The sequence below is a fragment of the Panthera tigris genome, chromosome D2, assembly GCF_018350195.1.
Source record: "Panthera tigris isolate Pti1 chromosome D2, P.tigris_Pti1_mat1.1, whole genome shotgun sequence".
Taxonomy (NCBI): Eukaryota; Metazoa; Chordata; class Mammalia; order Carnivora; family Felidae; genus Panthera; species Panthera tigris.
Window position 1 is genome coordinate 1,907,796 of NC_056670.1, and position 60,948 is coordinate 1,968,743.

General features: G+C 42.7%; 2 long non-coding RNA genes across 2 annotated transcripts; both read right to left on the reverse strand.

Annotated features, from left to right (window-relative positions):
- Positions 1-41,686: 41,686 nt before the first annotated feature.
- On the reverse strand, positions 41,687-52,158 carry LOC122231878. The gene is made up of 3 exons (XR_006209152.1): positions 52,044-52,158; positions 49,719-49,919; positions 41,687-41,846 (listed from the first exon to the last, which is right to left on the reverse strand). It is a non-coding gene; the product is annotated as an uncharacterized LOC122231878 (long non-coding RNA).
- A 141-nt stretch (positions 52,159-52,299) lies between these two features.
- Positions 52,300-60,580, reverse strand: LOC122231877. The gene is made up of 3 exons (XR_006209151.1): positions 60,308-60,580; positions 52,495-52,700; positions 52,300-52,384 (listed from the first exon to the last, which is right to left on the reverse strand). It is a non-coding gene; the product is annotated as an uncharacterized LOC122231877 (long non-coding RNA).
- Positions 60,581-60,948: the final 368 nt, after the last annotated feature.

Below are 60,948 nucleotides of genomic sequence, written 5' to 3' on the forward strand. Positions count from 1 at the left end.
AAGTCAGTTCAGAATAAAAGGTTATTTAAGAGACAACAGTATCGGGGCGCCTGGGTGGTTAAGTGTCCAACTTCAGCTCAGGTCATGATCTCACGGTTCGTGGGTTTGAGCCCTGATTCAGGCTCTGTGCTGACAGCTCAGAGCCTGGTGCCCGCTTTGGATTCTGTGTCTCCTTCTCTCTCTGCCCCTCCCCTGCTCATGCTTTCTGTCTCTCAAAAAAAAAAAAAAAAAAAAAAAAATTAAAACCTGTCAAGAAAGAAAGAAGAAAAGAAAGCATATGGACCCGGTCCTGGGCTCCTCCTGCCAGCTCGCCCCACACTCTCGTATCCCAAGAAGCAGGTCTGTCCGTCTGTCTGTAATTTTTATTGAAGTGTAATATATAAACTGTAAAGTGCAGGAACAGCGTTGCTCTTCAGTGGACAACAGAGCACATTACACGCGTGAATACACTCCTGAGCCCACAGTGCAGATTGCTGTAAATAGAGGACACCTCCTTGTATCGCGTTTAGCTTCGTTGTATTTCTCAGATTTGCATTTTTTACAGACTGGAAGTTTGTGTCAACCCTGTGTCAGGCAGGTCTCTTAGCGCCGTATTTCCCAACAGTGTTTGCTCACTTTGAGTCTGTGTGTCCCCTTTGATATTTCTTGCCATATTCACACTTTTTCATGGCTATCATACTTGGTATGGTTATCCCTGGCCAGTGATCTTTGGTGTCCCTGTTGTAATTGTTCTGGGGTGCCCTGGGCAGTGCCCATGGGAGGCAGCGAGCTTAACTGATAAACGTGTGGGCTCTGACCGCCCCAGCACCTGGCCATTCCCCTGTTTCTCTCCATTTTGTCAGGGCTCCCCATTCATTGAGACACAACAATATGGAAATTAGGCCAATTAATACACCTACAATGGCCTCTAAGTGTTTGGGCGAAAGAAAGAGTCATGGGTCTGTCACGAATCACAAACTAGGAAGGAGTCAGCTCAGAGAGGAAGGTGTGTCCAAAGCTGAGACAGGCTGAGAGCGAGGCCAAGGGATGCACCAAACGTCAGCCAAGTGGAGGACCCAGAGGACAGGCTCCCGAAGCAAAGGACAGGTGCTTCTCCGGTGAGCACACGGATGGCCAGAAAGCCACACAGCCTACTGCTGATACGGAGAGAGGTTGTGTGGTCTGGACTTATGATCGAACCGGCCCCGACGTTCCTTCAGGCAAAGCCTAACCCGGAGCAAGGCCCTTCAATTCTGTGCAGGCTGAGAGGTGAGGAGACTGCAGAGGAGAAGTCTGAAGCGAGCAGAGGTTGGTTCGTGACCTTTAAGGAGGGAAGCCTCCTCCTTGACGTAAAGGCCCCAGGTGAAGTCACGGTGTATGTACATACACATCCAGCCACCCTCACACTGTCCTCAACCCTCATCGCTGTTCAGCTTCCCTCGAATGCTTCCAATTTCCTAAACACGGGCTTTCCATTTGCTTGTAGACATTTGAATCATCTTAACAGTATTCTAGTGCTTTGTATAATATCATGCTTTTCAAATATTGTACGTACATTGTTTTTTTTAAGACATAATACTATTGCAGACTTAATAAGGTACCACGGTGTGTAAACATGACTTTCGTATGCCTGGGAACATCTCCTTTCTTTCACTTGATGGTGGTATTCACTGCCCCAGACAGTTTAGGACTGAACTGCATGTCTCTGAAGCATGCCTGTACTCCTATGGCCATTTATATACATCTTTTATACCTTCTTCTAAGCTGTCCTTTTTTTTTTTTAACTTTTTAAAAATGTTTATTTATTTTTGATAGGCAGAGAGAGAGCATGAGCAGGGGAGGGACAGAGAGAGAGGGAGACACAGAATCCAAAGCAGGCTCCAGGCTCTGAGCTGTCAGCACAGAGCCCAACTCAGGGCTCTAACCCATAAATCACGAGAGCACGAACCTGAGCCAAAGTCAGATGTTTAACCGACTGAGCCTACAGGTGCCCTTAAGCTGTCTTTTGATTAACTCGGTATGTTCATTTAATAATTTCCAGTTTATTGTTATTTTTGATGGATCGTGCTTTTTGTGTCCTGATTAAGAAGTTTTGACTACCGTAAGGTCATGAAGATATTCTTCTATGTTTTCTTATAAAAACACTACTATTTCTTCTTTCATATTTAGGTAATGACCTTAAACAATTTTTCTGTAATAGGGGTAATTGTTACATTTTTTAATGGCTTCGTTGTTGTTTTCTTAACGATACATACACACATTTATGTACACTTGAAAAGCAGGCACAACTGCTCTCTGGGCTCAGAGTCAAGTTCATGTCTGCCCTTTGGCAGAGGGACTGTGGTTGGCAGGTTCAGACCCATCAAACTGTGTGATTTTAATTGTTGTACTTCTCCTTAATTTATTTTTCGATGTAAACTTGCATAAATCATAAAAGAATAACTCCTAAGAGAATATCAACAAAATGCAACGTGTGGAACTAGTATGCTGATTCACACAAAAGTACCAGCAAAATAAAATTGTGGGATGATTAGGGAAATTTAAACACTGACTTGTTTAATAAATAATACTAGGAATTATTGTTATTTATGCCATGGTAATGCCTTTGTGGTTATTTTTTTCATCTTTTATGTTTTATGTTATTTTTTAATTTTTATTCTTTATTTTAACTCTGGTATAGTTAACACACAATGTAACGTTAGTTTCAGGTTCACAGTGTAATGATTTAACACTTCCATACATCACCAGGTATTCATCACAACAAGTGCCCTCCTTAATTCCCATCACCTATTTCACCCTCCCTCTGGTGACCATCAGTTTGTTGTCTATATTTAAGAGTCTGTTTTTTGATTTGCCTCCCTCCCTCTCTCTTTTTTTCCCATTTGGTCATTGGGTTTGTTTCTTAAATTCACATATGAGTGAAATCTTGTGGTATTTATCTTTCTCTGACTGACTTATTTTGCTTAGCATTATTGCTCTCTAGTTACATCCACAGTGTTGCAGATGGCAAGCTTTTTAATCACAGAGTAATACTCCATTGTGTGTGTGTGTGTGTGTGTGTGTGTGTATACACACATCACATCTTCTTTATCCATTCTTCAGCCGATGGGCACTTGGGCTATTTCCATAGTTTGGCTATTGGTAAACAATTCTTCTATAAACATAGGGGTGAATGTATCCTTTTTAATTAGTGTTTTTGTATTTTTTGGATAAATACATAGTAGTGCAGTTCCTGGACCCTACGGTACTCTATCTTTAATTTTTTGAGGAACCTCCATACTGATTTTCACAGTAGCTACACCATTGTGCATTCCCACCAACAGTGCGTGAAGGTTCCTTTCTCTCCACAGCCTTACTGACACCTGTTGTTTCTTGTGTTGTTGATTTTAGCTATTCTGACAGGTGTGAGACGATATCTCATTGTGGTTTTGATTTCCATTTCCCTGATCTTGAATGATATTGAGCACATTTGGATGTTGAGCATCTTGGCCATCTGGATGTCTTCTTTTGGAGAAATGTCTGCTCATGTCTTCTGCCCATTTTTAAATTGGATTATTTGTTTTTTGGGTGTTGAGTTGTATAAGTTCTTTATATATCTTGGATACTAATCCTTTATTGGAAATGTCATTTACAAATATCTTCTCCCATTCCATTGGTTGCCTTTTAGTTTTGTTTATTGTTTCCTTTGCTGTGCAGAAGCTTTTTATCTTGATGTAGTTCAATTGTCTACGTTTGCTTTTATTTCCCTTGTCTCAGCAGACATACTTAGAGAAATTTTACTACAGTTGATGTCAGGTAAATTACTGCCTGTGCTCTCCTATAGGATTTTTGTTGTTTCAAGTCTCACATTTAGGTCTTTCATTCATTTTGAGTTTATTTTTGTGTATGCGGTAAGAAAGTGGTCCAGTTTCATTCTGTTGCATGTTGCTGTCCAGTTTTCCCAAAACCATTTGTTGAAGAGACTGTCTTGTTCCCATTGCATATTCTTTCCTCCTTTGCTAAAGATTAATTGACCATGTAGTTGTGGTTTACTTCTGGATTTTCTATTCTGTTCTACTGATCTCTGTTTTCATCACTACAGCTTTGTAGTATAACTTGAAGTCCAGAATTGTGATGCTTCCAGGTTTGTTTTTCCTTTTCAAACTTACTTTGGCTATTTGGGGTCTTTGGTGGTTCCTTACAAATTTTAAGATTGTTTGTTGTAGTTCTGTGAAAATTGAATTGGTATTTTGATAGAGATTGCATTTAATGTCTAGATTGCTTTGGGTACTATAGCTTTTGGTACTGTAGGTATTTTAACAATGTTTATTCTTCCAATCCATGCACATGGAATGTCTTTCCCATTTGTTTGTGTCATTTTCAACTTCTTTCATCAGTGTTTTATGGTTTTTATGCAGGTCTTTCACTTCTTTGGTTAGGTTTATTCCTATATTTTATTATTTTTGGTGCAATTATAAATAGAATTTTTTTTCTTAATTTCTATTTCTTTTTTTATGTTTATTTATTTTTGAGAGAGAGATGGAGCATCAGCGAGGGAAGGATAGAGAGAGAGGGAGACCCAGAATCCAAAGCAGGCTCCAGACTCTGAGCTGTCAGCATGGAGCCCAAAGCGAGGCTCGAACTCACAAACTGTGAGATCATGACCTGAGCCAACATCAGATGCCCAACCAACTGAGCCCGTTAATTTCTATTTCTGCTGCTTCATTATTAGTGTATATAAATGCAACAAATTTCTGCACATTGATTTTTTTATCCTTTGATTTTACTGAATTCATTTATGAGTTCTAGTAGTTTTTTGGTGGAGTCTTTTGGGTTTTCTATATATAGTATCATGTCATCTGCAAATAGTGAAAGATTTCCTTCTTCCTTACCAATTTGGATACCTTTTATTTCTTTTTGTTGTCTAATTTCTGTGTCTAGGACTTCTAGCACTATGTTGAGTAAAAATGATGAGAGTAGACATCCCTCTCTTGTTCCCGACCTTAGGGAAATGCTTTCAGTTTTTCCCCATTGAGTTTGATGCTTGCTGTGGGTTTTTCATACATGACCTTTATCAGACTGAGATATGTTCCCTCTAAACCTGCTTTGTTGAGGCTTTTATCATGAATGGATGTTGTACTGTATCAAATGCTTCATGATATGGTTGTTATCCTTCCTCTTTTTGATATGGTGTATCACGATTGATTTGCAAATATTGAACCACTCCTGCATACCAAGAATAATCCCAATTGATAATGGTGAATTTTTTTTGATATGTTGTTGGATTCAGTTTGCTAGTATTTTGTTGCAAATTTTTGCATCTATGTTCATCAGAGATAGAGGCCTGTAGTTCTCTTTTTTAGTGTTGTCTTTACCTGGTTTGGGTATCAGGGTAAGGCTGACCTCATAGAATGAATTTGGAAGTTTTCCTTCCTTTTCTATTTCTTGGAATAGTTTGAGAAGAATAGGTATTAACACTTCTACAAATGGTTGGTAGAACTTGCCTGTGAAGTTGTCTGGTTATGGACTTTGTTGGGATTTTTTTTTTCATTACTGATTCAATCTCTTTACTGATAGTCGAAATGTTCAAATTTTCTATTTCTTCCTGCTTCAGCTTGATAGGTTATATGCTTCTAGGAATTTATCCACTTCTTCCAGGTTATCCAATTTGTTGGCATATAGTTTTTCATAATACTCTCTTACATATATTTGTATTTCTTTGTTGTTGGTTGTTATTTTTCCTCTTTCATTTGTGATTTTGTTTATTTGAATCCCTTCTCTCTCTCTCTCTGTCTCACTCACTCTGACTCTCTCTCTCTCTTGGTAAGTCTCTGTAGAAGTGTATCAATTTTGTTCATCTTTTCCAAGAACCAGCTCCTGGTTTCATTGATCTGTTCTATTGTTTTTTTTAGTTTCTATATCATTTATTTCTGCTCAGATCTTTATTATTTCCTTCCTTCTTCTAGTTTTGGGTTTTGTTGTCCTTTTTCTAGCTCCATTACGTGTAAGGTTAGGTTGTTAATTTGAGATTTTTCTTGCTTCTTCAGGTAGGCCTCTATGTCTATAAATGTCCCTCTGAGAATTGCTTTTGCTGCAGTGCAAAGGTTTTGGACCATTGTGTTTTCATTTTTATTTGTTTCCATGTATTTTTTTTTATTTCTTCTTTGACTTCTAGGTTCCCCAATTCATTGTTTAGTAGCATGTTGTTTAACCTCCATGTATTTGTGGTCTTTCCAGATTTTTTGTTATGGTTGATTTCTAGTTTCATAGTGCTGTGGTCAGAACACGTACATGGTATGACTTCAGTCTCCTTGAATTTGTCTTGTGGCCTAATATGTGACCTGTTCTGGAGGATGTTCCATGTGCACTTGAAAAGAATGCATTTTCTGTTTTAGGATGGAATGTTCTGAATATATCTGTTAAGTCCATATAGTGTGCCATTCAAAGCCACTGTTTCCTTGTTGATTTTCTGTTTGGATGATTGGGTCCATCAATATAAGTGGGATGTTAGGGTCCCATACTATTGTTATGTTATTATCAGTTGGTTCCTACATGTTTGTTATTAACTGTTTCATGTGTTTGGGTGCCTCTGTATTGGGTGCATAAATATTTACAATTGTTTTATCTTCTTGTTAGATTGTCTCCTTTATTATATAGTGTCCTTCTTTGTCTCTTGTTACAGTCTTTGTTTTACAGTCTATTTTGTCTGATAAAAGTATTGCTACTTCAGCTTTCTTTTGACATCCATTCTCATGACAAATCTTTCTCCCCTCACTTTCAATCTTCAGGTTTCTTTAGGTATATAATGAGTTTCTTGTGGGCAGCAGATAGTTGGGTCTTGTTTTTTTTTTTTTTTTAATCTCTGTCCACCTGTGTCTTTTGTTTGGTGTGTTTAGTCCATTTATATTCAAAGTAATTGTTGATAGATATGTATTTATTACCACTTTCTTAATTGTTTTCTGGTTGTTTTATAGCTACTCTCTGATCCTTTCCTCTCTGGCTCTCTTTCATGGTTTCCCAGTTTTCTTTAGTGACATATTTGGGTTCCTTTCTCCTTATTCTTTGCATATCTCTTAGTGGTTTTTGATTTGTGTTTGCCATTCGTTTTGTATATGACACCTTCTGAATGTAGCAGAATGGGTTCCTGGCCTCCTAAGTTCGAATCCGTTTGTTACTCCTCTCCCCATCATGTTTTAGGTATGTGGTGTCACACTTACCATCTTTTTATTTTGTGAATTCCTTGACTGACTTTTCCCAGAAACACTAGTTTTGACTGCTTTTGTGTTTACTGCTTTTCATACCCTGACTTAAAGTCTTACCTTTCCACTCAAACAATCCCCTTTAATATTTCTTGCAGGGCTGGTTTAGTGGTCATGAACCCCTTTATTTTTTGTTGATCTGGGAAACTCCTTATCTCTTTGTGTGCTGAATGATAGCCTTTCTGGATAGAGTATTATTAGCTGCAGATTTATTCCTTTCATCACTTTGAATATATCCTGCCACTCCCTTTTGGCCTGCAAAGTTTCTGCTGAAAAATCAGCTGATATCCTTATGGGGTTTCCTTTGTGTGCAACTCTGTTCACTTGCTGCTTATAAAATGTTCTCTTTATCACTACATTTTGCCATTTTGCTATGTATATGTCTTGCTGTGGATGGACCTCCTTTGATTGATTTTGTTGGAGAATCTGTGCCTCCTGGATCTTGATATCTGTTTCCTTCCCCAGATTAGGGAATTTTTTATCTATTATTTCTTCAAAAATATTTTGCTCTTTTTCTGAGATCCCTGTAATATGAATGTTTTTATGCCTGATGGAGCCACTGTGTTCTCCTAAGTCTATTCTCATTTTCCAGAATTCTTTTTCCCCTCATTTGTTCAGCTTGTTTACATTCCATTACTCTGTCTTCCAGGTCACTAATTCATTCCTCTGCTTTTTCCAGCCTGCTATTTAGTCCATCAAGTGTATTTTTAATTTCATTTATTGTGTTCTTCATCTCTAATTGCTTCTTTTTTATCTTTGTTTTAAGGGTCTCACTGGTGTCTTCTACTCTTTTCTCAAGTCCAGTGAGTATATTTATGATCATTATTTTAAATTCTCTATCAAACATATTACATATATTCATTTCACTTAGGTCTCTTGCTGTGGTTTTTCCTGTTCATTTATTTGGGACAAATTATTCTCTGTTTTCATTTTGTCTAACCCGCTGTATCTGTTTCTGTGTGTTAGGAAATTAGGCTATGTCTCTTGCTTTTGGAAGTAGTGAGAGGGGTATGTGCTTTTAATTAGGCCCCTTCCACATGGGGTGCCCAGCTGGGGAAGGGTGCATAGTGGCAGGTTGGCACCTTTCTCTGATTCCACAGGCGATGCACAGCCACTGAGGAGATGCGGGCCAGCTGAGGTGCTCAGTAAAGTCCTCCCTTGGGTGCCCAGTGCTACAAGCCTCGTGCACAGCCACCATGGAGGCAGGCCCCCGGCTGGTGCTGCTCTGCTATACACCCATGAGGGTGCACTTTTTGCAAGGTGCACTGATCCTCTGCAGAAGGCCAGGAGAGGCAGTGGTGGAAAGGTTTGAAGAAGCCTTTCTGTCGAGGGGCCTACAGCCCTGACGCGGGGGTGGGTAGGGGGATCCCACAGCCCTGGGACTTGAGGCAAGCCTGGATGCAGGGCTGGGGCCTGGTGTAAACATGTTAGGTAGTGAAGGCCTGCATCGTGCTGGTTTTCACGGATGGCTTCACACAGAGTGTGTTTATGCTGGAGGGTGTGGGGTGGCCGTGGTGCCCCCTGGCTCTCTGTTCCTGCAGGAATCCCTCAAGAATTCTGAGGTCAGTGACTACTTGTCCCTTCCTGAGGCCCCAGGTGCCTTTCACACTGCTGTTCCCAAGCTGTATCTCCAAGGGCTGTTTGCTATGCTAGTGGGGACTCAGCTTCCTGCCACCCTCGGGTCTCTCCGAGAACCAAGCCTGCTGATTTTTAAAGTTCTAGGCTTTAATTCTTGCTGCTTGTATGCACTCACAAAATCTGGCTCCTCTCATTTTTTAATGTTTATTTATTTATTTTGAGAGAAAGAGAGATACAGAGAGAGAGAGAGAGACAGAGAGAGAGAGAGAGAGAGAGAGAGAGAGAGAGAGAGAACCTTAAGCAGGCTCCGTGCTCAGTGCAGAGCCCAATTAGGGGCTCAACTCACAGTCGTGAGATCATGACCTGAGCCAAAACCAAAAGTCAGATGCTTAACTGACTGAGCCGCCCAGGCTCACTGGCTCTTCTCAGTTTTAAAGCCAAGTGCCGTGGGAATTTCTCCACCTCTCATGGGCTCGATGTGCTAGTCTGTTTCTTGCCCCTCTTGGTGCCCATCCCTCCCTCCCTCCAGTGTTCAGACCCCAGTTCCTGCAGGGTCCTCACCCTTCCTACCCTCTTCCATATAGCCACTTCCCTACATCGAGTTGTGGAGTTTGTTGGGTCCTTTTCTGGTTGTTTGCTGCGGTGCACGTGTTAACTAGTTCATCTGTGGGATGAGGCGAGTTTAGGGTCCTCCTGCTTGGCCAACTTCTGCAATACCTATGTTCCGTTGTGGTTATTAAGGCTCCTATTAAGTCTCTGATTTGTACACAGCAAGGTATTTATGGATGACACTATTTAAAATGTTTTGGATTTTCTTTAAAATAATCCAGTAAGTGACAGTGTGTGTGAGGATAGGTAGAAATGAAATAAAATGGGTCATGTCAACATTTCAGCGCTGATAATATTTTTAAATAGATGAAAAACACATGCTACTTTATTAGTCTATTTTCTCCTGTATTTTATTGTACTTTTTTTCATCTATGTCCTGGATATTTAAACTTTTAATAATAAGTTGTAAATGTATTCTTGCCATGTCACATCTCCAGATGAGGACACACCCAGGCTGACAGCGTGATTGCAGCCTTGGGAGACCTAAGCAGGGGATCCCATTATGCTAAACCTGAAGTCCTGACCCCCAGTAATTCTGAGATAAATGGGACTGTAGCGGGATGCTAAGTTTGCAGTAATCTCTTGGGCAGTGATATAGAACTCATATAGTTACCATTAAATTGCTGACTACAAACCAGTGATTCTACTCAGCTATGTTTGTCACAACCATCAAACAAATTCAGGTAATTTTTTATGCTATAGAGTAAAAATTTGAGTAGTTTTTCAAAGTTCAGACCAATCAACAGGCTATCCAGCTAAATGCATATTTGGTTCCTCCAAATTACAAAGCCCAGGACAGTTCTTATGCACCGCCCACACTCCAGGTAGAGACAGACCAGAGAAGCGCCCCAATGACATCAGGGAGCGTATGCCAGTTGCTAAATCCAGGGGCTGGTTATGGTGTGGACCATGAGAGGATGGCCTACGAGATCCCTGGAGGGTTTTGAGTAGCCTGTGGTCAACACATCTACCCTCAATGTAATTTCCCAGTCTGGAATTTGTTCTGTCCACTCCTGGCGATGAAGTTGCTTTTGTGGAAATAGAGCAATGCGTAGGTAGAGTGAGAAACCATTTGCATTTCTGGAAAAAATATTCATGAATAGAAGCTGTCTTGAAAAATACAGCTAGCTATAAATAAATCAATTATTCTTTTAACATGCGCTTCTTTCTTCTGAGCTATATTTCAATATTTCAGTCAAAAATATTTATGAATTCTCTTTGAAGGGCATTGACTCCTGCTACCTAATAAGTAAGAAAGGCTTGGGTTTTAGATGAGCAGTCTAGACTCATTAAATAGCATAAAGCTGATGGCCAAAATGGGATACATTTCTGATGCTTTATGAAGGTTAATAAGCCTTATTATTCTGACCTGATAATCAAAACATAAAGCACATCTTGCAAAATGATTCAATGATTACAAAAGTGCAAAGCGGAATACAGTCTTTTAATCAACAAATAAGATGTACATAAGAAGCTCATATTACTAGTCAAATTAAGTTCTGAATCTAATTATAAGTTCAAAGAATTATTGGTAGAAAGCTATGTGGTACTCTTAGTAAGAAAACATGGTTTCCCTTAGTGATGTCAGAAAATTTCTATTTTAGTTATAAAAAAATTTTAATGTCATTTGTTTTTGAGAGACCGAGAGAGACAGTGTATGAGAGGGGGAGGGTCAGAGAGAGGGAGAGACAGAATCCGACGCAGGCTCCAGGCTCTGAGCTGTCAGCACAGAACCCGACACAGAGCTCAAACCCACGAAACCGAGTTCATGACCGGAGCCGAAGTTGGATGCTTAACCAACTGAGCCACCCAGGCACCCCTAATTTCATTTCAGGTGGAATACCTGAAGTGATAAAATTCTAGTAATTCATTCAACTTTGAATGGCTTTCAGGAGACGCTTCATTCAATTTTGAATGACTATCAGGAGACACTGAAGGTAAAGTAGGTTAATAGGAATATGGGTTAACGTGAGGGAAAAGTCCTTGGAGTAGAGGAAAGTCATAGCTTTTGAAATACTTAATTTTGTGTATACCTGGACAAAGCTGCAGGTTTGACCATTGTTGCAGGGGAGGGATTCCTGGGGACGTGGCACATTACTTCTAATTATTTTAAATACAGTAAAACCTTGGTTTGTGAGCATGATTCACTCTGGAAACATGATTGTAATCCGAAGAACTTTTATATTGGGGAGCCTGGGTGGCTCATTCAGTTAAGCGTCCAACTTTGGCTCAGGTCACGATCTCGTGATTTGTGGGCTCAAGCCTCACGTCGGGGTCTGTGCTGACAACTTGGAGCCTGGAGCCTGCTTCGGATTCTGTCTCTGTCTCTCTCTCTCTCTCTCTCTCTCAAAAATAAATAAACATTAAACAAAAACAACAAAGTACATGTATATCAAAGTGAAACTCCCCACAAGAAATAATGGAACCTCAGATGATGATTCCACAACCCAAAAATATTAATATAAAAATGATTACAATACTATAATATAATACAAAATAATAAAGAAAACACAAAATGTAAAGAAAAACAAACAAGTTAACCTGTATTTCCCTTTGAAAACCTTTGTGGCTGGTGTGGGGGAGACAGGAGAGAGGACGGTTACTGTGTAGGACAACTTTCACTATCACTAACAGAACCACTGCTGTCTGTTGGCTCAATGGAATCTTTTTCTGCATAGGGGCCATTGTATATGCTCGCATGGGTGCTGACTACAGTGCAGTTAATAAACTCTTGTCATGTACTGTATTTCATGTAACCGGCAATAGGGCAGCAGAGGAACGGGTCTCTATCTGCAGGCAGCCTGACCGAGAATGAAGCAAAGCCTTCCTAACCTTACTCTTGTCTGGAAAAGCAAAGGACCGTCCACAGGTGCTTTGAAGGGACAAAAATACACCAGTGCCAGTTGTGGGCACCTTCCAACGTCCTGAAAAATCACTGATTTCTGCCAAACACCACAGCCTGAGACTGAGCATCTGAGCATGGGAGAAGATCACCCCCAATCCCGCAGCCAAAAAGAGAGAGACAGAGATGGAGACAGAGACAGACAGAAGACCCATTGGCTCCGTGTGATCATGCGACCTTCCACGTGCTACTCGTATTGCAAGACATCGCTCGTTTATCAAGTGAAAATTTGTTAGAAAGGTTTGCTCGTCTTGTGGGACACTCGCGGACAGTTGCTTGCAATCCAAGGTTTTACCATATTACCAAAGAAATAGGACAGTGCAGCTTCTTTTCAACTGTGAATGTCTTGGGACACGTCCCCCAGAACTGACTCGCTCTGGCCCTGCCCCTTCTAGATTCAGACCCCGGGTGTGAGCAGCAGGGTCCCAGCATAGAGGAAGAGAGTAACTGGCAGTAAAGCATCATAAATCAGGGCCCCAGAGAAAATATTAGAGCTGCACCTGCAGGGACATCTTCTAAGAAGTGGACACCAGCAGAACCGAAAGCCCGCCGACTCTGGCCGGATGCCCAGCCACGGTTTTCCGGAGCAAAATCTGAGGAACACGGTGGGAATCTGCCCCTGGTGTGGCGGGAAGCCAGGAGATGTGAGTCAGGCTTACCAGAGAGTTTAGATTTAGCAGAAGGCTCGTGAAAGGCCTTTTTCAGTTTGTGTTTATCTTCTGTATCTTTTCAATGTTATGTGTTATTCACCCACTGTCCACCACAAAGTCTTCAGAAATACACTTTAGAGGCAGACTCTTACCTCTGTGGATAGGGAGGAAGAGGGTCGGGAAACCCCATCTCTGAGGGTGGACCAGGGAGCAGGCTAGTGCTGCACATGCCGCTGCCCCACCCCTGACCCCCCAACCCCTGACCCCAGCCCGGCCACAGGCCCACAGCTCTGGAGCTGTACTGGTATTTCTCAGCCTGAGGCTCCATGGGCACCGGGGTCACCTACTTCTTATGCTTCAGGCCAGAAGCAACAGGGAGCTGCCAGGGATCTAAGCCCCCAGCGCACAGCCTGGGCCCCTGTGACTGCTGTGTGAGCTCCACAGCTCTGCCACCCACAGGACGACGGAGTGACTCGGGTGCACCGGCTTCTGGGCTTTCCCCATGGGGTCAAGTTGTACATGCGCTCAGAAGTCGCTCTCCGAGCTCCTCCCTCCCCAGGCTCAGTTACAGAACACACTACCTGCGCTCTAATTCTTGTGTCAGGGTCCGTGTGCCGAGGGAGCCCGAATGACACAGGTGCCTCCAGACAGTCCTAATGGAGCCCTGGCGTTGATCCCACTGTCGGTGGCTTGGGGAAAGGCACTGACCCTTCCAGGTGTGGCACGACATTTGAATTATGCTGACCTGTGACCCAGGTGGGCAAGGGTGCATTGGGTGACCGAGTGTCCCTGTAACTGCAGGGACGTGGAGGCAGTGCTCATTCAAAGGACTGGGATATGTTTGTGGGTTCCCGTCTGTGAAGTGTCAGCTCGAGTTAGCCGACTGTTAACTCCAAGACTAGGATGAAAGCAGAGTTACGTGACCTTTGGTCTCTGGCAGCTTGCTCCCACCCCTCGTCACTGCTAGGCTCAAATGTCAGCGTGTTACCATCAGAAGCTACCATAACAGACTTGAGACAGGAAGACGTAGCTGTTTTCTATCAAACGAGTCACAAGGCTCGAGAATGCGCTTGGACTTTGATCTTGAGGATGCTGGAATCGGGGTTAAGTGATGTGAGACTAGGAGGACCTCGGGGGGCTTCTTGTCTGTGCCTTCAGGCTGGATGTCCTTCTCGTGGGACACGGGAGCTGGGCCCAGTCCCCTGCTGAGGTGGCTCCTTGGAGCTTGGATAAAATCACGATCACCCTAAACTGGGTGGAAATGCTAGAACTACTTAATTGGGGTGTTAGAGAGATTGCCAGAAAGCTCAGAACGATGAACATGTTATTAATATACCTGGGAACACACCCCCTTACACAGTTCTCCAGGAAGGGCCAAAGGGCACACACTCTTCACCAAAGCAGTAAACGGTGTGCTAAGTGGGGGGCAACGTTGTATGGATGGCGGCCATCTCCCCTGTGGATCTGGCCTCTCTCAGGGATGCCCCCGTTGTCAAAGGCCACGGCAGTGTTCCAGAACAGCGTAAGGTGGTATCTTTACTCTGTTCACAGAGGCAAAGTGACACAATGACTTTAATGAGCAGCAAGGCCAGAAGATCGAACCCACAGGGTGTGGGGTGTCGTCTGATAACCCTGTAGCGCCCTGTGGGTGAAACAGATGAAGGCGAAGGAGGGCATTGCCCAAGTTAGAAATATGTGAAAGTCCTTAAGAGTAGGTGAACAGTAGGCCCATCACAGCCATCATTCTAGAAGATCAAAACGTACCACCTTTCCAGACTTGAGCCGGATCTGAGACAGGGCGTATCTGCGGAACGAAAGTCCCAGCGATGAGGCAGCGAGGATATATACAGCATGTCCGCTCCTCCCGTTATAGAAGAGGCTTCGACCGCTTACCAGAGTACCGCTCGCTGGAGGGAAGGGGATACTGGGCTTCTACAGGGCCCATCCCGTGTGGGTTCTGACGCCCGTGCCGTCACAGCTCCGCGAGAGTGGGCCGGCACAGAGACGAATCCATGCCCTGTCCTCTCCCTGGTCCCCGAGTGCAAAATCAGCAGCAGTGTAATTAGCAGCTGGCAGAATCCTCGTGCTGATCTGCGAACAGGCACACTACAAGGAACAACCATGCGGAAGCCACTGAGCAGTCCCCTCTGTGGCCAAGGTGGGGAAGCAGGATTCACACCTCACCCTGGATGGGGTGAGAGGGGTTCTTGTCACACCTGAAGAGCAGGGGGGCCACATGAGTGCACGTACGTATCTCCACTTCACTCAGCCTCCATCTCCCCAAACTACAGATGGATACCAGCACGTGGCAGTGAACCGTAGTGACCCTCGCCGGGAGTCACAGAAATCTGCTGGGTGTGCTGTTAATGGTGCAAAGACTCAACACAGCTTCTGGACGTTGTGTTAAAGTATCTAGATCATATGTTGCTTTTAATCCCCATCAGGTGGGATGATAATCGATTAATGTTCTTTGGAAAATCCAGTGAAAAGGATCCCTGATGAGACACATGTGCCAGAATCTGGGTGACACCCTACAGATATTCAGGGCAAGCCTCATTACCGAAGGTTTTGTGGGCCCTGTGGTCTGAACTGTGTAAGGACATCCCTTCCAAAGAATGGACAGTTGACCGTATTCCGTGTATCCCGTCTGCTGAGCACAGACAAAGCACGAGGCACCACCTTTTAGCTTGTAAACGTATGTCACATTTGGGAATGGTCATGCCACTGGCACACATAGAGGAATGTCAGTTTGGCATAGGGACCAGAGAAAGTGAAGCCACTGCGGAATGTTGAGGCTATGAGGTGAGCGGCCTTGTCCAGTGGCCCACGGAATCTGACAGATTCCTACTGGGATAGTGTGTGCGGTAGATGAAGTCGTCGTATGAGATCTGAGTCATGTCATGAACTGCGAGGAGTCTGGGTCACAGTCCCGGCACGTATGTGGCCTCAGAAGGGACAGTGCTGCCATGAGACTTAGCACAGGTATGTCTAGAACTGCCCGTGGGGGTCAGCATGGTCATCACATAGGGCGGGCACAGTAGTAGGAAGTGACATGTTTAGCACTGAGGTTGAACAGGTCTGGAGGAGACAAGAAAGTTGCCGAAAGCAACTGGAGGCAGGATCCTGGACAGGGGCCAAGGGCCTGACCTATCAACTGGAGTCTTGAAGAATCACATTTAGAAACGCTGGATACAAAGAACTCTGAGGTGTTCTCATGGGGGAGGGGAAAAGGTGTGGATTTGTGTCTTGAGTCAACATTCACACAGACCCCAGCACAGAGGGGGAGATAAACCAGCAGGATTGCACAGCACTGGCTCAGTGGGGCTTAGGAAAAGGGGACATGGGGGTGGAGTAGGGGTGGGTGTGGGTCTAGAGATGCATCTTCCTCACAGTGAGCTGGCACACACAAGGTGAAGAGTTCTGGGGTGAGCTGGCCGTGTCTTCCTCTACATAATGCCTCTTTCTAGAACGTTCTTCTATTAGCTGGTTCTCTTTGAAAAGAGAGTCCCAGGGGTTCCAAAAAGAGTAAATAAGACTGAAAACCACTGCTGGAAAGGAAACATTCAGAGGACCTATGACAGGTCTGGCTCTCCAGGAGTTTACAATGTACTTCAGAAAGTAAATCTAGGGTATTTACTTCTATACAGAAATATAAATGGACAGTGTTGTCCAAATTATTCAGACACAGGAGGGATTTCCTCCAACCAGGAGAGGAATTTTCAGCAAGAAGTGGAAGCTGAGTGGAACTTTTGGAGTCAAAATCTGACTAAAAGGGGTCAGGTGAGGGAGGATGAGGGAGAGCAGATTCCAGGCAAAGACGTCGTGGGCGAAAGTTTGCACGCGTGTATTAGTTTTCTATTGCTGCTGTGACGTTTTCCACCGACTTGGGGTCCTAAAACACGCCCAGCGTTTTCCCGTAGTCCTGTGGGTGGGAAGTCCCGCATGGTTCTCATGGGGCTAAAAGTCACGATTAGGGCAGGTGTCCTCCTTCCTGGAGGCTCTGGGGAAGAGTGCATCTCCTCGCTCTTTGGGATTATTGGCAGAGTTCGGCTCTCCTGGTTGTGAGAGTGAGTTCCCGTTTCCTCACTGGCTGGGAGCCCTCCCCAGCTACAGAGGTGACATTCCCCGGCCAAGGTGGCGAGTCCCTTCTCTCTGGCTCACCCTTCTGTCTTTTCTTCTTCACTCTTGAGGACTCATAAATTTAGATTGAACCAACGAGCTAGCTCAGGGTAATCCTCTTATCTTAAAATTAGTTCACTAGCAACCCTGATTCCACTGCAGTCCTGATTTCTTTTTGCCACATAAGGTGACACATTCACAAATTCCAGGGATTAATACGTGGGTGTCTTTGAGGATGGGAAGGAGAGCTTCAGTTTTCATTTTGAACAGTGGACTACATGGGTGTTGTGAGGGGTGGATGAGAAGGAGGGGTGCATGAGGCAGACTTGCCTGGAACCCATGCCTGTATTTTGGTAAAGATGAGTGAGCCTGAGACAAAGGCGGAGGCAGGCCAAGTGCAGAGCACCGGGTGGGTTTGTAGGAGGCCAGAAGGATGGGGATCTGCACAAGGTTCTTGCCATTGTACCCGGTACAGGGGCGGGCAGGATTGGACACCACAGGTGGGAACACCTCCGCCCGGCAGGCTCCCGTGGGTTGCAGGTGCAAATAAAGGTGAACGTGTGTTTGGGCAGAACAGGGAGAATGGGACACAGGGGCTGGGATGTGAGGCATATCTGACCTGTCAGTATTTGGTGGTGTATTTGTCTGTGTAATACTTGCATCGGTATTGTAAGACCAAATCACTGAATCAGATTCTTGAGGACAAGAGTTAAGAAATGTGCATTCCAGTGGGTTCTAGAGAAGCATGTCAGAGAGCCAGACAACGCTGAGCCACAGAGGAGACTTCGGCACATAGCCCTACATGGCCTATGATGATGAGAAATTGTGAATACACAGTTCACTGAAATACACGTTCAAAAGGAAATATTTCATCCAGTACAGCTGGACCTCATAGCTGGACCTTTAAAATTTAATATTTGTACATATGAAACCATTTCCCCTGCATTTGGATAATACTTATATTCAAAGTAATGAAAAACATTTGCTCAAAGTTGTATGACCTTTCTTTACTGGAAGTTTCCACTCAGAACATCTGGGTTTGTCCCCCTGGGGTACATTCCCCTGGCCATACGGAGTAACCAGAATTCTGTTCACAGAGGATGTTGTTTCGCACGAATTTGAGTGCGTGGAGCAGAATGAGAAACACAAGGACAGTTGAAAGGGTTTTTCGTGCCTGTGACATTGACTTGGAAGGAGTGCTGAACCCGTGGGTTTGGGACATACCCTACTGGCAGGAGCACCGCCGCCCGGGGGCCCACTGTGGGTGAAGCAGGAGAAACCAAAAGGAGAGTTTACCTTTTCTTCCCTTGGGGTTTTAAGGAGGACCAGGGGCCCTCTGAGGACATTTCTACAGGCAGTCAGCTTTCTGACATGTAAATCTGGTTGGATTTCCTCATAAAGGTCCTCAAAGTCTCCTTTGCCGTGCAGGATAAAGTGTAAGAACTTAACAAGTTAGTCGACTGGGTACCAGACTAGCCTCGTCACCAGTCGCTGGTCAGACTGGGGAAGAGCAGACGAGCTGTGTCACCAGTCGCTGGTCAGACTGGGGAAGAGCCGTCTGTAGGTGCACCTTCTGGACGCAGACACCCCCCACCCCAGACACAGCTCTGCTGGCCAGCTGCCCCTGCGTGCTAGGGGGTCATGTCACCCTGTGCCCTGCCCTCCTTCAGCTCGGCATCAGCATCTCCCGGGGTCCTATTTCTTGACAACGTATTATTGCTTAAAATGTATGAAAATAACCTGCAATGAGTTTGTGCTCCTACCCCTAACTGGGTCTCATCAAACATTCACTGAGAAGACAGTTGTCCTGCGGTGTGCTAAAATCGGAAGGACGGCTAAGAGCTCGGCTCCCTGCCCCTCAGCTGCCACACGCGGCCTCACCACCTCCTTTCTTGCGATCATCACCGCGCAGGGCAAGCGCAGAAGGACAAGCTGGGACGAACTGCATGCCCTGGAGCCCGATGCACGGTCACTACCTGCCTGGCGATGCTCTCATGAGTTCTGCCTCCAACGCATCCTACATTCCTGGGCCACAGGGAGGTTGGGTGAAGGGAAACTGGGAAGTGGTACGTTAGGTGAATGTGAAATATGCTGAGAGCATTGCTGGACACTGGTGCTTATAGAGCTTCTAGAAAGTACTGCGAGCATTCCTGGTAGTTTAGTTTTTAGGAAGACATATTCTGCAACCAACTCCTTTAGAAATAAAATTTAAAATGAGATTTTAGGTCTCATTACAGTACAGTATTTACATCTTAAATACTAAAGGGGCAGAGATTAAAATAGAACTTTCAAAAAATAAAATTTTCACACACTATTTATTGACATTAAATACCTCCCCTGGGACTAGCGTGATAATAGTGGTATCACAGAAAACAGGAAAATAAGAAGACCTAACCCTGTGGACGAAGCATTTACCTCCACTCCAAAAGTCAATAAGAAGATGACACTTGAGAACAATAGACGCAGATTCAGCTGCAAAATTTAGGTTTACCCATCATTCTGAGAAGCCTGACTTCATTAAAAAAAAAAAAAAAGACAGTTCTTGTGCACAAATACAAGTGGAACGATAGCTTTCAACGTGCTAGCACCTTTGGAAGAACTGCCGAACAATTTAAATTATGCTGGGTTTATAGCAGTGTCAATAGGTGTTTTGAATATGTTGCCTTCACTCAAGGTTCTATTGTGTAATACAAACCAAAGTGGCGTTTAGAAGTGGATTCCAAGAAAGGTAAAACACCGGGCATAATTATGGGTGCTCTTGTAAGCTCATTTACAAGTTCAGTATATGGGGGTAAATAGTTTTGTGACTATTCTGTTCGGGGTAGAATGCAACGGGGTGGTTAAAAATGTTCATAGGGCATTAAGGCATGTAGGATCACACATGTGCTTGGAATTCACCGTGGAGGCGCAGAATGATATCAAGCTATGATGTAAACAAATAGAAGTTACAGTGTGAGTTGCAAACGTCTTCAATACACAGAGGTTCATTTTACTACACCGTCTGATAATAACCCTGCGGTAGTGTGGCACAAGGATTGTGGAGGCGTGCAGATGTCAGCTCCGCTGGTCGTCCTTGCCCTCCCACCTCACCTCACCATCCTTTTGACCTCTGAAGAGCTGCTTTGCAAATTCAACATAACTGCGCTATGACGAGGGTCAACTTTTTTTGTAAACAAATATTGTATTTCTAGTTAGGTTTCTTTTTTTTTAATATATGTAATTTATTGTCAAGTTAACTAACATACAGCGTATACAGTGTGCTCTTGGTTTTGGGGGTAGATTCCCGTGAATAGTCGCTTACATACAACACCCAGTGCTCATCCCAACAAGTGCCCTCCTCAATGCCCATCACCCATTTCCCCCTCTCCCCTGCCCCCCATCAACCCTCAGGTTGTTCTCTGTATTTAACAGTCTCTTATGGTTTGCCTCCCTCCCTTTCTGTTTATAACGATTTTTTCTCCTTCCCTTCCCCCATGTTCTTCTGTTAAGTTTCTCAAGATCCACATATGAGTGAAAACATGATATCTGCCCTTCTCTGACTAACTTATTTCACTTAGCATAATACTCTCCAGTTCCATCTATGTTGTTGCTAATGGCAGGATATCATTCTTTCTCGTTGCCAAGTAGTATTCCATTGTATATTTAAACCACATCTTCTTTATCCATTCATCTGTTGATGGACATTTGGGCTCTTTGCAAGATTTGGCTATTGTTGAAAGTGCTGCTATAAACATTGGGGTACGTGTGCCCCTATGAATTAGCACTCCTGTATCCTTTGGATAAATTCCTAATAGTGCTATTGCTGGGTCATAGGGTAGTTCTATTTTTAATATTTTGTGGAACCTCCACACTGTTTTCCAGAGCGGCTGCACCAGTTTGCATTCTCACCAACAGTGCAAGAGGGTTCCCATTTCTCCACATCCTCTCCAGCATCGATAGTCTTCTGATTTGTTCATTTTAGCCACTCTGACCAGTGTGAGGTGGTATTTCAATGTGGTTTTGATTTGTACTTCCCTGATGGTGAGTGATGTTGAGCATCTTTTCATGTGTCGGTTGGCCATCTGGATATCTTCTTTGGAGAAGTGTCTATTCATGTCTTCTGCCCATTTCTTCACTGGATTGTTTTCAGGTGTTGAGTTTGGTAAGTTCTTTATAGATTTTGGATGCTCACCCTTCATCAGACATGTCATTTGAAAATACCTGTTCCCATTCTGTCAGTTGCATTTTAGTTTTATTGATTGTTTCCTTTGCAGTGGAGAAGCTTTTTTATCTTGATGAGGTCCCAATAGTTCATTTTTGCTTTTATTTTCCTTGTTTTTGGAGATGTGTCAAGCAAGAAATTTCTGAGATTGAGGTCAAAGAGGTTGTTGCCTGTTTTCTCCTCCAGGATTTTGATGGTTTCCTGTCTCACATTTAGGTCTTTCATCCATTTTGAGTTTATTTTTGTGAATGGTATAAGAAAGTGGTCTAGTTTCATTCTTCTGCATATTGTTGTCTAGTTCTCCCAGCATCATTTGCTAAAGAGACTATCTTTTTTCCATTGGGTACTCTTTCCTGCTCTGTCAAAGATGAGTTGGCCATACATTTGTGGGTCCAATTCTGGGTTCTGTGTTCTATTCCATTGGTCTATGTGTCTGTTTGTGTGCCAGTACCATACTGTATTTATGATTAGAGCCTCGTAGTACAGGCTAAAATCTGGGATTGTGATGCCTCCTGCTTTGGTTTTCTTTTCCAACATAACTTTGGCTATTCAGGGTCTTTTGTGGTTCCATACAAATTTTAGGATTGTTTGTTCTAGCTTGGAGAAGAATGCCAGTGCGATTTTGATTGGGATTGCATTGGATGTGTAGATTGCTTTGGGTAGTATTGACATTTTAACAATATTTGTTCTTTTAATCCAGGAGCATGGAATGTTTATCCATTTCTTTGTGTCTTCTTCAATTTCCCAGTTATATTTCTATTATATTTCTAATTATATTTCCATGTTCAAAAAGTTGGCTGAAGGTTTTAAATCAAATATTCAGTGAATACAGGGCCCAACACTTAAACTTTTAAAGTTTACTAACAAATTATACTTTTCTTAAAACAATGCAACTTGATGCTATGACTGTTTTTTTCAGATAAAAGCTAGGATGGAATTACATAAATTAAATGAAACTCCAAACGGTATACAAAATATCATATCAAAATGCCTTGACTTGTGGAGTAGTATTTTTGCTAGAAATGTAATTTTTTATACTAGTTTTCGTGGGTGCTTATTACATACTGTATACTTCGCTCATTAAAAGTGTACAATTCAGTGATTCCTAGTATATTCATGGAATCGTGAAACTTTCACTGCAGTCAACCTTAAAATGTCTCTGTCATCCCCAGAATAAACTCTGTGCCTTTTAGCTATAACCCCCAGCCCCGATCACCTTGTCATTAGCAGCCCTGGCCAATCACTTCTGTGTCCACAGATTTGTCTTTTATATAAATAGAATCATACAATAGGTGGTCTTTAGTGTCTCATTTATTTCATTTAGCGTGTTTTAAGGCTCATCCATGTTGTGATGTGGTTAACTAATACTCTGTTCTATGAATATATCACATTTTATTTATCCATCCATCTGTTGATGGACATTTGGGTTGCTTCCACTTTAACTATCATGAAAAGTACTGTAAAGAACATTCATATACATGCTTTTGTGTGTGGATATATGCTTTCATTTTTCATGGACATGTACCTAGTAGTGGGATATCTGGGTCAAATAGTAACACTGTGTTTGAAATTGTGAAGAACTACCAAGCCATTTTCCAGAGTGGGAGCACCATTTTGAATTCCAACTTCTGCACCGGCCACGGGCACACTACCCGCTTCGGTGCCGCCCATGGCTCTACCCATATGGAGCCATTCTTCCCTTTCTGCAAGGGTAGCCCAGGTTTGCCAGCAAAAGTTCTATCAGCCCGTATTCTACCTGTCAGGTGTGGCAAGTCCAAATGCATTCCTCATCTCAAGCCTTAGTCTCCACTCCCTTAGTCCACGATGGTGGAGTCTTAGCTGACACAGCATTTCCAAATACTTTCAGTCTCCTGTTTAGGTCATGGGGACACACCATGAGATGAGACAGTCTTCCACAGATACTTCCTCAAAATACCCTAACCTGGATCATATGTTACTTCTATTGTTAACTTTTTTAGGAACTTCCATTAGTACTCTTCTGCCTAATGGCTGTGCCAGTTCACATTCCTACCAACCATGTACAACCGTTTCCTTTCTCCACATCGCCAGCAGTATTTGCTGTCTTTTTTGTAACAGCCATTTCAACGTGTGAGGTATCTCGTTGTGGCTTTGGTTTGCATGTCTCTGATGAATCGTGATGTCGAACATTTTTTCCTGTACTTGTTAACTTCATATGCTTCTTCTGAGAAATATCTATTCAGGTCCTTTTCTTGTTTTTAAATCAGGTTGTTTTCTTACTACTGAGCTTTTTGAGTTCCTGGCATATTTTGGATATTTCCTCCTCATGAGATGTGTTTTCAAGTATTCTATCCCATTACACAGGTTGTCTCTTCATTCTGTTGATTATTTCCTTTGCCGTATCTGATGCAACCCCACTGTGTGTTCTTGCATTCATTGCCTATACTCCCATGTGATCCAGCAAACCTCACTTACGCATAGATTTACTTCTGGGTGTACATCCAGAAGAAATGGAATCAATATCTTGAAGGGGTGACTGTACCCCTATGTTTGTTGCAACATCATTCACAGTATCCAAGGTAAGAATCCCCCTGAGTGTCTGTGGATGGATATTATTTAGCCTTAAAAAAGGAAGGAAGTCCTGTCATTTCTTCAGCATACGTGAGTGTGGATGACATTATTCCATGTAAAATAATGAGTCAGGCACAGAAAAAAACAAATATTTCATCATCTCACCATACAGAGAATCTAAACGAGTTGAAGTCATAGAAACAGAGAGTAGAATGTTGGTCGCTAGGGTTCGGCAGGTGGAGGAAACGGGAAGATGTTGGTATCACCGTGTAACGTTTCAGTTATGCAGGATGAATAATCTCTGGAGATCTAATGTGCCACGTGGTGACTATAGTTAATAATGCTGTACTGAGTGCTCTACATTTGCTGAGATAGTAAATCATTAACGTTCTCACTACACACACACACACACACACACACACACACAACTATGTGAAATGATGGATGTGTTCATTAGCTTGATTCTTATAACAACTTCACAGTGTGTGTGTATATCAAAATATCATGTTGTACACGATAAATATATAGGATTTTTATTTGTCAATTATACCCCAGTCAAGATGGAGGAAATACACTACTCGTGGCTGTAGCAAAGTGTCTGGCTAAGCTGTTGGCCCACTCTCCAGAGTGAATTTTCTAATTTTAGTGTCCTTTGCAATCCGGATGGAACAAGAACATTCCAGATCACCGAGTTCTTGTTCCTTTTTCTTAACGATTCCTCATTCGGTTCATCTCCTTGCTCTCTTGTGTTATTTCAAGCAGCCAGGAGACACCTGCACCTTCACTGCTTTGCTTGGGACTCCTCAACTAAATATGCAAGTTCATTATCTACACATTCTGCATTCCTCATAACTGTGGGGGCACGGCCTCACCGAGTTTCCTCCACTATAGACTCACCTGCCCCCCATTTCTGTTAGCGTGGTCTTCACTTCCTTCTGAGGCCTCACCAGAAGCAACTTCAACCTTTATCTCTGCCAACATGCTGTCCGTGACAATTCGTGTGTTCTCCAAGACGACCGAAGTCTTCTCTGTCATGCTCCTGACTACTCTCGGAGCCCTCGCAAGTCTCCAGGCCTGGTTTATGTGGCATCTCAGATTCTCCCAGCCTCCACCCGTTACCCAAATCCAAAACCCACTTCCACATTTTGAATTGTTTTTACTGCGGCACCAGATTCCAGGTATGAAGATCTGTATTTGTTTACGTGAGCTTCCACAAAAAGTGCCTCAAACTTGATGACTTCACATGATAGAAATGTATTCTCTTACGGCTCTGGGGGTCAGAAGTCAAAGCCCATGTGTGTGTAGGGCTGCTTTCCTGAGGCCCAGGGGTACCCCATCCCTTGTCACTTCCCGCATCTGGTGGCAGCCACTTTCCTTGCCCGTGGCTGCTCACCGCCCCTCCCCATCCGTCCTCCATCCTCAGTGTCCCCTACCTCCCATGTAGCCCTCTTCTGCGGTTCTCATGTCAGGACACTTGTCAACACTTAGGTCCCCCCCCCCCCACATCTGCTGCTGTCATGTCATCCCCAGATCTTTAACTTAATTACATCTGGAAAAGCTCTTTTTAAAAATAAGGCACTTTCACAGATTCCAGAGAGTGGGACTTGAACACTTGTCGCTGGGGGCCACCATTCAGCTCACTGCAGAGTGTACTGACATCTTGTTGACTGAAGTCTTTGGATCCACGAACACGTGCCATATTTCCACTTCTTCACACTTTAAATCTTCCAACAACCTTTGTAGTTTTTAGAGTATAAGGTTTGCACTTCTTTTGTTCAATTTATCCCTCAGGTTTTCATTCTTTTTTATGCTTCTCTACATGGAACTGCGTTCTTAATATCATTTCAGATAGTTCATTGCAGGTAGATAACAATGAATTTGTGATTTTGTATCTTGCCGAACATATTTGTCAGATCTAATTTTTTACTGGATTCCTTGGGGCTTTCTGTATACAAGGTCATATCACGTGCAAATGGAGGTGACCTTCCCAACTTTCCTGTCCAGGCTGCTTGCCTCGTATTTTGTCCCTTCCTGGCTGGAGCCTCCATATGGCGGGAGTGGAGGCATGGACATCCATGCCTTCTTCTTGTTCCTCTTCATTTTGCTGATCTTTTAAGAGTACCAAGTTTTCTACTGTGTATTCTCTGTTTTGTTAATTTTCACACGCATCTCTATTTATTCCATTTCTTCTGCTTGGTTCAGGTTCTGTTTGCTCTTCCTAATTTAGTGTCTTGTGTCTTGTGGTGGGAGGGTAGGTTACTGATTCGATATCCTCCTGTCAAAAAATTCATGCATATGCAACTAAAAATCCCCTGTAAGCCCTGCTTTAGCTAGATCCAAGAGGTTTTGGTATATTTTGTCTTCATATTCGTTCACTTGAAGGTGTTTCCTAATTTTCTGGTGATTTCGCCTTTGGCTATTTAGAAACGTGTCGTTTACTCTCCACATATTGTTTCCTTGCCTAATCCTTTCTTCTTCAAGTCAAGTCCACTGTTGAGCCCCTCCACTGAATTTTTCATAAATGTTCTTGTACTTTTCAGTTCTGTCATTTTTATTTGGTCCTTTTTTAAAATATGATTTCTCTGTGCTTCTTGGTATTGTATGTTTGAAGACATATGTAATCATACCTTCCTTTACTTCCTTTAGGATGACGTCCTATAATCCTTTCAACATATTTATACTAGCTGCTTTGAAGTTTTTTAAAATCTGAAATCTGGTCCCTCTCAAAGACAGTTTCTGTGGCCTGGTTAATTGTGTTTTGTTTCTGTGTATGGGTCACATTTTTCTGTCTCTGTGTACCTCCTAGTTTTTCTGTTTTCGTGTTGAAATTTGGATGTTTTTGATAATGTAGCAACTCTGCATCTACTTGCCTACCCTCCCCCGGGACTTGTTACGGTCGTTCACGTGCGTATCGGTGGCTGGCTGGACCATTTCGGTGAAGCCTAGCTTCTGAGCACCGCGAAGGCTGTGTTGTTCCTAGAGGGCACGGCGGCGTGCGCACTGTCACCGGGGGATGCCGCTGGCTTTGGCAGGGCTCCGTGTCTCCTTCCTGACCGCCCCAGCCTCTCAGCTCCGCTAAGCTGACAGGTCCTGCTCCGCCGTCTCCCACAAGAGCCAGCAGCAGACGTCATTTCAGGAACTGATCCAGGTACATTCTGGCTCCAGCAGAGGGGCTGTTTCTGAAGCCCCAGTCTGAAGTCTGTTGTGTTGCCACCAGGACTTCCTGGGTCACCCCTTCCCTGTTTCTGTCTGGAAAACTTCCTGCCCTGTGGCTTAGCCCAGATCTCTAGTAAAGCTATGGGTCCCCCTCTTCATTCCTTCTCACCAAAACCATTCTTTTGGAGAGTATCCTTAGGATGGAAGTTTCTCATACTCTGTTTCAAGCTGGGGAGCGCTTCTGCAGCCTGTCCCTCCCCCGGGCTGTTGATCTGAAGCCGGTACTGGGGACGGTGGCCCGTTTTGGGGTGACACTGCTGCCTTGGAAGCAGGGCTCTGGGGAAGGGTGGCAGTCTCTGGTCTTCAGGTTTCCCTGCCTCTGTACGCAGAGGAGAAGGGAGCCTCTGCTCTGAGAGGGAGCCGGAGCACTGGTGGGGGAAGTGAGAAATGTGGGTGTCCCACCCCCCCACCCCCACCCAGGAGGTGCTGTGCCCTTCCCCTGGAAGGAGGAGCGGGAGTCCAGCATTGGGCTCCACCCATCTACGTGAAAACCCATCGTCCTGGTCCTGGGCTCCCGGGTGCGCGGGCGGGAGAGAGGTGGGAGTTCATGGTTCGAATGCCACAGACTCGTCCTCTTACTCAGTACTAGTAGGTTTTCCTGAATAAATGTTTCCCCATTTGCAGTGTGTTTTTAAGACCATTTCCTGAAATGTTGTGTGTTCGTTCTTCTTCTTCTTTTTCCACCAGTTGCTATGGTCTGAATGTTCGTATCCCCTAAAAATTCACATGTTGCAATCTCCATGACCTATGTAAAGGTATCAGGGGTGGGGCTTCTGGGAGGTGATTAGGCTGTGAAGGGGAAACCCTCATTAATGGGATTAGTGTCCTTACATAAGAGACCCCGCAGGGCTCCCTCACCCCTCCACGTAAGGGCGCACGAGAAGGACAGGGTTATGAGCCCAGAAGACCTCACCGGAATGTAACCATGCTGGTGTCTTCATTTCGGAAGTCCAGTCTTCATAAGGAAGCAAATTTCTGTGGTTCGTAAACTACCCGATTTATGGTATTTTGTTAGAGCAGCTTGAACAGACAAGGACGCTAGTCATACCTCTTCCATGGAAAGCATGTCTGCACCGGTCCTCTGCTTTGCCATCCTGAAGAGAGGGTGAGAGATCTTAATTTTAATTGATAAATTCTATTTGGTTTTGCAACAGAAAAAAAAAAAAAGGCCAATGATTTTACACCATCACAATTAGGCTAAACACTTAAAATAATGAGAAAGATGATTAATTTGATAATTTTTGTCTTTCAAAGTATTTGTCAAAGGAAAATACTCTTAATTCAATAAGTTGCAGTAATCATTTTGAAAATATGTGCTTTTTAGGGGCACCTGGGTGGCTCAGTCGGTTAAGCGGCCGACTTCAGCTCAGGTCATGATCTCGCGGTTCGTGGGTTCGAGCCCCGCATCGGGCTCTGTGATGACAGCTCGGAGCCTGGAGCCTCCTCCTTCGGATTCTGTGTCTCCCCATCTCTCTCTCTCAAAAACAAATATTGAAATTTTTTTTTTTTTAAAAAGAAAATACGTGCTTTTTAAAAGTCTTGAACAGTTATTTTGTGGAGCTGCACACAATTTGGAATTTACTCACGTCAGCCTCCCATTTACAGATTAACTGTGCATATTGTGTCTGTTGCTGGAGGGGTTGAGTGGCTTTTCCCAAGCTATTTAGTAGCAGAAAGAAGTGGAATCCAAATATTTGAACTAGTCGTTCAGGGCAAACGGTCGGTTAAGTGCAGACTCGCACAGCGGCTTTGTCACACACATCGCGGGTCAGCTCGGCCGTAGGGAGGACCCCTGTCCCCCACTTGGAGTGTGCTCTTCCTCAGTGGCCTAGGGAAGCGTGTGAGCGTGGAGCTTTCGTACCCGCTACTTTATTAAAGGCAACTAAGCAAACAGCAGCACAGTAGAGCTTGGGTACCCCGCAGGTGGGTTTGGGATTTGGCTCCGGTCTCTGGGCGGGGGCAGGGCCGGGAGGGGAATGTCTAGGAAGCGTCAATGGTGATCTCTTGAGACCGTCTTAGCTGGGTTGTAGACTCAGCCCATGATCTTAATTGCATTTGTGTGTGTGTTGTCTGTCTGTGTGTGTGTGTGAACGCGCAACCCGACAAACCGATTTAAAATATGGTGGAGCTGTTTTGTTAAGGGCGTGGTCCTTTATTTTATACAACTGAGTATTAGAGCTCAGTTTCATAGATCAGTTTTCCAGGTGGACCCAAGCACCAAACGGAGCTACTGCTGCATCACTGGTGATTGGCCAGACTGGTGGCTCCTGGACACGTGGAGGGAGGGGGCCGGGCGGTCAGAGGCAGGGATGCAAGGAGCCGGGTTCACGGGACGTGTCAGCACCGCAAACCTTTGAGGCCTGGAGTCCCAGAGGGAGGTGGCCGGACGGAGGTGGGGTGGGGGGTGGCTGAGGGGACGGGTCTCACTCAAACGTTTCTCTTAAGGCCCCAGCTGTGAAGACACAACCCAGAGAGGGCTTCCTGAGCTGAGGGCATTCATTAGAAATGAAACACAGGATGACCTCGAATCTCCTGTGCTTTCGTGGTGCTGAAATAAGTGTTGTTATTTTGGTCCCCCCTTTACCTTGTCTTACTGAAAGCAAATCTTTAAATACTATGTAGAGTAGGGGCGACTGGGTAGCTCCGTTGGTTAAGCATCATCTGACTTTGGCCCAGGTCACGATCTCCTGGTTTCCTGAGTTCCAGCCCCGTGTCGGGCCCTGTGCAGACAGCCTAGAGCCTGGAGCCTGCTTTGGATTCTGTGTCTCCCTCTCTCTCTCTCTGCCCCTCCCCCATTCATGCTTGCTTTCTCTCTCTCTGTCTGTCTCACTCTCGCTCTCTCTCCCTCTCAAAAATAAACACTTAAAATGAGATAAAATAAATAATATCTAGAATAATGAAAGTGTAAGTCTTCATCATCCCTTTCAGTCAAGCAGAAAATTTTATTTCTGCTCGGCTTTTATGTTCTGTCTGCTTAGCGACTTATTTAGCATCGAAAATCATGCAAACGTATGCAGACACAACGTCAACGAGCCCACCGTCTCGAAATGTCAGACTGACCTCAGTGATGGAAATCGGAAGGCTGGTTCCGTGGTGCCCTTTCTGAGCGATTTGTGATTGCCACTCACGAAGGCCCCCCTGCTCAGGGTCGCGCTGGAGAAGCGGGGCTCCCGCCACGCTGCCCCCTGCCGCCAAATCACTGCATGGCGAGGGGAGCCGCACCCGCGGGGCCCACGCACCCTGGGACACGTGCCTAAGGACAGAACTTCGGGGACGGGAACGGCGCCAAATGACTCAGTTCAAAGTGTGTTATACAGAACCGTGTGGTGCTCTTTTGGCCAGGATAGAGGCTCGTCACGGCACCTGCACTCACCTTATTCCTGCTCTGTGGGAGGGCGGTGGGGCACATGCTCTTCCTTGACCTTGTGTGTCATGGGTCACAGAAGGGAGAGCCTCAGGCGGCTTGGCAACTGTGACCGTTAAGTAACTGAAGTTTGAAATCCCGACTCTCTTTCTCCACCGTGGCCAACAGCTTGTGGGGCCCGCAGCACCCAGCCCCTTCCAGCACCCAAACGTCTCGTATGAGAGACAGGAGTTCGCTTGGGAAAGCACCGAAAATGGCTCAACGAAATAGTAATTAATCCCTCACGGTACTCATGGCTCACGGTCTTTAAAATGCTTTCACGCATCGTACCCACGTGAACCGTAGAACAGCTCCACACGGCAGAGGGTGTGGGTATAACTGTCTGCGGTGGGAGAGCACTGCGAGTGTAGCCTGCTCTCCCCTGGAAGTGTCAGCGTGTCCAGATGTGTGTGGTGCTGGGACACGCTCATTAGGAGTGTACCTGCCTGAAGGTCACAGAACCTCCGGGGAGAGATGTCTTTAGAGGGAAAAAGATGAAAGTTGCCAAGTTTACTTTCAAGGACGATGGATCGGGATCAGTAGGGTAGCATATTTACAAGCATAGAATCGTATTTATATCCGAGGTGTTCCTGGGACTCTGGACCCATAAAGGCGCATGTCCACGTCGTAGGGCAAGAGCGTCGCGACCAGAGTTTCTCTGTATCAGAAGTCCCCCCAAGATGTTGACTTTGCAGGACACGGGCAGCGTCCGCTGTGCAGGCAGAAGTGACCCCGCGTCCGTGAAGCCCGTGGGGGCAGGTGCTGGGAACTAGTCTGTGCAGGGCACACTCTCGCCGATGGTAGGCAGGGGCGTCTCCATTGGTTTGTCAGCCTGTGCTCCCCTCTGCACCCGCCCGAAACGGGGCCTCTCCCCCCATGGAGGACAGTCATGGGCAGAGGGCCCACGCCACAGTGAAGCTGTCTGCTTGCTTCTGTTGCGCGCTCTGGGGTATCGCCGGTCCGGATCATTTTTAAATTTCTAAGTTTATGTATTCTTGAACCACAAGCATCGTTTAAACATTGAAGCCCAGGACCACTCTAAATGTAGGCCTTCATTTTGAGTCTCCTGGGCTTTTGTTCTCCTTTCATTTAACCTGCGATCTCCAGAACAGAAAGTTTTACATCTTTTTGGGGTAACAGGTGGATTTTTCTAACGTCTTCCTACATTGACGGTATTGGCTATCACGGGGTCAGCTCATACATGATACGCCGCGATGTCCACATAACATGCCATTGTGTCCACAAATTACGCCATTGTGTCCACATAATATGCCGCGATGTCCACATAATACATTGTGGTGTCCACGTAATAAGCTGTGATGTTCACATAATAGGCCGTGATGTGCTCCTGTCATTACCTGGCGCGTCTGTTCATGCATTGAGTCCTTCGCTCTGACAGCTCCCACTATCTCCACTCCAGACCCCCGGAGCACATTCTGTGTCTCTCCTGGAGTACGTTTTCAGTCCTCTTATTTCAGCCCCAATGCTCCCCCTGCCTTGGCAAAAGCAGGTGTGCACTGCCCTCTTGTCACTGGGGTAGACACGAGTCACACGAGGTGTGTTAGCACATTCTCTTTGTGAGCCCGGCTGTCCTCCACTTTGCAGAAACAGCGGTGTGTACGTCACTGTGCGGCCGGGGGCTCTTCCTGGGTATCGCACCCTGAACTGCGTCAGTGCTTCTCGTGACATCTTTGAGCAAGTACTGGATTCCTACCATGAGCCACAAAGCCTGGCCATGCTTTGTCCGTCACCAGCCTCTCCGGACAGATACCGCAGGTGCCGTCGCTGCCCGCGCTCTCTGTGCGGATCGGGGGTCCTGTAGGGTCCGGCCACCCAAACCCCTGCCGTCACGTCCTGCCTGCCCGGCCTACCTGTGCCTCAGAGTCTCTCAGATGCTGGAAAACCTATCACTTCTCAAAGGACACTGTCCCGCCTCCCCACATCCACACCCTGTGTCATCCTCTGCCTCATCGTGGCTAGAATGCTGGAGAAGGGCGGTGTGTGGCTTCCAGGTTTTGGTTACAAAAGGCTAAGTCTTCTGCCTCTGTGTCTGTCCCTCCCCACCTGCTCTGGAGAAAGCACTCGGGTGAGGGGTCCCACGGACAGACACCCTGGCGGGGCACTGATGTCTCTCACTGAGGCCCTGACAAGGCCTGTGGCTGGAGCCCCACGAGTTCCTCCCCTGTAACTCAGCCTGGAGATGACTTCCATCTTTGATCGCAGCCCGACGAGAGTCCTGTCTCCGGTGCGCTCCCGGATTCCTGACGCCCGAGAACTGGACAAAGCGGATGCTTACCACTCCACGCCATGAAATGTGGGGCGATGCAGTATTTTTTTTTTTAAGGAGCCGACAAATTGATTTCCTACAAGTTTCACCTGACAGGCAGAGCCCCTCCTGAGGAAACCAAGACCCTGAGAAGTGGCCAAACCTAAACGCTTGTATATTGGGTTAAACAAGGAGAAGCGATGGTGGACGACTAACTGAACTACATGGGGAGGCTAAAGGATGATGAGGATTTTAAAACCAACGAAACCAACCAACCAAGATCTGTTCTCCTCTAGAATTCTCTCCATTTCTCCTCCTGTCCTTGAGGATAAGAATGTCACTCCCCTGGTGGCATAGGAAAGACATCCTCGGGGGGTGGGGGTAGCCTGTGCTTTCTGGAAGGGAGCCTTGGTCTTTTCTCCATATTATATACTGGAGCCAGACTGGGAAAGCCAGACCTGGGACTGAAGTCCACTCTGCTGTTGAGAGTCTTTCTGAGAATTGAGTCCAGATGTAGAAAGAATCAGAGCCCAGAGGCTGAAATTGGGCCAGATCTTCGATGGTAATGGAATCCCTGGTGCCTCAGAATTCTTAATTATGTGACAGTTTTCTGCTTTGCTTCTATTAATCTAAGTGTGTCGTTTGTCACTTGTAGCTAAAACAATCTGCAATAACACATCCTCCAAACTTAGCTGGAGCCTTCAGGGAGCTGCCTTTATACTCAGGTTTTCCCTGTCGTCCGGGATCCGCTCATTCGTTCACTCTGCCAGACCGATGGCTGGACGCGATGTGTGTGTCGGTGAGTCTGGGGCACCCAGGAGACACGGTGCTTCTGGGTGCATGCGCCCCAGTGTTTCCGGGTGGGGCTGGCTCAGTAAAGCGGGTTGTCCTCCGGATGTGGGTGGGCACCCTCCACTCCTCGGAGGAAGCAGAGGAAGGCGAGGTTCGCCCTGTTTTGCCGACCACTTGAGCGGAGACACCAGTCTGGCCTGCCTGGGCTGTTCCTGCTTCTCAGGCCACGAGCGCTCCTGGCCTGCAGCTCACACACAGCCGATCTCGGGGCTTGTGTGCCTCCACAGTCACAGGAGCCCATTCATTACAATAAGTCTTTTCCTGTATACAAGTCCCATCAGTTCCCTTTGTCTAGAGAGGCCACACTGATGTCCTAGTTATTCTTTAAGACTCAGTTGAGATTGGGGCTCCCGGGCGGCTCAGTCGGCTAAATCTCCTACTCTTCGTTTCGGCTCAGGTCACGATCGCGTGGTTCATGGGATAGAGCCCCGCATTGGGCTCTGTGCTGACAGTGCAGGGCCTGCTTGGGATTCTCTCTTGCTCTCTCTCTCTATGTGCCTTCCCCACTTGTAGGTGTGTGCTCTCTTTCTCTCTGTCTCTCTCAAAAATAAATAAACTTAAAAAAAAGACTCCGTCAAGATTGATTTGTTTATTTTTGTTTAAAGACTCTTCTGATCATTGCAAATCCACTGATACATCCACGTTCTTTGGACAAACCATTAGATGAATTTGGCTCTTAGAATAACCTATTTCTACGTATTTGACCTAGTGTCAAAAGAAATGGTGTATTAAAATAATAACCATTCATTCATTCATGACATAGTAGTTTCTAATTATGTGTCCCAAAGAAGGAAGTTCGTATTTGATGTAGTACTCAGGGAAATAATTATTCTTCTATATTGAATTATAACCATTTGTCACTGTAGCCTCATAAGCCACTAGTACTCACCAAAGAGAGGTGATACACTTGATTTATGGACCTGTGATAGGTATACCAGTATTAAATGCCTTTTCTGATTTTTAGAATATCATCGTAATTAGTAATGAACTTTTTTTTTACCAGACATCTCTCTGAATGGCAGTCAAAATCATAGCTAACTTTATTTATCTTTTTATGAACACATTAAAAATAAAGATAGAATTTTCTCCTTTTATACAAACCTTACTGAAATAAACGCTTACTCAGAAGCTTGGGAAATAACCTGGCATCTTCTCCCAAATAAAACGCATATGCTTTGCTGCATGTGATAAGCACTTAGAAACAATAGACGGGTCAATTTATTTCATATTTCACACTGTAGTTTTTAAATATGTGCCAAATGCCAACAGTCATGAAGAGCAGTGGGGCTCAATGATCCCAGGATGAAGAGAACCTCTCCCTGGCCGGTGACTGGGAACCAGCACAGCCACATGGGGTGGACGCCCTCTTCCACGCCTATGTCTCCAGGGGAAGCGCGAGAGAAAAGGGTGCAGCTCCTACCTCCCAGACTGTCATTATTTCCCTAAGTCCTCCAGGCCACTTCAGACAAAAGTACACTCTAACAAATGTCATTGGGTAAATAAAATATTTGAGACTTCTGGAAAATCTCCGGGTCTCTCTTCCAACTAAACTGACACCCCCATCCCTCCCATGAAGGTATGGTGGGGCTGCACTGATTCAGCAGAACTTTGGTGGCAAGATATTTATTAATTGTCTCAATGAGGAAAGGAAGAAAGCCAGAGAGCCAGGGAGTGGGGAGGGACGTTTAGAAGAAGAGAAAGCAGGCAAAATTCTGGGGAAAGTGCAAAATATCAGAATCACGTGTTATAAAATAAACATTCTTTATATATTTGAATGAGAATAGTTAAGCGTTTCACAAAATCATTTGTTATTCTTCTGGGAAATCCATCAAGACCACATTTTCCAGGATTCTGTGATGTCACTTGGGGCCGTGTGTCTAACCTGTACCCACGGGATGTTAGTTGCAGTAGTCACCTCATCCGAAGGGAAGTCCAGACTCCTTGACACGCCCTAGCCTGGAGTCCTATGCTTCTTGCTCACTCTCCCTCTCGCTCTCCCTCTCTCTCTCTCTCTTCCTCTCGAGAGACATTGGTGTTGACCTCCTGATTGGTGTTGAACGCGGCGGCCACTGGGGACATGTTAAGGTAAAATAAGCCGTGTCTCTGAATCCTCAAGAAGAGGAGAAGGGCTTACAGCAGAGCAGGAACAGTATCTATTTTTGGGCTTCATGTGAGCAAAACATAAACATCTCTCTCTATTTTGAGACATTTAGGACTTGGCTTTTAGAAACAGCCCATGTTGCTTTGTCCAGTATGAGGAAGGTGGGCTGCTTTTTTGTATCCCGTCTGAAAATAAAAGGTCAGAAGCACTTAGGAGTTAAAGAGAAGAAACAGTCACGAGAGAAATTTTCTTTTTTTCTCCTTTTCTTTATTTTACTTATCTTTTTTATAGGACACATCGTAAAATTAAGCAAAGTCACACGAAATGAAAATTAAGGGGCGCCTGGGTGGCTCAGCCAGTTGAATGTCTGACTTCAGCTCAGGTCATGATCTCGCGGTTTGTGAGTTCGAGCCCCACGTGGGGCTCTGTGCTGACAGCTCCGAGCCTGGAGCCTGCTTCGGGTCCTGCGTCTCCTCTCTCTCCGCCCCTCCCCTGCTCGCGCTCTGTCTCTCGAAAAGCAATTAAAGATTAAAAAGTTTTTAAGAGATGGAAATCAAACCATGCTTCTGCTTTTCTGTGAGTCGTTTTTCTATCCCGGGTTACCTGAATCATCTGTTGTCTCCAAGACCACGTAAAACTGATCAGGAATGGGACTTGCTAGCATACCGTGGAAAACAATCTTTTACTCTATCCTGAAATCACAGCAAATCTCATCAATATAGTAACTAGCAAAACCCATGGTCCAGCCAGGTTTTCTTACATCCTCAGTGTGGAAGTCAGAGGGAAGAGCATCCTGAAGCCGTAGGAACCTACCAGAGCCCTTTTCTGCAACCAGCAGTCTATTTCCTTCCAAAGCTGAAAAGCCAGTGCAATCAAGTGCGGACCCAGCTGGACATCTCACTCTTACTCTTTTGTTACAGGCAGTCGGAGGACCTGTAACAGAGGTCTCAACGTGGCCCGTTAATGCGGCCCATTCGGGGGTTGCCACTGCTTTCCTTATGATGGAGAAGTGGATGATGGAAGCACAGGCAGTTCAGCATACTTGCGTTCGTTCATTCATTCGTTCACCCGTTCATTCATTGCCACCGAGCAAGCCCTGTGGTAGGCACTGGTGATTGGTGATCCAGCACCAACCTGTTGGTGGAATAAGACCAACAGGCTTTGTGGGACTCACCTTCACATGGGAAATCGGGCTTCGGACACCACCAGTCCTCACTCACGGGGCCAGAGCAAGCGCGGACGCCAGCTCTCCGGTGAGCGACCGTGATTTCCAAGTGCACGTCACAAAAGGCGTTTTGGCGTCTTTCTCAATGGGCCAGCTTGATATCCTAGTCCCTCTGCGGTGTCCTAAGTGCAAGAATGGGAAGATAGACATTTTAATTAAAATACATTGTTTGCTGAGTTTGAAACCGCAAGAACTTATTTATTTATTCCCAACGTAGAAACTCTAGTCCCTGACAAAACGTGGCTCGGACGCTGGTTTGGTTAAGGGAATAGAGGGAGGTGGGCATACTTGAGAAGTTTCTAGATGGAGATACTCCGTTTGTGAGGCGCATCAGCCAGTAGGTTAGGCAGAAGATTATTTAAGTGGATCTGAGATCTCTACATTTTTATTTTTTTTTTGTTTTTATCTGTGATAAAGGCAGATATGGTACACTAAAAATAACAATGAGCTTAGAACCGAAAGGTATAGAAACCAATCCTAACCCCAACGGAAATGGTCACATGACCCTCAGTATTCAAGTCTCCATTGCCTCGACTGTAAATAATGCTTCAAATTCTGTGCTAACGCACGACTCACACTGACCTGTGACATTTCATGCAAATCACGGCCATCCTGCGGGCAAGGTCGTGTGGTTGTTGAGCATATGGCAGAGGCGGGTTTGATTCTTGGCTGCGAGGATGCCTGCTAATCACATAATCACATCACTTCAAACAAGGGATTAAGTCTTCAGCATCTCTATTTCCTCGTCAGTGAAGTACCTATAATATTGCTCCCCTCCCCAGAAGTTTTGCGACTATTCCATGAAAGAAGCATGATCAGTACCTAAAACATTTTAACTCCTTGAGAAATATATGTAGGTTATTGTGACTTTTCACCACTTTGAATCATGAAACACAAATAAAGATTATGTGAAGAAAAGTACTTGAAAACCTCTGCATACTTTATAAATGTCACATATAATCATGCGGTCTGGTTCCAGAAAACGAGGGCACACTTGATTAAAACACCGTGTAAAGGGCTTCTGAAGTAGTATTCCCGTTTTCCGGAATCTTCCTCTCATTCTCCAGCTTCTGAGTCTCCAACACTGCCTTTGAGCATAGGATTGTTGAGTGTTTATCCAGTACTTATCGAAGTATTAATTGAAATAGGTTTTATTTTCTTTGCATTTGCGCATGGCGTTGGAGCCTGTTAGCTAAGTTTGCGGATTAAAGAAAAGGATGACTGTTTCTGTAAGCTGCAAGTGAACCTTAAAAGCTTCAATTATTACACATTTGCCGCTATAATTGCTTCTGTTTCGGAGACTAACATGGAAGATTACTCAAGATTAACTTTGCCAAACTCCTTGTGAATTCATAATGACAGGGGACAGTAACTGAATGTTCAATGCCTGGACACTCTTTAACTAGATGTCCTTAAAACCAGGGAGGTTTGGGTCTGAAAGCAGCTCTGAGGAGTGTCGTAGACTTTGCCCCTGGTGGAACCTGCCAGGAAGCTGAGGTAACAGACCGGGGTTGGTTTGCATCAGGACCTGATACCTGAATGAAATTCAGTTCCTTTCCCACTAAACTGCAGGACGCCTTGGATACCGCATATTCTTTGAGATCAGAATGCAGAAAAGATTTAGTGTAAAGAAAGTGAAGAATAATTCACAGAAATACAGGAAATTCTAAGCAGAACATAGGAATATAGTATGATTGAGCAAATGATCAATAATAGGTCTGGCTTTATTAACACAAATATAATTTTCTCTGCATTAAGTTACATTAGTCCCTTCTGCTTAGAGTTATCTCCCAAAATATTAGGATTACCAAATATTAGGATGAATTTCATGATGAAAACTAATGTAATGCTTTAGGGAATACTAAGGACATTATTAGAAATTTGGGGTAAATATGGGCATCTGCGTGGCTCAGTTGGTTAAGGGTCTGACTTCGACTCAGGTCGTGATCTCAAAGTTTGTACGTTTGAGCCCCACAATCGGGCTCTGTGTTGACAGCTTGGAGCCTGGAGCTTGCTTCGGGTTCTAGGTCTACCTCTGTCTGTCCCTCCCCTGCTCTCACTCTGTCTCTCTTTCTCTCTCTCAAGAATAAATAAGCCTTAAAAAAAAAAGGAAATGCTGGGTAAATATATTTAATGATTTTATGAGTGACTGATCACTACTCATACAATTAGTGAAAGAAACATCGTCCTTCTACCTGGTAGAGTTCTTGGAACATGGTAGATAATAAATGATCGTTGAATGACCGACTATGTAAGTGAGTAAATGAACTAATGGATGACCTAAGGTAGTAACTTATTGAATAATGCTCTCTTAATCTGATGTGTGGAAAGTACTCTTGAAAATTAGATAGGAAGTCTCCAGGGAACCACTGTGTCTTCCGAATGTTAATTTCCCACGCATCCCTCTAGAGTGATTACCAGCAGGATTACCTTCAGTTTGGAGAAATGAATGTGGGAGGAAACAAGAAGGGGGGGGTAGATAGAAGGAGTAAGAGGGAGGTGCCAGTGCTCTCCTGCACACCTGTTCTGAGCATGCTCTTGTAGCTTGACTGGAACCGTGTGGCGTTGAGAATGGCAAAACAGCTGGGCAGATGGACAGATTCTCTCAGTGTTATGGTAGATTCATTCCCAGAAGAGAAATGATATGAGTGACCGGGAATTATATAATAGCTATATGACAATAGCTGCATGAGTTGTTCATGGTAGTTGTTACCACGTGATAAAGCTATAGAAATTCCATGTAATAAGTGAACAAAGTAAATTAGGCAAACAGGTTGTATTTCCTAATTCATCGTGTTTCTTCCCAGTCTCAATTTACTGTACAGATCTGGAATGTAGTGGTTGAGTGGGCCCCACATGTGCGTATGATTCTCTATTTACCTCATTTGCTGACTGGTTGTCCTTCAGGCTATGATCGCTGATGCCCCTGCCTGCCTCTCTCCTCCAGCCACTTATTAATCTCACAGGGATTTAGTTTCCTGCCGCACCTCGCTTGTTAAAGCTTGGGCAACTGAAATCTTCACAAGAATTTCATACAGATTGCAGGAGTCCAGAAAAGATCCACTTAAATCCTTACTTCCTGATATACCTTGGGGAGAAGTGGTTTCTTGTTTCACACACATTTATGCCAAATGTGCTATTTTGAAATAAGTTTGACAGGTCAAATTGCTCTCCATGTGAAGTCTTTTGACATCAGGAATATCAAAGAATTTCTCAAATGGCTATAGGCCTGTTTTGTCTTTACCCTTTATTTTCTAGGTTTCTCTTGGACACTTGGCTTTTGGGGTAAAGGATCTCAGACCGTTAGTAAGTGAACAGTTATTCTTGCTTCTACATTCTCATTGCAGGCTTTACAAAAATGCAAATACACAAAGTCACCTCATATCTCACCTTTGAAGTGATAAGGGTAGATCTTGTGTCTGTCTCAGACATTGGTGGCTTTCAAAGCCTCGCGGGATTTTGCTGTCCATTCCATTGCTGACTGGTGCATTTCAGAAATATCTCAAAAATCTCCAGCACCACTGAGCTCAGCTCCTGCCATAGTTTAGTTGTTCTATTGAGAGTATCCTGTTAGATTCATGAAAATGAACAAAGTTAAAGCTAAAAATAAACACACATTGAATAATTGTATTGATGTTTTCATTTTTATTTATTTATTTTTAAAAAAAATTTTTTTAACGTTTATTTATTTTTGAGACAGAGAGAGAGCATGAATGGGGGAGGGTCAGAGAGAGAGGGAGACACAGAATCTGAAACAGGCTCCAGGCTCTGAGCAGTCAGCACAGAGCCCGACGCGGGGCTCGAACTCACGGACCGTGAGATCATGACCTGAGCCGAAGTTGGCCACCCAACTGACCGAGCTACCCAGGTGCCCCATGATGTTTTCATTTTTAATGGATCATTCTATTTTTATACTTTAAAATTATTTTTGTATCATAAAGATAGATTTTCTAAAGTTGATTTAATCAGAATTTTAGTTTTGCCCCTCCCTAATTATTAGGGAAAGTAAAATAACCATTTTAGTGATTGCTATTTTCCTAGTGCTGGATAAAGTGTCTAACACACAGTAGGGGCTCAATAAATATCGGTAGAATGGATAAACTGTAACAAAACTTGGAAATATTTATGTCACATGTCCGAGAATAAAACTATTGAATTATACTTCTTAGAGGGGAAGTAAAGATCCAAATACGCATCAGGCCTAGTTTCTAACCTGACAGTTTTCACATGTAATGGGGTAGATTGGATACCCAAGACTTACTATAATGCAAAATGGCGAGTACTAAATAAAATGTACCAAAAATTATTATTAAACACAGGTGCCGATGCTGTTTGGCCAGCACTGTTGCCATGGACAATTTATTCAACCTCTTGAACCCAGTGTTATTATCTGTGAATTGTAGTTAATATCTGTTTATATTGCATGAGTACTAAATGAGTTGATGAAGGTGACATCCCTACTATAATGCTTGGCTCAGAGTAGGCAATCCATGCAGATTTGAGATACAATAGAAAATACGATAATGTATTCAACAAATGTGCTTTGAAAACTTACTAGGGCATCATACTGATAACTATCTCAAATTTCAAAAGGGGGAAAAAGGCATGATTTTTGCAACTGAGCATCTCACATCCCTGTGCTTTTATAAATGCTGCGTGCCGTAAATAGGTTCCTGTGCCAAGCTCTTTGCTTGGGGCTGGAAACGGTATGAAAATATAGTCAACCGTGGTGTGTGTGTGTGTGTGTGTGTGTGTGTGTGTGTGTGAGAGAGAGAGAGAGAGAGAGAGAGAGAGAGACAGAGAGAGAGACAGAGAGACAGAGAGACAGAGGGAGAGAGGGAGAGAGAGAGATGGAGAAGTAGCATTCTGGGAAGGTGAGGAACCAGGTCTTGCAAAAGTCCTGAGTCACGGAAGCCTGGCGTGGATGAGGAAGCAGGAGATCCAAGTGGCCACCTTCCTGGAGGTAAGAGAGATGGTGTGAGGTGAGGTGGCACAGTTAGGGCAATTTATACAGAACTTTTGATAATTTGTATCTCTCTCTCTCTCTCTCTCTCTCTCTCTCTCTCTCTCTCTCTATCAAAACACGTAACCATCAAACAGTTTAAGTAAGATTGGGGAGATATAGATAGTGTGGGCCACGCTGATTATTTTGTTTAAAAATTATTCATTTGAGACGCCCAGTGTTAGCTCCAACATGTAAAGGGACTAGAGGTTGTCAGTCCTACCCTTACCACCAGAAAGAAGCTGGGAGATTTTAAAATCAGTGCCTTTTCTGGGACCCGTTAGAGAGATAAGGTTGCAGGGCAAACGACTGTGCTGTAACGGGTGATGGAGCAGACGTCTGCCCGCTGGGAGCAGAAGCCACAGGCGCCATAACTGGAAGCAGGAAACGGGTCGTAAATGTGAGGAGTTGCCGGAGGTGTGTGTGGACTACGGAGAGAATGGGGAATTCCTGGGAGCCCAGCATTAGGGACCACACTTTCCTGGGCTTTTCCTCCAGGAACCCCTGGATGGTGTCAAGGGGAAGAGTCAAGAAAAGTCCTTCGGGGCTTCAGCAGGGGAGGGAAGATTGCCAGTTCGCACACACTCCCAGAGTGTTTTCCAGGACAAAGGCATATTCTCCGAGGGAGAGGCTTTATCCTCCAGGGGAAAGAGGAGAGTTTAGAAACACTTGTGAATTTGGTAGCCCATGGACAGCAGCTGAGGCAATGACCAGAACTGGGTCCTATGGTCATGGAATGCTCCCACTCCGCCTCACTTTGCCACCCACAAACAGGACGTCAGAGCAAACACAGTTCATCTCAGCTGAAAGAGCTGCGAAGTACAGACGTTATCTGAGGAAGAGGGCTTCGGGGAATCCCAACAGCAACAGAGACAAAACAAGAACAAAGGAGAAACCCAAGTCTCTGAAGGCTACACCTACAGCAAACACAAACAAAACTCATAGCCGGATGAACCCCAACCTCACACCCTTAACCCCAAGTTCCTTTGCTCAGTACGCCATGCCTGGCTTTTAACGATAGCAATGAAAAGAGTCAAAGTGTGGCAAAAGGAAGAAAAACAGCCTGAAGAGACAAAGGAGGCACCAGAGCCAGACTCATCTATGGTTTTAATGGAAAAAGTAGACACCGTGGAAAAAAAGGTGTATAACATAAAGAGAAATGGATACTGTGATAAAATCAGAATAAAATGTTAGAAATATAAACCAGTGTAACAGAAATGGAGTGGGCCTGGGGCGCCTGGGTGGGTCAGTGGGTTAAGCGTCTGACTTTAATTTCAGCTCAGGTCATGATCTCACAGTTCATAGGTTCAAGCCTCCCATTGGACTCTGCACTGACAGCATGGAGCCTGCTTGGCATTCTCTCTCTCTGCCCCTCCCCTGCTTGTGCTCTTTCTCACTCCCTGGCTCTCTCCCTCTCAAAATAAATCAATAAACTTAAAAAAAAAGAAAGAAAAAAGAAAGAAATGGAGTATGCCTTTGATGGGCTTATAATCACTAGATCAGAAATAACTGAGGAAATAATTAGTGACATGGAAAATATGCCAGTAGAAACTTCCCAAACTAAAAGTTAATGAGAAATAATAATGAAAAAAAAAAGAGTCCACCCTCCTTCCAATAAGTGATGGGACAAAAAGGCAGGAAAGAAGATGTGCCAAACTAAATAGCACTACCAATCAACTCAAAATAATCGGCATTTTTAGAAAACACATATTCTTCTCCAGTTCATGGACCATTGTCCAATGTAAACCACATTTTGGGCAATGAAACATAACGAGGAATTTAAGAGACTAGAAATCATACAAAGTATGTCTTCAGACCATAATGAGATTAAAGTAGAAATCGGTAACAGAAAGATAGCAGGAAAATACTCCCAAGTTTCTGGAGATTTAAAAGCACCCTTCTAGATAACACGAAGATCAAAAAAGATGTTACTAAAAATATTTTAAAATATTTTCTTATTTCCCTTAATTAAAGTAAAAATAGAACTTGGCAGAACTTGTGGTATGCAGCACAAGCAGCATATATTGTAAAAGATAAAATTAACAATCGAAGCCTCCACACTAGGGAGCTAGGGGAAGAAGAGTGCATTAAGCCTAATAAGCAAGAAGAAGAGAAATAATAAAAATTAAATCAGAAAGCAATGAACTTGACAGCAGGAAAAAATAGAATCAGTGAAATAAAAGCTAATCATTTGGAAATATCAGTAAAAATGGTAAACATCCAGCCGGACTGGTGAGAGAAAGAGAGAGAGAAGACACACGTTTCCAACATCAAAAATCTAACAGGAGTCATCACTGCCAACTCCAAGGACAACAAAAAGAATAATGAAAGAATAATAGCAACAACCCTATACTACAAATTTGACAACTTCAATGAAATGGAAAATTTTCTTGAAAGACACAAACTACTAAAACTCACACAAGGAGAAACAGATAACCTGAATAGCCCTATATTTATTTTTTAAATGTAATGCGTTATTAACAGCCTTCTAAAAGGAAACATCGGTCTGGATGGTTTTACAAGTGAATTCTTCCAAATTTTTAAGTAAGAAATGGTACCAAGCAAGCAGGGGAGAGGGCCAGAGGGAGAATGAGAGAGATTCGTAAGCAGGTTCCACATTCTGTGCAGAGCCCAGCACGGGGTTCGATCCCATGACCCTGGGATCATGACCGGAGCCAAAGTCAAGAGTCAGTTGCTTTACCAACTGAGTCACCCAGGCGCCCCTTTCCTGTTTTAGATTTTACACACATTATTGGACAACTATTTTCCAACTCTGTTCTAACTCCTGCTCATCATTCAGGACTTTTAATAGAGCGCCTTCACTGAAATGAGAAGTCTAAACTAGGTCTCACTGTTATCCTAATTCACTACACCTTTTACCTGTCCTTCAAAGCGCTTATCACATTTTAAATTAGTGCATGTAAGGCAGTTTTAAAATGTTTCCAAAATCTTTGGCACTCCTCCTATTGAGAAGGTGGTTGTCCGTTCCCTTCCCTTGAATTCAGGTCAATGCTAGGGATTCACTTGTAAGCAATAGAACGGATCTGATGTGATGCAAGGTTTACTTTGAAGACAGAAAAGCCCTAGAGGATAATGCAGACACCATCTGACTCTACATGGATGTTAGCTCTGGGAAAAGCCAAGCACCATGTACGAAGTCTGTTTTGAGAAAGTCCTGCTTACAGAGGCCACCTGTAGGAACTCTAGTCAACAGCTGAGCTGAGTTCCCTGCTGCCAGCCATGGGGCTGCGTCATCTTGGAGATCCAGCCCAAAAAAACATGGATGGCTGCATCCCAGGCCAACACCTGACCATAACTGCATATGTGACCCCAAGAAAGACCTGCTCGTTCACTCTCCCTAGAACCGTGACCCACAACATAAAACGCTTACGCTAAGTTTGGGGGTAATGTGTTATGCAGCAAGAAAGTAACCAAAATAATAGGTACATAGTGACTATGTTTGATAACTTGTCCTCTGTGGTGCAGTATATATGTATGTGGAGAATCACTATGCCTGCCTGTTCAACGCCATGCCCCCAGTACAGAGGATGGAGCACTTAATATATTAATGTTGAAAGAATGATGCTGATATGTAATAGCTTCACAAAACATTTAAAATGTTTATTATTATAACCCTGCATTAAAACATTTATTATTGTAAAATGTTATATAATTCACTCAATATCGATCCTTTTATGAATATGCTAAAAACGTCTTCAGAGTTTTAATATACAGTACCCATGTGTGTAACACACACATTTGATTCCCAGAATATATTTAAACTGTATCACGGTGGATTTTATTCTTTCAAATAACTTCAACTACAATCCAGCTTCATACGTTGCTGGTTAGATTGTACAATGGTGTAACCACTCTGGAAAGAAGTTTAGCAGTTTTTAAATTTTAAAAATAATTTTCTAATTTACCATATGACGGATTTTTACTCCAAGATGTCCAGGATAAATGAAAACACATGTATACGTAAATATATAAACATATATACATATATATACGTGTATATATACACATATATATACATATATATACACACACACACATATATATATACACGCACACGTGCACACACACACACATATACAGGATGTTTGTAGCAGAATTATTTATAATAGCAAAAAGCAGAGGTAGCCCACAAGCCCATCAACTTCTGAATGGATAAACAAATTGTGGTATATCCATACAATGGAAAACTATTTGGAAGAAAAAAAAAAGAATACTGATGTATGTTTTAATGTGGATGAATTCCAAACTAAATGAAATGACCCAGAGACAAACACTACAAATTATGTGCTTCCATGTATATGAAATATCCATAAAAAGCAAATCTGTACAGACGGAACGTAGATTCATGGTTGTCTACAGCTTGGGAGTGATTACAAATGGGCAAGAGTACTCTTTGTGGGGGTCATAAAAATGTTTTAAAATTTGTAGCAATGCTTGTACAACTCTGGATTTTTACCCAAAAAAAAAAATCATTGAATTTCAAATAAGATGAATGAATTTTATGGTGTATAAATCATCCCTTAGAGCAAAGAAAATGTAGCATATTAGAGCACCAAACCATTGTCTTGTTTTTGAACACAGTATTACAGGGGTCAGGTACTCCTAGTTTCAATGAAGAAGAGGAGTTGCTAGAATTATCTGGGAATTTTCAGAAACATACTTCTGAATGTGATTTACCACATGGACAAATTCAAAAAATCTTTTTTGTGGGGGGGGGGGGTAAATATACATAATGTTGTAAAACAGCCAGGTAAGTACAAAAGAAAGAACTAAACAAAGGGAGAAGGACAAAATGGAATGAGTTAACAGAAAAATGGAAGCAATTTGTAGCCTATGGGGAGCAAAGGAAACTTAGAAAAATCAATATCTCAAATGGTGCACCGGCTACAGGAATAGCATGAGTTTACTGTTCTATCAACTCTCTTTCAACATACTTTCAAAATCCTGTGGTGAAAAACACATTAAGAAAGTGTGATTCACCAATGTAGAAAAAAAGACACCTGAGTACATCTTGAGGCAAGAGAAAACAAGAAAATTGATCAGGGAATGAGACCTTGTCTATGTGATAAATCAGAGAGACTGATATCTATCTCCAGTAACCGCTGAAAATTAACATAAATATGTTAATGAATTCAACTGATGAAGTTACTTCTCTGTTGTAAAACATGGTGTCCCTTTGGGACACATGTTGTGGTACTGAGCAGCAAGATGAGTGTAGAAGACAGTAATAAAACAGCCGTAATTAGAAATTTTATTCTAAAATTCTAAAAAATTTAATTTTGAATATAACCTAACTCATAAGTAGTTTTATACACCTACTGTAAAGAGTGCTAAATTCACACTACAAATTATGACTTAAACAGAGAAAAAAAAAAAAGAACAGATTTCCTGAGGTGTTTTTGTCATATAATGCTACAAGATTGGTCACATTAAAAAAAAATTTTTTTTGAAATGAAATAATGAACCACCTCTTTGGGAGAGAACATCACTGAGCAATGATCTTTTATGAATAGTGATCTTTTCATGTGTGGTGAGAGCTTTAAAACTTGCAGCTCATTTGGATGAAAATAGGGCTCTTCTTTATTAAACTTTATATTGGTCTGCAATTAATGCCTCTTGATTTCTCTGGATCACCATTAAATCATATATAATGTTCCAGGGACACAAGGATATAGTCATGGGTGTTGAGTTTTTGAATTACACCAAATGGACTAATGTTTGAATTTCCAGGAATTACTGAATAATTCTTCCTTCAACATTGATGGAACCTTCTTGTTTCTATCATGTGTCTTATTTGAAAACAACCACTCACTTCCTGCTTCTAAACTACCTTGTGATGAGATCCAGAGCTAAACAGAATACCAGAATAGCAAAAGGAAAAATAAGGCCTTTTAATAATTAAATGCAATTTAACATATGGCGTGAGATCAGGGGTGTCCAGACCAAAGTTTTCAGAGTCCATTCCCCTTGCAAATGGATTAAAATACATAGGAATTTAACCCAATATTCAGACATTTTGTATTGACTTACTTTTATAATTAATCTATGGTTTTAAAAGTTGAGTTTGGTAGTCTGAGTACTTGATAAGTAAAATGTCACTTAATTGATATCCTAAAGTTTTTTTAATGTAACCAATTTTCCATTCAATCTTTCAGAAATAGTTTTCTCAAGTCAGACTGAATATGTGAAAATAATGTCATTCCAATTATTTTCAAATGTTTGCCCAATTTCTATATTTTTATGTATTATATTCCCAATCCTTCAATTTGCATTCTACTCTGCAATTTCTCATTTGTATTTCTTCTTTTGTCCTTAAATAAAATTTTCTAAAGTCGAGAACAGTGTCCAAATTAGGACCCGAATGCCAAATTATTGGAAAGATTATTCTCTTACTCCCGCTCATGTAGCTTTTGCTGACTGACACTGAAAATGGCCTTATTTATCCCCGTAGAATTTAGTGTTTGTGTGCTCAAATCTGAATTGTCTTCTTAGCACTTGAGAAGTTTTTTCTTCTATAAGAACGGAAAAAAATAATTCTCAATAACAAATTTTGATGTTCTTCAACATGGGAAAACCCTTAACCAGGGCCCCTGATTGAGAATTGCCCACTGTTGGCATTTTGTGACCAGTAACACTCATGGTGTCAGTGATGGAGGGAGAATGACATCTGCTAACTCATGTAAAGCAACTACAGAAAAAATCAATGAGTCAATGAATTAATTTTATTTTTTATCCAGTTTCTCCAACTACCAACCAACTTCCTCCAGTGTCTTGTAAAAACCGAGGATCAAACTATTTCATGCCATGCAGTGTAAACATGGGAAACAATTTTGAAAGATAGTAAGAGTAAAGACTGACCACATAAGAGCCTAAAGAAAAATTCTCAAGTAGACTTCTCATTGAGGACTCTCTACCTTTTAAATGTGTAGTATTTTTGATATCCTTCAAGTCAATTAAGAGACAAAACCCCCACATATTTCAAGGGTATCCTATTTCTTGTATTGTGACAAAACAGTCTCAAAAACTTCTTCCTGGAACATCAATTTTATACGCCAGTTAAAAAAACAAATCCAGGTATTCAAAATAGCAAGTTACCATCAGGTAAACATTTTTGTTTCCTTGTCTCACAAATGAATCTGAAGTTATTTGAGAAATGAGAAGAGCGTGCATTATTTTGTGCCCAAGTTTTTGCCGTCCAGACTGTCATGGCACTCTGATGTGGAATCTAAGGGACCATCCTCAACCCCAGGGATTGGAAACTAGGTGACTGTAAGTCATGTCCTTCCCAGTGCGTTAGAGAAATGGTTGAATGTGGTAGAGACACCAACAAACTCGCTTTTTCCTGTAACTTCTCAAAAGCTGCACAATGCATTACTGCCTGTGAATAAATACTCTCAATGAGTATCTGGTTGGTATTAACAAGAGAACATTTTATATGAGAACTTGCATACGTGTTGAGGCACAATAGCCATTTTCTCTAATCTTTATGAGTCACGTAACAAATGACGATTCTTTCACTGAAATTGGAAAGAAGAATCTAGTCGCGTGCTGCCATGGATTTGGAAAGTGATCAGTGGCGACGAGATCAGTGTGAAAATGTTTAAATGTGCTTTAAGTTCCTGTGATGGACAGTGACGTGTCCACCAAAACCTAGTTCATTTCCCCACACACACTCTGTGAGGCCATATTTTATCATTTCCTTTGCACTGAAATGAGGCAATTTCCCGTGTCCTGGCCAAAAGAACGTGCAAATGGCTATCTCTGTCTGTGTCAGGCCCAGTGCTGGATATGGGGGTGTCTCCTTACCTTCTGGGATGACGGGGAGGACGCTGAGGACCCGGAGAACATAGGCCTCATGAGGGAGGAGTGCGAGTCCCTTCAGAGGCAGACGCAAGGCCGCTCGACCAGAACGCCTGCGCTGGCTGAGACATGAATGACTAACAAGCTGTCACTTCCCGAAGCTGTTGGTAAGTCGAGACGTATTTCCAGCAGCAGGTGATAACTCAGCTGATAGAGAAATGAGTTTTTTAGAGTAGGGCGCCGCCATGAGAAGCCAGACAGTGTTAGACGTTGCTTAGGAACTGGGTCTGTGGCAATGAGGAAGCAGGCCTGAAGGCTAGAGGTCCGCATTCTAAAGTGCCAACTAGTCAGTGAAATGTCATCTGCAGGCACCTGGAAGGCAGGGCGCGGGCCCGTGAGGCAGGTGGCCCAGGACAGCATAGGAAAGAACAAGCATGTCTGTGTGGTTTCGACGCTAGTGACTTCCTCCCGCAAGGCACGGCCGAAGAGAAGTGAACTCAGGCAGAAACGGGTCGCCTTTCAAAACCAGATTAAAGAGAACATCGGCTAGAGAGCAAGACCTTTTAACAAATAGAAAATTGTTCTCACATTCCCCCACTCATGCTAACATTCTCCCTCTACTCCACAATTATTTAAATACTTCCGTTTGCACGATATCCTGTAATTTGGCAATATTAACGTTACGTGTGTATTAAAAATGAGTTAATAGACACCAGGATTTGGCACATAGTAGCTCCTTAACTAGAGAGCAAGCATATTGTTTGTATTACTTTTTTCAAGCGCCGCCAAGCACACAGAAGACTGTCCAAATAGTAGACACTCAGACAATTATTGGGGAAAAGACAGTCACTCCAATAAATGATGTGGGGAAACCTAGATGGCCACATGCAAAAGCATGACACTGAACTAATTTTCTTATACCACACACAAAAAATAAACTAAAAATGGATTAAGGACCTAAATATGAGGCCTGAAATCATAAACCTCTTGAAAGAGAACAGAGGCAGTAATCTCTTGGACATCAGCCCTAACACCATATTTGTGGATATGTCTCATCAGGCAAGGGAAATAAAAGCAAAAGCAAACTATTGGGACTGCATCAAAACAAAAAGCTTCTGCACAGTGAAGGAAACAACAAAATAAAAAGGCAACCTGCAGAATGGGAAAAGATACTGCAAATGACATATCCAAAAGAAGATTAATATCCAAAATATGTAAAGGACTTATGAAACTCAATGCCCTAAAACAAATAACCCAATTAAAAATGGGCAGAAAACCTACAGATGGCCAACAGCATGCTGAAACATGTTCAGTCAGCATCACTCATCATCAGGGAAATGCAAATCAAAACCACAAGGAGATATGGCTTCACACCTGTCATAATGGCTAAAATCAACAACACAAGAAACAAAAAGTGTTGGTGCGGATATGGAGGAAAAGGAACCCTCGTGCCCTGTTGGTGGGACTACAAACCGGTGCAGCCTCTGTGGAAAGCAGTATGGAGGTTCCTTTAAAAAATTTGAAATAGAACTACCCTATCATCCAGTAATTCCAGTATTTACCCCAAGAAGATGAAGATACTAATTCGGGAAGATACATGCACCCCTGTGTCTATTTCAACATTACAACAGCAAAGATATAGAAGCAACCCGAGTGTCACAAACAGGTGAATGGAAAAGAAGAGGAGATATATTTACAATGGAATATGACTCAGCTGTAAAAAAAGAATGAAATCTTGCCATGCATGGCAACGTGGATGGACCTAGAGGGTATGATGCTAAGTGAAATAAGTCAGACAGAGGAAGACAAATACCAAATGATTTCTCTTACCTGTGGAATCTAAAACACAAAACAAAGAAATGGACTCACAAATACAGGGGACAAAGTAGTGGTTGCCAGAGGCGAGGGAGTGGGGGATTGGCAAAATAGATGAAGGAGATTAAGGGGCAGGGACTTTCAGTTATAAAATAAGTGAGTCACGGAGGTGGAGAGTTCAGCACAGGGCACGTGGTCAGTAGTAGTGTAATAACCTTGTGTGGTGACGGACGGTGACCACGCTTTCGGTGAGCACTGAGTGACGTATAGAACTGTTCGATCAGTACATTGTACACCCGAAACGAATATACACTGTAAGTCAATTATACTTCAGTAGTTAAAAAAATGAAAGACAGATGTCGAATACGTTTACATGCTCACATGTAAATTTTAAATGTATTACATTTTAAATATATTACATTTAAAACAGGTTAATTAAGGACAACTCAAGGCTTAAGCTTATATCCTGATAGTGTCGCGTACACACACGTAAGGGGAAAGAGAGGTCATACGTACAGGTAAGTCCTGGAAATGCGAAGAAATGATATATGTTTACACAGGTTCACGTATGTACAGGTTCCTGTGTGTGCAAAATCACAGCTGGCAGTCACGTGTTGACCTTTAGCTGGAGATCGTCAGGGACATCTATGTAGGAAATGAGGAGAGTTTATCAGGTCCTTATGGGGACCATGAGAAACAGGGCCTCCTCGGGGACAGGGTGTTAGGAGGTCTGGGCGGCCGCTGGGTGATTTGGGAGAGGGTTCAGCCTTGCCTTGAGTGCCATGGGACAGCAAGGTCGTTCTGTGATCCCGCATCTCAACAATGTTTGTGGTAGATGGTGGGGAAATGGATCAGGCCTAAAGCAACAATTGGTAGAGAAGCAACAGTAAGTCACATTGTAATGCAAAGAGGAAAACTTGCTCATTTGGGGGTTTGGACAGACTTCTTACTTATTGTCTATGCTCACATATGATTAATAGGCCTGCTCTTGTTTGGGTCCATGTCCATTGTGGTTTGGAGGGACCGTGGCTGACGGTGGTGATCTTTGAAATTGTTTACGGGCAACGAGAGAAAACCATGGCTTCCCTCTTAGGGCCTGGCTTGCTGTTACGGAGCTCTGTTTCCTTTCCCAGTCACGTGATTGCAATGAGAAATGATGATTGGGTAGGAAAACTGCAAATATAAAACATAAACAGAAATGTATTTCTATATATGATACAAATATAATACTTTAAAAATGCAAATGTAAAAATCATAAAACCATTCTCATTTTCCAAGAAGGTGGGAAAACATATATTTGTTTCCCTCAGGAGCGGAGATAGGGATTCTAACACCAGAAAGTTTAGATCTCAATACATTCTAGCCCACCTTTTACTCCAAAACAATCCTGTGTGGTCAGAATGACTTTTTTTTTTTCTTTTCTTTTTTTTTTTTACAATAAGTTAACAAAGCCAGTGGAAATTCCCAGAAGACAAATATGTTTCTCTTCTTTATTTTTAAGTTTTAAATTTCATACTGGTCAGTGTAATCTTCTGAACAAAGTAACCAGAGTTCGATATAGGTAAGCTTACTTGCTTTCCCTTTCCTTGCAATGTAAATTAGTGCTTCAACCTTAAAAAAAAAAAAAAAAAAAAAAAAAAAAATTAAAGAGTATGGCAAATGCGGACTGATGTGTGAAGATAGGTATATTTAAAATAAGCAAGGCAAAATTTCATTAAAAACCTAACACATATTAAGCAGGGTTTTCACATCAGTGGTGCATTTCAGCTTGAGTCTATGTCAAAGTGAGGGACAGACAATACCGTCATGACTTTCTGAGGAACTAGGTCCTCTTGTGAGGCATATACTGATATGCACTGAAGGAAGAGTTTTAAAGCATAATACAGATTTGTCTCAGGGAGGCCAAGAGTGAAATTCAAAAGTAGATCAAGATACATGATCTACGATTTCCCCGCATATCCTAAATCCACAAAAGCAATTCAGCGTCTCTGAAATCACATGTAAATAAAAGAGCTAAGGGCCTCCTTGCCGTGTCTACTTTGATAGCAGGTTTCCCACATTATCAGATCTAGGTTTTATAATTCCTTCTCCCAGAGGAATCCGAATGCCTTAGGAGCGATTTCTATAGAAAATCAGGGTGGAACTGGAGAGTGCTATGCTAAGTGAAATAAGTCAGCCAGAGAAAGACAGATACCATATGTTTTCACTCTTGTGTGGATCCTGAGAAACTTAAAAGAAGACCATGGGGGAGAGGAAGGGAAAAAAAAAAGAGGTTAGAGAGGGAGGGAGCCAAAATATAAGAGACTCTTAAAAATTGAAGCCAAACTGAGGGTTGATGGGGGGGGGGTGATGGGCACCTGTTGGGACGAGCACTGGGTGTTGTATGGAAACCAATTTGACAATAAATTTCATATTTAAAAAAATTAAAATTAAAAAAAAGATAAAAAAAAGAAAATCAGGATCAGTGTGGGTGACACTCACTATGACAGTGAATTCTGGGACCTGAGCAGTTGAGTGCATGGTTACAGAGTGCTATAATTCTTCAGGTCCCTTCCTCTGAATAACAAGCAAAAACGAAAAAAAAAAAAAAGTTTTATCTTTTGTTTTACTTTTGTCTGAAAAATGATATTCATTCTTTTCCAAGCAAATATTCCTTTGGTAAATATTAATTTTTCCATAGGTTTTTTTTTTATTAGAACTGATAGGGACCGTTTGACCATGTACACAGAGTGCCTTTTTATTTATTTATACATTTGACATTTGGTATTTCCCCCCTGGATTTCTGAGAAGAAAAGATGGTACTAGAAATACTACAGACCGCAAACTTCCGAGTGCCTTTAAATTTGGGACTTTTGTGCCAACTCATTCGAGTTGGAATAGGCTTACAGATGGTGGCACTAGGTAACAATTATAACTCAAGGCAAATAATATATTTATGTTTAAAATATTGACTTCTGGGGTGTCATAAGTCAGGTTTATATTCAGCTTGTCAGGAGTCATCTAAAGGAAGTGTTGTATGTAAAACTTCAGTTCACAAACAGTTTTGCTTTTGGGAAAGCAAAATCTTCTTTATTAACATCTGCATGGATTAGACATCGTACTTAATGTTCTCCATGGGTGAAAGTGAGGTCTTATTAAATAAGATGTTGTAGCAAATGGTGGCTCATAAGAATTTTTTTAAGGACTGTGGAAGTAAGAGCTCATAAAATTTGATTGAAGATTAAGTTTGCTTTAAGAGACTATTCTCCATTCTTTCTGAGTAAATTGCAAACAGTCAGATAACTTATGTGGATAAATAAGAGAGGTAAGTGCCTGACTAGACATTTTGACACCAAATTTCTTAAGAGCCTGAGAAGCCAGAGGCAGAGATGGGGTTATACTGGGAAGGATTTTTGATTTTAATGAAATTTCCCTTAGTTCATTGTAGATTCTGTTTGGGATCGAGTGAAAGAAGATGTCTAACTTTTGTAGTTTGTGTGTGTGTGTCTCCTCAAAATGAGATTTTCTTTTTAAATGTCACATCAGCATACGTTAATTTACACCCAGTTTGAGAATACACAAATATAAATGCACATCAAAGCAGCATTGCAGTATTACAGTTGGCCCAGCACCCTAGTCAGACCTGAACCGAAAGAGGTAGTAGGCTCTTGACGGCTAAGTCACCATGTACACTCAGAAATATGAGGAAATAAATACATCAATATGGCAGTTTTGATTTTTGAGACCAGTGATTTTTAACTCAGTAGGAACTAAGCTTTCAATTAGAAATCATGACTTTATCGGGAGTATAATTAAAATTAACTACTTCGCTACCTTTATGGAATATGGATTCATACATGTTCAGGGGGATGGAAATGGAAATCTCGAGCCTAAATGTATCCACGTGCCATATAGTCTTCTGCACGGACTTCACTCGGTGGGAACTCAAAGAGGGAAGCGGGAATAATCCCATAGGGTTATTGCTTAGACGTTCCCTTCAGAATCCCATAGCAAGTGAATGTTTTATAAAGATAGATGAGACTTAGAAATTCTAAAGTGTGTTTATACTTTTTATTCTTTGTCAACTGATTATGGTATGTCATCTTGTTCACATGGCAAAACATCTAATCTATAATGTATCCTACTCTAGGGGCGCTGGGTGGCTCCGTCGGTTGAGTATCCATCCGACTTTGGCTCAGGTCATGATGTTGTGGTTTGTGGGTTCAAGCCCTGCGTCGGGCTCTGTGCTAACAGCACTTTGGATTCTCTGTCCCCTCTCTCTCTGCCCCTCCCTATCTCGTTCTCTCTCTTTCTCTCTCTCTAAATAAATAAACTTAAAAAGTATGCTAGTTTATTTACCTGACAATTATGCTCCATTTGATTATTTACAAGACTTTTGATAAAAATTCAAGGTCTTTAAAAGAAAGTCAAGGCAGGTTCGTTGAGCAGTTATTTATGGGAAGACTTCATCTACAAGCAACAAATGTTAATGTCTTATCTGAATTCATAAAATGGAAATATTTTTCCTTTGAATTACAATAATGAAAGATCACAGTTCACTAGAGATATGGATCATTAATACCTCTAAGGCTTGAATGTATTCGTAGGCAATGAAAATGCTAAGAATGGTCACCTAGAATAGATCAAACAGATTTTGCCTATCTTCAGATTTCCTTAGCGTACTAGTCTAAGAATATTTAACTAGTGATTGCATAGAAGGACTAAAAGTTAAAGTGAACTTAGAGCTCCACTAAAAGTTATTCTATAGATAATTGTGTATCCCGTTTGGCATCTACCGTTATATGCACTTGATTTGATGGAAGTTTATGCTGAAACAACAAACTTACTAAGTTCTAATACTACATTTTCACAACAGAAAGTCCTACATTTCTAAAGTTTAAAGCTGAGAAAATTATCAAAAAATCTAAATGAGGATAGTTTCATAAAGTCTTGTGTATATACTGCCAAGTCTTTATGAATCCATCAACAAAATTCAAATGTCTACACTATTTTTGCAGGCTTGCTACAAAATAAAATTTTGTTGTGTAATATCCCCACATTGAGTTAAGCCACATACCCTGAGGATATGAGTCAGGGTAAGTTTTCAGTTTTAAAGTATTCAGTACAAAATAAGTTTCTGTGTATAGATGTCTCAAATGTACTATTTTCTTTTTTTTTTTAATTTTTTTTAACGTTTATTTATTTTTGAGACAGAGAGAGACAGAGCATGAACGGGGGAGGGTCACAGAGAGAGGGAGACACAGAATCTGAAACAGGCTCCAGGCTCTGAGACATCAGCCCAGAGCCTGACGCGGGGCTCGAACCCACGGACCGTGAGATCATGACCTGAGCCGAAGTCGGACGCTTAACCGACCGAGCCACCCAGGCGCCCCTCAAATTTTCTACTATTTTCAATGGCAGTTGCCCTAGTAAATTTAATGAATAATTATGGGCCACAGAAGAAGGATTCTATGGAGGATACAGTATTCCCAAGTTTTACCTTGGCTCTTTTTTCCTGTTCTCTTCCCAACTGTTTATCATCCTTTCCATTGTGGTTAGTCCCCAGAAGCTCCAAAGTCTCCCATCCTTGTACTAAAGATCAGCTCCTGAGACAAATTGATAACCAGTCTAAGGGCCTTGGATATCTTTTCTAGAATGTATGGTTCCTTAACTAAAACTGTGCTCTCTCACTGACTTCTAGGGGAAGGTGTTACTGCTGTAATTACACTAATACAACTGCTATAATATCTGATGTATTATATGTATACAATAGCATATTTTCATTACTTCCATAAGCCCTTTAAGATCATGGTCTACTTTTAATTTAAAAAGTACAGGCTTAAACATTTTATCGGCATATTTACATGAACAATGTATATAATATATAATTATATGTTAATTACGTGTATCATATTACATATAATCATATATTCTATAACATATGATACATACAATGCGTCATATACATTATTTCGTACTTGGCTTTTTCTTCCCATCTTTCCTTCAAAGTTAATCAGACTTAAAAACAATCTAGTATGTGTTAATCCACCTATTTATTTAAACACTTAATTTTTCTTATGCATTTTCTGTGAGTCTCTGTGTGTGAGAGATGGCTCTCTTGGTCACTGTAAACATAGGAAAAATTGAAGTTTTAACATCTGGGAAAGCTTTGTTCCATTCTCTTTAGTGAATATATAACAGAGCTCTGTCCCAACCTTGGGAATGGTGACTAGTATTCTGTAGCACACGACAGAGTGCTTTTCCACATTTTCCATCAGTTTTCTGAAGCAGAGGAGGCTTCATGAACACACGTAGTCTAGGACCCTCTGGACGTGCTTCCACCGAGAGGTCTGGCCGATGGCCCTGGCTAATCTAATCCAACATGACAGTGAGGCCTCGGATCATCAGGTAGCAGTTGGCTGTGTGAAGGAGGCTGCGGAACAAGTAGCACCAGCCATCAGACACTGCAAGGAAGATCCAGTGGATCTCAGTCCAAATTACAATCAGAAGCACATGCATTTTTTTTTTTTTTTGACCAGCGTATCTTCCTCAATGCCCTTTCTTTAATCTAGATGTGTCTTTATATTGAAAGTGGGTTTCTTACAAACATGAGTTTGGAGCTGGGGGTGACATCGTAAGTGTCCCTTTGCTTGCATCACAGTCTTGCCTCGTCTTTCCTGCGGTGCTGAGGGCAGCTGCCTCGTGCCTCTTATGTTGTGCTCAGTCCTCTTGGCACCGTTCAGCCGAATCTGGGGCCAGGGGCAGAAGCCCTTCCCGCTCTGTTTCCTTTCTTACTTTATGCCATCTGCCTGTCTTCCAGGGCTTCTGTTATGTGGACATTAGGCTACTTGATATCGTCCCACAAGACACTGGACCTCTGTTCATTTTTGCTCAAACTGTTTTCCTCTGCAGTTCAATTTGGATAGTTTAATGGGTTTCATCTACTATATACCAGTCCGTTCTTAGCCCCACCCGTTGAACTCTTCCATTCATGAAACATGGGGCTCAGCTGTTTGCTTCCTGTTCTTTATTATAATCCCCTGTCTCCTTCTTCATTATATTTTTGTTGATTTTAAATCTTTGTTCATACAAAGTAAATAACAGCTGTTTTCAAGCATGCTTTTGCTAATTTCAATGTATCTGTTGATACCATTGATGATTTTTCTCCTGGTTATTGGTCAGATTTTCAGTCTACACATGCTAAGTTTTCTGTTTCATTTTGTTTTGATTTCCCCACTAAGGTTGGGCAGGGCCCCTGACTCTATGCTTTTTATAACATCCAGTTCTCCAATTCTCTGTTCCATCAGCAACACTGTGGAAACCATTCCCTGCCTGCTTGTGTCGTCCTGATTTGTGCAAGGACGACTGTAATTTGGATGGTGATTAAGGGGCCTCAAGCAGATTTCTGCAGTGCGTTCTGTGAACGGCTGCTGTTTCGGGGTACCCTGCCTGAAATCTCAGCTATGTCAGCAACTCAGAACTCCAAGTTGTTGTTGTTTTGTTTTGTTTTGTTTGGTTTGGTTTGGTTGTTGCTATTGTAGGTTTTTTTTTAAGTTTATTTATTTATTTTCAGAGAGAGAGAGAGAGAGAGGGAGACAGACAGACAGACCGAGCATGTGTGTGAGTAAGGAGAGGGGCAGAGAGAAAGAGAGAAACCCAAGCAGGCTCCACACTGTGAGTACAGAGCCCAACACAGGGCTCGAATTCACAAACTGTGAGATCATTACCTGCACCAAAACCAACAGTCGCCCCAGAACTTCAGCTTTTTATTCTTGAGCCCAGCAAGATCAGTGTGCTGTCTGGGGCCATTTCCTTTAGATGAAGTCAACAAGAACCTACAGTCAGGAAGTTTGCATTATCCTGGGGCTCCCCTGGGGACTTTCCCTTGTCTGAATGACTTGTCCTGCAAGGCTGCTGTCCAGTGTCTGAAAACACCCCACCCAGTTTCACACTTCTCTGTGGCCGAAACCCTAGTCCATTATCGGTTACTCTGCTATGGACAGAAGCAGAAAACTCTGATTTTTTTTTTTTTTTTTTTAATGAAGACAGTACTCAGTCAATCTCTACACTTTAAATGAAAGGGGGAGAATAATGTTTGTTTACTCACATAAATATAGAACTTTTAGATTTGTTTTGCATATTGTATGGTTAGCTTTTACACCAGTGGAAATGATAATTTTGGACACAAATGATATATAACAATACCACAAATACTCAGAAGATTTGCAATGAATGTAAATTATTAGGAAAATAAAATGCTATACTAAATTTTTTTCTGATTACTTGAAAGAATATAAGTAAAAAAAAATCTTTATAAACTTTACAGTTCTTGATATTTCTTCCTGAAATTGCTGCTGTACAGCAGTGAGTTCATATAAGTGTATTATTTACCTGAGAACCAAAGGCTAATATCTCACATTCATATAAACCTGAACACAATCTCCATGCTTTCTGGTTGGAAGCGACTATATTCCTATGAAAAGGGCAATGTGGATGTTTGACCCCTTCTGCATTAGGAAAAACAAAGATAAATTAGTGTTCCTTATTTGAGGTTTTGGTTTAAAAATGGCCACAAAGATTTTAAATTAGCTCTTTCTGTGCTACAATTTTGTCTCCCATACACAGCTTCTATGTGATACATGGTTATGGTCATAAATTATGTATTACTCTCCTTTTTCCCCCCACCTTTAACATCTAACGCTTCAAGTTTAATACTAAATTATTTATTTTTTAGCCGTCATTATCACTAGCAATCTTGGATTTATTGTTCAGAAAATAGTTTTTTCACAAGAGTTACCTACCTTCCGCTTTTTTCAAGGAAAGAATTGAAAATTTTCTTCGTTCCTTTGCCGGATCACCATGCTATTGTGGTTGTTACCTGAGTTTTACAAACAGTTATTCTGTCGTAGTAATCCTTCGTCATAGGGTTCCGGCAGCAGCTTCAAAATTTATATTAAATGCTTATTATTTTGACATCCCAGCTGTCATTAAAATGGGAGATTGCTGTTTTGAGTTTACAGAGGCCATTTGTGTGGAGAGAACGGTGCATATTTTACTGAGTTTACTGTGCAAACTAGAAGGGAGGCTATTCTAAGCTGTCAACATTAATTGTACACTTTTTGGATGAACAGTAGATGTGTGTTGGTCAAGTCACAATTGTGATGTAACACAGAGTGATGAGCAAATGTCAAGAAAGGGACCTTCCCGATGACATAATTACACCCAGACAGTCTAAGTTTCCTCTGAATCATAAAGAAGCTTGTTTTCAAGTATCCATCAAATATTCATTGTTTGTCTGTTTTGTCACATTTCCTAGACATGCTTTTTCCTCTATTTCTATAATAAAACATCCTATTAAGAGTATTTTGAACTACAGACCAAAATGGGTATGTTTTTCGCATTGCGGTAAGTTGTCAGAAATCGCTGAAGTCGTTGGGGGGTA